We start from the raw sequence: 72089 nt of genomic DNA, 5'->3' as shown, positions 1-72089 counted from the left end.
TGAAGCAACCACAATATATACCACAGATATCTAAACAATGATATATGATATGCAATGCATGTATGTCGTGGAGGTATCAGGTCAAATGCTCATCCACTGAGCACATGTCAGAATCAATCGAATCGCTATCAAATCAATGCTCGAGCGGGCACACCGACCTCAATCATGAATACTCGTATGATAACGTCGACAAAGCGCTATCAAATCCCAAATCTCATTCAATCAGTGGGGCCACTGATGACTATGTTTAAGGGCCACATAATGCCAAACATAGCATCGTGTTCACAAACCCCATAATCAAATCCAATCATATCAAGGTATCCAAGGATCATAGCTCAACGTGTATGTCATGTATGCCACATCAACTCAACAAATAAGACATATAGACATATATTCTCAATCAAATCAATCAAACATATATCATATGATACAGATACCTGTCGTATGTTACTCGGTCGCAACATACCTCAATTCTTCGTTCCAATCGGTGTAGCTTGAAGATATCAGTATAATAATCTATCTACATCAATAACACATTCATTTCAATCAATATCATCATTCAAATTCAATAATATAAGTTTCAAATATCTTTTGAAATTTCAAAAATTCATATCAAATCAAATTCTAACCTAATTCAATTCCGACTTCAAAACTTAGTTTCTTGTCGGCTATTCTTCCACATATATAATCAGAATTAATAACAACTGACAAAAAAATTCTTCAATCTCAATCCAACGATTAAAATTCCCTAATTATAATAAATTGGGAATAATTCAAAATAACATCACTATAATCATCTCTTCTTCGTTAAAATCATACACTAGTCAACAATCTTCAATTTCTGTATGATTTCACAATTTATCGGATTTATTCCAAAAATTGACGAATTTCAAACATCGCCAAAACTATAAAATTTATAGCTCAAATCGAAGACCTCGTGTCAACGATCACAGAACAGAAGTCGGTTTGTCGATTGGATAAACCGATAAATCGCACAATCGAAAAGAAAATCGAAAACCCTTATTCATCTCTCTCCTTTTCTTCTTCTGTAAGTTCTTGAGAAATGAAACTTACGTAAGTTTCGTATATATCAATTGTTTTTTATTTTTTTTAAATATTATATTATATTATATCTGAGGCTTGAAATCGTCTGGATAATAATTTAGCACTTTTATTCAAATGAATATTTTCGGTATAAATAAACTGTTCAAAACAGTTTGAATGAAGAATATGATTTACCTGAGAATTTAGATTTATTGAATAAATGGACTATTCCTAAGATAGAATCTAAAATGATCTATAAGTTAGGAACCTTTGAAAGAATTGGTTTCAAACAGGTAGTTAAAACTACAGAATCTTCAGTACCTCTTCATAATAATGAAATGGTTATTAGATTGTTAAACAATAAAGACATATTGCCTTATATGAAAAATTACAGATTCATGCATATAGGTTTAATTCAAATTGCTTTTAGACCTTTAACTTTAGAAGGACTACCAGAAAGCTTTATAGCAGCTTTAAGAGATGGTAGAAATTTGAATTGGAAACAATCCCTTATGGGAATAATTCAATCTAGTCTGGCACATGATCCAGTATATTTTGATGTTTATCCTAATTCTTTATCTTTGTCTGATATAAATATATTAGATTCTTTAACATTAAATGTTGAAACTCATGGTTATAATTATACTCCTGGTACAGAAGTTATATGTATCTGTTATCGTATATATTATAAACCTTTATTTACACTGAATCATATGTGTAAAAGAATAGATAAAAAATTAAATGAAACTATTCTTATAGAAACTAATTTTAATAGATCTAATATTACAACCCGTAGATCTATAAAATGGGAAGAAATTGAATTTCCAGAAAACTGGATAATTGAACAAGCTGTTCCTAGAAATCCTATAATAAATAGAGATTTACAACAAGTTATACAGAATAATGAAGGATCTGTTCAAATACAGTTCAATAATGAACAAAGAAGATTATTACCATCTTCTATATATGATAGATCAAGATCTAGTCATTCTTTCATTTCACCTTTAGATTATATGGTGGATGTTCCTCAAACTTCAAGAGTTTCTACTTCTCAGATAGGAGAAGATGTAGAGTCTTCTGTACATGTTACAGTAGAAGAATTAATTATAAATCAAAACAATATTGTTCATAAAAGTAACTTTCAAAAAATTAGAGAAACTTATACAGTTTCATAAATGAATTTTAGTATTTAATGAATAGTAAATCAAAAATTGATTTTACTAAAGGATCTCTTGCTAGAGCAAGGATCAATGCAGAATTTTATTTACCCAAATTGGAATCTTTCAGAAATTGGTACTTTAAAAGTTTTTCTGAAGACGAGTTTGATTATATTGTTGCGGAATTTTATAAATATTGTGAAAACCAGAATAAATTGATTCATTTTGTTCCTTGGTTTTTTAAAACATTTATTATAGATTATATTTCTATTCTTGAAAGAAATTATAAATTTTCTTCTGGACAGATTCAAAAATATGTTTATCCTCCTCAACAATCTTTTATTATAGAAAAGAATAATAAAATTTTAAATTTTACTGCTTTTTCAAAATTATTTGAAAATGATATGCTACAAATAACTATTAAACACATTAATCAGATAATTGAAAAACAAAATTATACAAATTTATATCTTACGATAATAGGAGAGGAAATAGTTTCTCTTAAAGATCGTATTGATAAAATAATTTTAGCTATTAATCAGATTAAATCAGATGTTCATATACAGTCTAAAGAAGAAGCTAATATTGTTTCTATTGCTATTTCTTCTATTCAATCCCCTCCAGATATAAAAGATTTTAAATTTAAATCTTCTGTTTCTGATATAGAAAAATTATTAGAAGAAAAATTTAAAAATCTGAATTTAAATACTCTTAATAAAGAGTTTGAGAATAATGAGAATTATTCTGATGAAGAAATTAATAAAATCAAATGGGCAGATAGACCTACCCAAAATAAATATTATTATAATAGACCTACTCCATGGATGTTCTTATCGAAGAACAAGAATATATATTTGCTAATAGTTATAATGGGAAAAGTATATATGAATGGAATATTGATGGTTTTAATGATAAGCAAATTTATAATACTGCTCACAGAATGCTTATGTATAGTACTGTGTGTAAAAATTCAGGCAATAATGATAAAAATATTGCTAAGAGGATTATATCAGGTTTTACTGGCCAACTTAAAGGTTGATGAGATAATTATTTAAATAAATCCCAAAAAGAAGATATTATAAATTCAATAAAAATTGAGAATAATATTCAATCAGAGAATGTTGTTTATTCATTAATAATGACAATGATTGAACATTTTACTGAAAAATTCACTGATGATAGTGAAAAGATTCGTACTTTATTAAGTAATCTAAAATGTAAAACACTTACTGATTTTAGATGGTATAAGGATACCTTTTTATCTCGTATTTATGAGATACCAGATTGTAATAATAGTTCTGAAAAGCCAAATTTATAGATGGTTTACCTTTTCTATTTGCTGAAAGAATTAGAAAAGTATTAAGAAAAGATGAAATTAATATTCCATATGAAAATTATACTCATGGAAATTTAATTAATACTTGTATTAAAGAGGGTTTAGCTCTTTGTAATGAATTAAAATTAAAAGACAGAATTTACTTGAAAAAAAATAATTAGGTAAATTTTGTGATCAATTTGGGATGGACTTATCTAATAAAGGTAAGAAGAAAATTAAAGAAAAGGATGAAAAAATCTATAGAAAGAAAAGACATTTGTCTGATAGACAAAGAGATAAAAAGAAGAAAAGAAAAGAAAGCCGTGATTTACGGAAAGAAGAAAAATACAAAAACAAATTAATAATTTGTAGAAAATGTAAAAAATCAGGACATTATGCTAATCAATGTTGGGCTAAAAACAAAATTAATAATTTATATATTGATGAAAATCTAAAAGAAACATTATTTAAAATAATAATGGATTCAAATAATAATTCTGACAGTGAAATTGAGAATTCTTCAGAATCTTATATTTCAGAAGATATACTAGATAGTGGATCAGAAATTTCTGATAATTTAGAAGAATGTAATAATTGTATACAAGGAAAATCTTGTTTAAATTATATAGAAAATAAAAATGATGAATTTTATAAACTCATGTCTCAATGATCTAAATATTAATGTGTTAACTAACAATAATATTCTAGAATTCCTTAAAATGATTAAGGATCCAGTATTAAAATCTACAATTATAGATCAAATGGATAATACTGCTTCAACTAGCAGTAATAATAATAACATTCTTGTTAAACAAGAACAAGCTTATTCTATAAAAAAAAAGTTAAAAATCTTTTACAACAAAAATATAGTAAACAAATCCAGTTACTATACAGGATTTAGTTAAAGAAATAGAAAATCTTAAAGAACAAGTAAAAATTTTACAACATAATAATAATAGTTTAAATTATCGTATTTCAATTATTGAAACTAATAATAACAATTCAGTTAATAATTCTGAAAGTTTTGATAATCTTCAAGATATTTCTTTTCCTGATCCAAATAAAAAACATTTATCTGTTTTAAGTATGATCATATCTCAAAAATGGTACACTAATATTACTTTATTAATTGAAAATTCTTATAAAAAGAATTTTATTGCTATGATTGATAGTGGTGCAGATTTAAATGTTATACAGGAAGGATTAATTCCTACTAAGTATTTTCATAAAACAACTCATTCTCTTTCTCATGCAGGATGAGAACTTTTAGAAATAAATTATAAATTACCAAAAGTATATATTTGCAAAGATAAAAACTGTATTCAAACCAGTTTTTTATTAGCAACAGATATTTCTAGCCAACTTATACTTGGTCTTCCTTTTATTTACCAAATATATCCTTTAACTTATGTTGATGAAACAGGTATGAGAGGAACTTTTCAAGGTAATCCTATTTCTTTTAAGTTTATGACTAAACCTGTTCATAAAATTTTAAATGAATTACAAGAAAAGATTGATAGAAAAACTTTTCAAATAAATTCTTTAAAAGAAGAAGTTAATATTTTAACTATAAATGATAAATTACAAAATCCTAAATTACAGGAAAAAATTAAACTTATTTATAATAAGTTCTCATTAGAAATATGCAATGATCTTCCAAATGCTTTTTGGAATAGAAAGAAACATATTATCTCTCTTCCTTATGAAGAGAATTTTGAAGAAAAGAATATTCCTACCAAGCTCGTCCTTGTCAAATGAATTCTGAATATTTAGAATTATGCAAGAATGAAATTCATTCTTTATTAGAAAAAAGTTTAATAAAACCTTCTCAATCTCCTTGGCCATATGATTGAGAAAGGAAAAATAATTCCTATACAAAGAAGTATAGAATTTGGTTCAAAATTTCCTGACATTATAACTGATAAAATTCAGTTACAAAGATTTTTAGGAAGTTTAAATTATATTTCTCTTTATATTAAAGATCTTACTAAGGATTCTGCTATCTTATATGATAGATTAAAGAAAAATCATTTACCTTGGTCCGAAAAACATACTATAGCTGTTAAAAATATTAAGGAAAAGGTTAAAAATCTTCCTTTTCTTATACTTGCTAATCCCCAATGGGATAAAATAGTTGAAACGGATGCCTCAGATATAGGTTTTGGAGGAATCTTAAAACAGAAAGATCCCCAAACTAAACAAGAATATCTTATTATATTTTATTCTGGCAAATAGAATAATGCCCAGAAAAATTATTCTAAAGTAGCAAACGAAATTTTAGCAATTGTCAGATGTATTTTGAAATTTCAAGATGATTTATATAATCAAAAGTTTATTATAAAAACTGATTGTAAATCTGCAAAATTTATGTTTAACAAAGATTTTAAACATGATATTTCTAAGCAAATGTTTGCAAGATGGCAGGCTCATTTAGCTCCTTTTGATTTTGAAATCATTTATAAAAAAGGTAAAGTTAATCACTTGCCAGATTTCTTAACTCGAGAATATTTATCCTAATGTCTTTATCTACAGATATGAATTCTCGAGGAAGAGGAGAGTCCTCTTATAGAGGGCGAGGAGGTAGGGGAAAACCCCCTAATATCATTGCACAGGATGGTAAACAGAGGCTAATAGCCCAGAACTTATCTAATTCATCCAGTAATACTGAGCAAAATAATGAGTTATACAATGAGTTTCAAGAATTTTTGAAACAAAAGCAGAGAAATAATACAGATTCTCAAGCTTCAGCATCATATGCTAATATCATCAAAGAAGATGATAATGATTCAGCTCTATTTACAGAGACAAAACATCGTGAATTAATTCTTCTTATAGAAGAAAAAGATACCCAATGGGAAAAAACTCCATGGACTATCATGGAAAGATACTTAACCAATACATCATATGTATACGGTTCTTATAAGCAAAGAGGATTTTATGAAAATCTTCTGTTATCTACAAAAAGTGTTGATATAACTCACTTTTTCAGTATACTCAACAAAAAGGAAGTTATAACTTCTCAAAGTTCATTATCAAGAAGATAATATCTATTGAAGAATGAGGTATATCTCCATTGATTGAAAAAGAATTTTATTCTAAAAGTCATAAAATGAGTTTCAAATTCAATTTTTGGGATTACATTGAGAGTTTTAATAAAACTCTATTCTATGAAAATGAAAAAAGGAAACATGCATGGTTTCTAAAGATTTGTGAAAATATTTTTCATCATCCTGTTCCAAATTGGTTTCTAATCTGGTGGAAAATATTTGGTCCATCTGCAAAGATTTTGCCAGAGGTTTTATAAAACCCATGAATACTTGGTTAAATGTTTCTCCAATCATTCATTCTCTGAACATTGGATTGATGGAAAGAATTTATGTCTATTCTTTATGGAATTTGGAATTCCTTGGATCTGGAAATGGCAACCAGAATTTGGATACACTGATGAAGGAATCCCTTGCATATGGCGAGTTAGTTCCACTAAATTTTGGGACAAATGATTACGCGATGATCCAGAAACTGGAAAACATTATGGTTTTGATACTCTTCATCAAATGGAGGAGAAAATTTTATTATATCAGAAAGAATTTCATAATCAACAAGAAAAGGAAAAAGCCTCTGTGAGTCCATTCAAGATTCTCACTCAGAAATATTCTGAGATTTATTCAAAAGATAAAATGATTGAGATTTATATTGAAGAAATGAAGAAGGATCTTTTTCAGAATATTGGATGTTCTGATTCGAAGTCAGATAAATCTATGGCGTTTGAATCCAGCGCAAATCAATTCATACATCTAATGCAAATGCAGGATGCACAGGATCCAGAGGATGATATTCCTCAATTATCTCAAATAGATGATATTTTTGAAAATTTGATGAAATCACTTAAGGATAATATCAAGGATAATTAAAGTTGTTGGAAGTGGAATCTCACTATTCAGAGTTGGTGAAATAATACATCATAGTATATCGTGACAAAAAGTGAGTGGCATATCACTTTTACTTTTTGAATTTTGTAACCATGTTACTATTTGCTTTAATATAGCATTTTACTATTTATATTTTAAGATGGAATCCGGGGTTTGATGTCCGGCTCTTCTATCTATTTATAGGTTATTTCTGTGTTCTTAGAAGAACACGGTTGAGTTTGCTCCCCTCTATTCTATCTTGTAAAGAACCCTTCTGAAGTATATCAATAAAAGTTTGAAGTTCTGATAACAACTTTGTAAGTTTATATTGTTTTTATTTTCTGTTTTTATTTATTGTTTTAAATTTTTACATTTCATAAGATTAGGCTGAATGACAGGCTAAAGTATTCGTGCTAAATTATTACCTTACTGTGACATGATCTATATTTATGAGTTGAAAATGGTATATAGGCTGAAAACCAATAACCTCCATCTGTGCGAAAGCCACTAAGGAAAAGTTTGGTAAAACAATGTCACGTATCAAATTCACTTTGATTTCAAGCCTCAGAATATAATATATTTAACATTTTAACGTCGGTATATCCTTTTGGACTAGTCAAACGATCAAATTTTCCAAAACTCAAAACATGAAACTTCTATATCTTTGAGTTTTCTACGTTATATCCAAATCTCAAATCATTTGGACACAAAAATATGTCACTAATTACCATTTTATCCTTAAAATTAATTCATTATTTTTCAACTTATTTACGAAAATGCCATCAAAATAAATTGAATATTTTTCAACTTATTTACAAAAATACCATCAATACTATTTTATTTTCGGGGTCTCACATTTCTCCCCAACTTAAAAGATTTCATCCTCGAAATCTCAAACATCTCTATATACATAACATTGGCAAACATATAATATGTCACCAGTTATAGTACATATCAAGACTAAAATCAGTAAATTGATCACTATACATTGAATACAATGGAACAGGTGGAATAGAATCAAACAAGTGCGGATATGATTCTCGCATCTTGCTTTCCAATTCCCACGTTGACTTCTCCACACCATGTCGTGTCCATTGAACTCGAACCAAAGGAATCGATTTGTTACGTAATATCTTCCCCTTTCAATCCATAATATGAATAGGTTGCTCAACATAAGAAAGAGATGGATCGATTTCAACCTCATCAGGTTGAAGTACATGTGATGGATCTGGTTCATATTTTCTCAACATAGAAACATGAAATACTATCATGAATTGCAGATAAAGCTGGCGGTAATTCCAACTGATAGGCAAGATCCCCAACTCGATCAAGGATCTCGTATGGACCAACATATCGCGGTGATAACTTCCCTCGCATGCCAAATCGAACGGTTCCTCTAAAGGGAGATATTTTCAGAAACACTTTGTCACCTTTCTGGAATTTTAAGGGTCGTCTTCGTTTATTCGCATAACTCGTTTGATGATCCTGAGTAGTTTTCATTCGTTGTCGAATCAACTGAACCTTATCATTCATTTCCTGTATCATTTCAGGTCCAGTCATTTGTCTTTCACCAATTTCATCTCAATATAGCGGTGACCTACATCGTCTCCCATATAAGGCTTCAAAAGGTGTCATACCAATACTCGTTTGGAAGCTATTATTATAAGAGAATTCTACCAAAGGTAAGGCATCTTGACATCCTATTCTAAAATCCATCACTATCACACGTAACATATCCTCTAACGTTTGAATTGTACGCTCAGTCTGGCCATCTGTTTGAGGATGATAAGCAGTACTCATAGCCAAACGCGTACCCATAGCTTCTTGGAAACTACCCCAGAATTTAGAAGAAAACCTGGGATCACAATCAGATACAATTGAGACTGGCACACCGTGCAGTCTCACAATATTCTCGATGTATAAACGAGCCATTCTCTTATAAGGATAAGTCCGTTCATACGGAATAAAATGTGCAGATTTCAAAAGCCGATCAATAATAACCCAAATAGCATCACAGCCCTTGGGCGAACGAGGTAAATGAGTCACAAAATCCATAGCAATATGTTCCCAATTCCATTTTGGGATTTCGAGACTATGGAGTAATCCTCCGGGTTTCATTCTCTCGGCTTTCACTTGCTGACAGACAAGACATTTCGAAATAAATTCAGCAATGTCCTTCTTCATACGTCTCCAGCCAAAATTGAGGTTTCAATGTCAAATACATCTTTCGACCTCCAGAGTGAATACTATATTTGCTACAATGTTCTTCTCGAAGAAGGCCAGATTTCAAATCAGAATCATCAGGAACTACCAGCCGATCATTAAGTCGTAAAGAACCATCAGAAGAAATCTGAAATCCAGACTGATGTCCTGCAGATACAAGTTTTTTCGACTTTTGGATCCAAGCATCGCTTCGTTGGGCCTTTCGTATTTTCGATATCAAATTAGGCTCAATTTGCAATGCTGAGACAGTGACAGAATTCCAATTCGAGTGAAAAGTCCAACCATAAGTACATATATCCTCGTGTACTTTGGCGACAATAACAGAAGCTAAAACAGAATCATGAACTTTACGGCTAAGGGCATCCGCAGTAACTTTCACCGATCCAAGGTGATACTGAATCTCACAATCAAAATCCTTCAGGAGATCAATCCACCTGTGTTGCCTCATATTCAAATCAGATTGAGAAAAGAGATATTTCAGACTCTTATGGTCCGAATAGATAACAAACTTCTCTTCATACAAATAATGGCGCCAAATCTTCAGTGCAAACACAATGGCGGCCAATTCAAGATCATGAACAGGATAACGTGTTTCATGAGATTTCAATTGATGAGACGCATAAGCAACCACTTTTCCATGTTGCATCAGAACACAGCCCAAACCTTTACCACACGCATCTGTACACACCACAAATCCTCCGGTACCTGAGGGAATAGTAAGCACAGGTGCTGTGGTCAATCTCGTCTTTAATTCAAGAAAACTAGCTTCACATTCATCTGACCAAATGAATCGCTGATTCTTCTATGTCAGTTGAGTAATAAGTTTAGCCATTTTTTAAAATCCTTCAATAAAACGACGATAATATCCAGCTAAACCCATGAAGCTACGGATCTCAGGAACATTCGTAGGTCTTGGCCAATTCAATACAGCTTCGACCTTAGCAGGATCAACAGATATGCCATGTCTTGAAATGACATGGCCCAAAAATACTACTTTGTCCATCAAGAATTCACATTTGGACAATTTAGCATATAAATGCCTATTGCGAAGAGTTTGAAGTACCAGTCTCGAATGTTCAGTATGCTCTTTTTTTGATTTCGAATATACAAGAATATCATCAATAAAGACGATAACAAATCAGTCAAGATAATCTTGAAAGACACGATTCATTAGATCCATAAATACAGCAGGAGCATTCGTGAGACCGAAAGCATAACAAAGAACTCATAGTGGCCATACCTGGTACGAAAAGCAGTTTTAGGCACACCTTCATCTCGAACTCGTACTTGATGATATCCAGATCGAAGATCAATCTTAGAGTAAACAGAAGTATCCTGAAGCTGATCAAATAATTCATCAATACGAGGAAGTGGGTACTTGTTTTTCACAGTATCCCGATTCAATTGCCTATAATCGATACATATTCGCATAGTACCATCTTTCTTCCGAACAAATAAAACTGGAGCTCCCCAAGATGATACACTCGGTCGAATATATCCCTTATCGAGAAGATCTTTTACTTGTTCTTTCAGTTCTTTCAATTCCAATGGTGCCATGCGATAAGGAGCTTTATAAATAGGTGCAGTCCTCGGCATAAGATCAATACTAAATTCAACTTCTCGATGAGGAGAAAAATCAGGAATCTCATCGGGAAATACATCCGGAAATTCTTTCGCAACAGGAATTTCATATAAAGAAGGCTCCTTCTTAGAGACATCAATAGCGTAGATAAGATAACCATCATCTCCGCTAGTCAAAAGTCGAGACATTTCCAAAGAAGAAACAAATGAAATTTTGGCTTGGGAACCCTTGCCATAAAAATTCCACTTGGGTCCATCAACAGGTCGAAATCGAACCACTCCATGAAAACAATCAACAGTAGCTCGATTTGTCGTCAAGATATCCATGCCAACAATACAATCAAAGTCGTGCATTGGAAGGACAATAATATTCAGAAATATTACATTGTCCTCATATATCAATACACAATTATGCACAACTTGCTCAGACAAAATAATCTTTCCTGCTGGCGTGGCTATCGATAGTGTATCATACAATGGGGTTCACATAATATCATGTGATGCAACAAATGCATGAGATATGAATGAGTGAGATGCTCCTGTATCAAATAAAACACGTGCAGGATAATCGCAAAGCATGCAAATACCTGCAATCACACCACCAGGAGCTTCTTTCGCCTGATCCTCGGTCATAGCATACACTCGAACTTGAGGAGGGACTTGAGCAGTCTGACCACCTGATCCTCGATATCGTGGAACATTCGACTGATGAAAAGAGGGAACAGGAACCGCAGGTCTCATCATACTGGGGCCACCTCTAAATCCTGGATGGGGTTGAGACGAAGACGTACCCCTGTTCGGACAAACTCGAGAGAAATGGCTTTCCTGTCCACACTGATAACAGGTACCAAACATACCTCGACACTGCTCAATAGTATGTTTGCCTCCACAATGGCTACAATAAGGAGCAATCACGGGACTCCCTCTCTGGGATCCACTGGAACTCGAAGAAGATGAAGAAACAGTGGAACCAGTCTTCTTAAACTTCCTACCTCTCGGACGCAAGGTAGTCTGCCGAGCTGACACTGGAGTTGGAGGATTATACTGTGGACCTCCTCGCCTTAGTCCAGCTTCGGCGGCCTTTGCTCGTTCAACTGCCTCTACGTAGCTCGTAGGCAAACCTGAGATGACAAAAGTATATATAGCAGGATGCAAACCATTCACGAACCTGTTATATTTTGCTTTTGGATTCGCAGCTACGTGAGGTGCATACTTCAACAGAGTAGAAAACTTCGAAGCATATTCTACAACAGTCATCGTTCCCTGCTGCAGATTATTGAATTCATTCTCTTGGGCAGTATAATAAGATGGAGAGTACTGCTAAAGAAATTGGGCCTTGAAGACATCCCATGTGACTTCAATCCCGGCCTCTTTCAATCCAATTTCAGCGGCTTCCCACCAAGATTTTGCTCGATCTTTCAACTGATACAGAGCAAGTTTCATTCTCCGAGCCTTAGAATATTCAACAATATTAAACAGATGCTCGATATCCTTCAACCAAGCCTCAGCTCTTTCTGCACTCTCAGTGACAAAGAACTTCGGTGGTTTCAAATCTTGAATCGAGCCATCACTAGATCTATGGACAATCCTTCAAATTGTCCAACCATCCTCTCAGTACTGCTACTCGCAGTTTCATTTGTGGGATCCATCTACAAATCAGAGGATGAATATCACAAATCAATATCAATTTCACATCATCATCATCTCATATCATCAATCTCATCAACAACTTACTCAAACTAAATCAAGTAGGAGCAAGTAATACAAATTAATCAAACACATACGCACAATTCATTTTTGCCTATTCACGTGTACACAAGACTCAATCGAGCATTCCCAACTATGCTCTGATACCACTCTGTGTGGGGCCCTTAACTCCTAATCGTTATTACAATACAATTTGATTAGGGTTAATTAATTATAGCGGAAAACGATTTTAAACTTTCTTTACAATGAGCCCAAAACATCTTGTTTGAATACTAAAAATAGTATTTAATCTCATATCATAAAACATGCCCACATATAATCAAAACCAACCACATACAAACAACTCATATCCTCGAGACATGCCCCAGTATATAGATACATATATATACTGGGAACAAAACATAAAACCTCAGCTCAAACTGTGACTCTCTCCAGAAGTATCATCTCCGGTCTACTGATAACCTGGAGTACCTGTCATTGTCAACATACAAAGACAACAACAGCCCCCTCTGGGGTGAGCAAAGCTCAGTCTGAAGAAACCACAATATATACCACAGATATCTAAACAATGATATATGATATGCAATGCATGTATGTCGTGGAGGTATCAGGTCAAATGCTCATCCACTGAGCACATGTCAGAATCAATCGAATCGCTATCAAATCAATGCTCGAGCTGGCACACCGGCCTCAATCATGGATACTCGTATGATAACGTCGACAAAGTGCTATCAAATCCCAAATCTCATTCAATCAGTGGGGCCACTGATGACTATGTTTAAGGGTCACATAATGCCAAACATAGCATCGTGTTCACAAACCCCAGAATCAAATCCAATCATATCAAGGTATCCAAGGATCATAGCTCAACGTGTATGTCATGTATGCCACATCAACTCAACAATAAGACATATAGACATATATTCTCAATCAAATCAATCAAACATATATCATATGATACAGATATCTGTCGTATGTTACTCGGTCGCAACATACCTCAATTCTTCGTTCCAATCGGTGTAGCTTGAAGATATCAGTATAATAATCTATCTACATCAATAACACATTCATTTCAATCAATATCATCATTCAAATTCAATAATATAAGTTTCAAATATCTTTTGAAATTTCAAAAATTCATATCAAATCAAAATCTAACCTAATTCAATTCCGACTTCAAAACTTAGTTTCTTGTCGGCTATTCTTCCACATATATAATCAGAATTAATAACAACTGACAAAAAAATTCTTCAATCTCAATCCAACGATTAAAATTCCCTAATTATAATAAATTGGGAATAATTCAAAATAACATCACTATATTCATCTCTTCTTCGTTAAAATCATACACTAGTCAACAATCTTCAATTTCTGTATGATTTCACAATTTATCGTATTTATTTCAAAAATTGACGAGTTTCAAACATCACCAAAACTATAAAATTTATACCTCAAATCGAAGACCTCGTGTCAATGATCCCAGAACTGAAGTCGGTTCGTCGATTGGATAAACCGATAAATCGCACGATCGAAAAGAAAATCGAAAATCCTTATTCCTCTCTCTCCTTTTCTTCTTCTGTAAGTTCTTGAGAAATGAAACTTACGTAAGTTTAATATATACCAATTGTTTTTTTTAAAAAAAAATAATATAATAATAATATAATATAATATATAATATTTAACATTTTAATGTCGGTATATCCTTTTGGACCAGTCAAACGATCAAATTTTCCAAAACTAAAAACATGAAATTTCTATATCTTTGAGTTTTCTACGTTGTATCCAAATCTCAAATCATTTGGACTTCATATGACAAAAATATGTCACTAATTACCATTTTGCCCTTAAAATTAATTCATTATTTTCAACTTATTTACGAAAATACCATCAAAATAAATTGATTATTTTTTAACTTATTTACAAAAATACCATCAATACTATTTTATTTTCGGAGTCTCACAATAATCTTACAACATGGAGCTAAACACATACAAAATGGCTCGTTAGCCTATTTATATACCAAAATCAACTTCCGGGTCCTTTTGTGGCTCGCATAGCACTCTCATCCTATTATGTTCTTTCTTTATTCTTCAATTTTACCCGATGAGCTTAACTCCCCGCTCTTTGTAATTCTTTCTTGTCATATTTTAGGGGCCTAAAGGCTTACTTCATGGATCTGTCACTGCACATGCAAACAACCAATTTATACAGTGGTTGTACGCCCTACCTTATCAATGATTTCTCGTAATATAAGAGCAATAGATACATCACCAGAATGCATGTATATAAGTGGCCATAAGTTCGGCTCCCTTCACATTTAATTTCCTTTCAAGTAGCCCGAAAAATACTGTGAACTCGAATTATCATTATTCAAACAAAATTCGGTCTCTGAAAGTGGCTACAGAATCCACTTGGTTCTCCATATTTCATAATATGCACGTAGTACAAAAAACACAGTTATGCCAAAGTGGCCCAAAGGCCAACTCTCCGTTGGATATCATCCTCTTTGTTTGCTTTACTCACTTGCTCTTTCTGTTTCTTCCCTCATACTTGGAAAGTACGGCTTTAGATACTTTCTTTTTATGCATCTTTTGTGTGGTTGGCCATTTAAACTTGATAGCGAATATGCATTTCCGTCTTGGATCTTGTGCACATTAAATAGCCCTTCACAATTTGGGGACCTCCCCGGGACATTATGGTTTTTCACACAATATCTCCTTCCTTGAAGATTTTCTTGTTGATTTTTTTGTTGCAGATCCTTGCCACTTTCCGCTTTGGTGACAACAAAGCTTTATATGCTTGGATTCTCAATTCATCAACTTCTTCTTACTCCATAATCATTACCTCACTGTAATGTTCAGGAGACACATCTTTCTGCTTTGCCACTCGCATTGATGACACAATAATCTCTAATGGCAGTACTGCATCGTGGCCAAAGGTGAGGGCAAATGGACTTACCCCAGTTGCAGCCCTTTCAGATGTCCTATATGCCCACAACTTTTCTGACAGTAGCCTTGGCCAATCCCTGGGATTTTACTCCATCATCTTCTGTAGAATCCTTATTAACACCTTGTATGATGCTTCAGCTTGCCAGTTGGATTGTGGGTAATGAAGGATGAGTTTATCAATTTGATTTCATGGTCTTCTGCAAATTCCCTCATATATGAATCTGTGAACATAGTTCTCTAATCTTTGGTTAGTGACTCTGGAATTCCAAATCTATTAATGATATTTTCTTTCACAAAGTTAATGACATCCCCTTGTTCCGCTCTCTTCAAAGGCACTGCTTCTACCCATTTTGTGAAAAAATTTGTAGCCACAAGGATAAACGAATGGCCTTTAGATGATGTTAGGTAAATTTTCCCTTTTAATTCCATGGCCCAGCCCTTGAATGGCCATAATTTGACAACACTGTGTAGCTCATCCGCCAAAATTATTTGGATGTTTTCGTGCCTCTGACATGGTTGGAATCCTTTAGCATATTTTATGCAATCTTTAAGAATGGATGGCCAATAGTAGACGTACCTTCTTATCAACCATCTCATCTTCACTCCAGATTAATGCGCTCTGCACACTCCCTCGTGAACTTGCTTCATGATTTCCAATGCTTTTACGAAATCGATGCATCTGAGGAACAAACTATCTAGCCCTTTCCTGTACAAATCTCCTTGAACTAAGACGTATTTGAGAGAGCTCTCATTCTTAGACCATGTGGAATATCTGTCCCGGGAGATTCTAGCACCTGTTTTATGTCATCTCTCCAATCACCAGCTACATTTATATCCAAGTTAATTGTGTCTACCTGAATCCCACTTTACTGAATTGATGGGTGGTTTCTCTGTTGAATCAACACTAGCATGTGCGTAAGTTTAGGATACATCTTCAATCCTGATGCAACTTGTGCTAACTCGTCTACCTCCCAATTTTATTTCCATGGGACGTGCATTAATGACACTTCTTCAAAATCATCTAAAAGTTGGGATGACGTGGCATAGTATGGTGCCAATGATAAACTCGTGCATTTGAACTCCGCAGACAATTATTTGAGTACCAGCTGTGAATCTCCTGATATAAACAACTCTTTTGCTCCTAAGTTTTTCAGAATTTCCAGCCCAACGACCAATGCTTTGCATTCTGCCTGATTGTTGGTGCATGGAAAACCCAAATTCAAAGATAGAGCGGTTTTCACACCTCTTGGAGAGGTGATCACAATACCAGCTCTGGCTACTGTTTCTGTACCTGATCCATCGAATTTCTGTTCCCAGGGTTGAACTTCCACTCCACAAATTGGAAACCCAACCTGCTCTCCAATAAACTCATCAAGTGAAGGGTGATCAGCTAAAAAATCAGCAATAGCTTGGCCTTTTACTGACTTTTGGGGATAATAGATCAATGTAAATTTGGACAATACTAAAGACCATTTACCAATCCTCCCAGAAAGAATGAGTCTATTATGCATGTATTTAATCAAATCGATTTTAGCCACAACAAATACTCTCGATTAAATCAAATAATGTCTTAACTTAATACATCCATAATACAATGTTAAGCAAAGCTTCTCAATCATGGACTACTTAACCTCTACTGGAGTAAGCAATCTACTCAAATAATAGATACCTTTCTCATTTCCTTCGTTATTATTTTGAACTATTAGACATCTGATTGATTTGTGAGCAGCAGAGATATATAATTTAAGGGGCATTCCTTACCTGGGTGGCATAAGAACAGACGGATTGGATAAATATTCCTTTATCACATCAAAAGCTTTCTGATGAGAATTTTTCCATTTGAACTCTCCGCTGTCTTTGAGCTTCAACAATTGTGAACTCCTTTGTTTTTCCTGCAAGGTTAGAGATAAAACGCCTCAAGTAATTTACTTGCCCAAGAAAGGGTTGTAACTCTTTCTTGTTCTTGGGTGGATTTGCCTCCATAATAGCCTTGGCTTTGTTTTTATCCACCTCGATTACCCTCTGATATACCAAAAATCCCAAAAAGTTTGCCGCTTTCACGCCAAATGCACATTCCAATGGATTTAAATTCAGCTCATGTTGCCTCATTCTTTGAAAAATTTTCCTCAAATTCTCGATATGATCAACAACTTGTTTAGATTTCACAAATCATCTATATACACTTCAATATGGTTCCTTATCATACTGTGAAAGATCGAGTTCATAGCTCTTTGCTACGCGGCTCCTGCATTTTTTAGCCCGAATGGTATGACAAGCCATTCAAACATACCAACAGCTCCTAGGCATACAAATGTTGTCTTATGAGTGTCTGTCTCTGCTATTTTGATCTGATTGTAGCCCGAGAATCCATCCATGAAAGATAACAACTCATGCCTAGCCATTGAATCGATCAACATATAAAGTATCGGCATCACATACACATATTTGGGAATTGCACAGTTCAAGTCTCGAAAGTCGATGAATATTCTGACCTTACCATTCTTCTTCATGACTAGGACAATGTTCGAAAGCCATTTAGTATATCTGATTGGTTTTATAAACTTGGCTTTTAACAGTTACTAGACTTCCTCTTCACTTACAACTCAACTTCTTTTGACAGCGACCAGATAGCTGTTGAAATGGTTTGAAACCTTCTTTCAGTGGAAGTCTGTGTTCGACCAATTTCGTGTCCAACCCTGGCATGTCATTATAATTCCATGAAAAACAATAATTGTAATCCTTCAGCACACTAACCAAATCTTGCTTCAACTGCTCTTCCAGTAGCTTACTCACATATGCCACTTCCGGATTCTCAAGCTCTCCCAATTTATTTCTTCTAACGAGTCTTGTACGTCGTGCTGCCCATCTTCTATTTTAGATGGCCCCATCAACAATTCATCAACTTAGAGTGCATCCTCTTCGTATTCTTCTTCTTGGACAACCTCGTTTCCTTAAGTGTTCCATGCTTCCTCTTCCTCTAATTTGTTCAGTACTTGCTGCACATGCGCTTTCCATATAGAGGTTGCAGCTATCTCTTTTCTTTTTTGGTTCAACTCAGTCATCAACCTCCTCAATCAGTGGCTGAATAATCGGCCTAGGCGGTAAGATAATAGTAGGCTTGAGGATTATTTCCAACACCGAGCTTAGAGTTGGTGTTTGCATGTACACTATAATTTCTTTCTTACTCTTGCTACGAACTTTGATGGGCCCAAAATCCCCATTGTAATATCTATTCTCGACTGCAGTTGCACTTTTTTGAAAAAGGCTGTCCATCCGCTTCCACAACCTCCACATCATCTCATTTCCAAAATAACAATAATTGGTGCATCGAGGATGGGATGCACTGGTTTGCATGGATCCAATCCCTGCCTAACAACGCCTGGAAGTTCGCGGATGAGTTTACCACGAAGATGCACACAAAGGTGACATACTCCCCACAGTAACATCATCGGGGAATACCCTAATGGTCTTGGTGGTTTTTCCTGTAAATGCAACAACAAAAACTTCTGTAGGAATCAACTCTTCTTCAGTTTTGCCAAAACTTTTTAACATTCTTACTTGCAGGACATTCGCAGCTGACTCATTGTCAATCAAGACCCTAGACACTGGCTTCCCATTTACACGGGCTTTGATGTACAACGGCCTTATATACTTGGTCATGGCCGGTGTAGGCTTCTCAAGTATTACTTGTTTAGGTTTATTTTGGTGATCCTCTTTGATAGTCACTCTTGAAATCCCTTCAATGAGTTTATTTGCATGATCTTACTTTTGCACTTATTCCTTGGGCATCAACTCCCCATTCTTTTCTTCCACCATCTTAAAACTCTCAGGTAGTATCACCACTCTTGTGGCACATTCCACAATGATGTGGAACTCTTCAACCTAAAAATTGATTGTTCTTCTTTGATCATCCTCCTCACTTAACAAATCATCATCATCGTCCACTAAATTATCCTCAGTATCTGATCTTCAAAACTTGGACTTGCTCCCAACCTAATCTCCCATGACTGGAATATCAATTGTGGGTTCATTTCTCAACTTAGTGGAATTTCTCTTCTTTCAATAGTTTTTTCTCTCAACATTCGTTTCTTCTGAGTCCTAGTAAGTGGCCTTGGGAACTTTTGTGTTGGGCCACTCTCCAAGACTCACTAAACTCGCATATGGCAAGAAGCACATACCTAGGCTTTGCTCCCCTGCCATCAATCATTTCTCCTTTTGAAACTTCATCCACATGCCGCTCTCTATCTTGGTCAGCTAACGTTTTCCTGATTTCCATCCTTCACGACTCAACTCCATATGTGTTTCTCTTGTCTGAGTATCTTTGGTACTGATGGTGTAATGACTCCCCTCTAAACCATTAACTCTCAGGCAGTGGCCTCTCGAATAAATGTTGGTTCTTCGGCCTAGAGGCCGCAAAATTCACCAACACTTCTGTGGAGTTGCTGTTGAACTGTTCTTAATCGAACAACACTATACATTCCAGTAGCTTCAAATAGTTTTCCTTTTGGGATCCAGCATTTCTCAATTATTCAATCTTTCACTACAAAGGTTTGGCTTCTTTTCTAATTGAGAAGATCTCTCAAATCTGTCACATTCACATTAACAGAAGCTACTGGAGAAATGGATCATCATCTGCCGCCATGGACTCTTGTTTGTCAGAGAACTTCAAGATTCCCGTGTTAATTCTGTCCTGCAAAATATTCTTGAAAGCTCAAAAAGATTTAGTAGCGTGATTGTACAAATAGTGATACTTACAATATTCTCGACCTTTCAACTCTTCTTTGGGTGGCATTCGATGATCAAGTTGAAAAGTGATGAATTTTTTTTTACGAGAAAATCAAAAACTTCATCGGTCTTTGACACGTCAAACGTGTACTGCATATCCTTGGGGAGTTAGGAGCTATTCTTCTTTTAAGGTTCTGTCGGCCTCTTTTTTAGCAGGGGAGCCGTACATGAACCAGCTGATCGAATTTCTGCTAACCTAGCATCTTCCACCTCTTGTTAATAAGACCCCATAGCAGTTCTCTTTTTGTACGACTTCTCCCGCAACAGTTCTTCGTATTCAGCAACTTTGGCAGCCAACTCAAAGAAATCCCTTAACTTCATACCTTGAAATTTCTTCATTAATTCAAAGTCCATCCTTTATTGTGTCATCTTCACAAACTCGATCTCAGGTAGGAACACCTTGCACCTATTCTTCATCTTTTGGAACCTGTCGATAAAAGACTCCACAGATTCTCCTTTCTTCTGAGTGGCTCTGAATAAATCAGAAATACACACTTTTGGTTATGTCCCATAGAATTGAATGTGAAACTTCTTTCCATATCTTTCCAATTCATCACTGAATTTTCGGGGAGTGATGCATACCAAGAAAACTCAGTCCTTGTGAGAGAATTTAGGAATAGTCACAACTTTAAGTTGTTGAATTTCTCCAAGTTGGCTAGTTTCCCACACTGGATGGTAAATTTGGCTATGTGTTCCATGGTAGACTGTCCGTCCTCCCCAGAGAATAGGCTTAAATAATGAACTTTATAACCCCTTGGATACGGGTTATTCACGTCTATGTATTCTGGATAGTGTTCGTGGAACTCTGGGCGGCCTATCTGTCTCAAGTCCGGCCTATATAGCTCTTGAAAAGTTTCTCTCACCATTTCTGGATCTTTTACGTGGATGTTCAGAGCTAGGGTTGAGTGATGGTAATAATTTTCCTTCCGAGCTTGTAGTCCTGCATTTAAACCAACATTACCTCCTGGGAAGCCCTCATCTACTCCTTGATAATCTATGTGTGACATATCCTCATAAGCTCCTGGTTGATACAGAGGTTTTGTCACGATGTACACTTGAGTAACAAGTTATTTTGAGCTCCCCACTCCATGAGCACGTGAATATGGCAGGGCTCTCCCCCTAAGGTCTCTTCTCTCCTGTGAGGTGGTGTATACCTTCTTTCTGGCTGATTTGTGATAGTGAACTCTGGGCAGCGGGATCACCAGCCCTTGAGTTTCTCACTCTCTGGTCAAAACCCTTACAACCCAAATCAAGCCAATTAAAACCCTTGGACAAGCCTAGATCAGCCGCTGAAATTATGCCCTATCTTATTCGAACACTAGCTTCACCATACCCTCAATCCCTTTGAGGTCAGCCCTAGCTGACCGTCCTAGGACCTTGATAGAAGCCTTAGGACTTTACTGGACCAGCTTCTACAGCCCCTACAAGGACAACCCTCAAACCCGTGCCCTTCAAACCATACACGACCCAAACAGCTAGTAACCTTCAATCTCCCCTTCTAGCCCTTGCACAGCCCATCTAGGACCATGAATAAACTCTCTTAGGAACCTTGAACACATCCCAAATAGCGGCCCACAGTCGTGCCCTCTTAGAACCCAAATTCGAAATCCTAGTCCCATGCAAACCCAATTTTCGTTCATCATGTCACCCCATCTTTCCAGCTCTTAAACATCCGCCTAAGGACCCTTAAACATGTGGAAAAACATCCCTTCTAGTAACCATACCAGGGCAGCCCCTTTGTGCATAGTAAGTATGGGTTTTAAAGGATAAAAACTTTAGTTTTGATCATGTATAGCCATAAAAACGAAAATCAAAGAATTTTTATCATGTTTTTCATGAAAATATGTATCAAAACATATAATACGGTATGAACGATGATTGAAGGAAGATTAAGGCCACGAAAACGATTTGAGATGCGAGGAACATTAGCGGAGAGATGGGGGAGAAAACTTGCTGAATTTCGTTCGAAGTCCACGTGATTTCCCTTGAAAACGTGTTTTGTGTGTGGCCGTGTGCAGGAGGGAGAGTCCTGGTGCTTTTAAGGCTTGTGTGCCTGTGTTTTGAGTGTATAGGTTATGGTTTTTGGGCTAGTTTTGATATAAATAATATGATACAAGTTTTAGGCTCAATAACCTAGTATAATAGGATAATTAGGCCCATTAGTTAGTAATTAAAATATTTTGTTTAGGATACTTTTCGAAAATATTAACCGAGCTTCAAAAAAGTCCACATTTTCGTCAAAAATTGATTGTCGGTTAAAAATACGACTCGATGCGTAAAACACCTCAAAAAGTATCATTTTCAAAAATACCATTTAAATTATATCATATATTAAATAATTAAAAATAAGCATTTAATAAAATATTTTTCCTTTCGTGGTCTCCGGTCTCCGTTCATCGATCATGTCTCGAATAATATTTAAAACACAGTTTTATGCATTCTAGTAGAAAACTACTTTTTACACATGTAAACATGCCTACCATAATTACTTCATGCAATTTAAACAATTTAATTAACCATTTTCCATTTTTCCTATATTCGCATGCAATTGGATTACGTTATCAGATCCTATACCTTAAAATTCTTCCTTCCCTTGAATGAAATTTCGTCCTCAAAATTAAAATTTATCGAATAACCCCGGGTAGCGACTCCTCATGTGCCTCTCAGTTTCCCAAGTAGCTTCATCTTCTGAATGATTTAGCCACTTGACTTTGACCATTTGAATAACTTTGTTTTGGAGCCTTCTTTCTTGTCTATCCAGAATTTGTATAGGTCTTTCCTCGTAAGACATATTTGGAGTCAACTGTAGAGGTTCATAATTCAATACATGTGAAGGATTCGACATGTACTTTCTCCGCATCGATATATGGAACACATTATGCACTCCAGCTAGCGATGGTGGAAACGCCACTCTATAAGCTAATGTTCTAATCCTTTCTAGGTTTCAAACGGTCCAACGAATCTGGGACTGAGTTTGCCTTCCTTATCAAATCTCATAACACCCTTCATAGGTGCTACTTTCAAAAATATGTGCTCACCTACTGCAAACTCTAACTTCTTTCGTCGCTTGTTAGCGTAGATTTTCTATTGTCTTTGTCCAGTCTTCATCTTATCTCGGATTTTGACTACTAGCTCCGTTGTTTGCTTGATCAAGGCTAGACCAAATTTCCCTCTTTCACCAACCTCGTCCCAATGTATGAGTGATCTACACTTCCTTCCATAAAGTGCCTCATAAAGAGTCATTCCTATATATAATTGGTAACTATTGTTATAGATGAACTCCACTAAAGGTAACTTCGCTCTCAACTTTCTTGGAAATCGATCACACAAGCTCGGAATAGATCCTCCAAAATTTGAATCACTCTTTCGGGCTGACTATCGGTTTGAGGATGAAATGTTGTACTGAACAACAACTTTGTCCCCATCGCTAAATGCAGACTTCTCCAAAAAGATGATGTGAACCTCGGATATCTGTCCGAAACAATAGAAACTGGAATTCCATGCAGTTAGACTATCTCTCGGATATACAGCTCTGCATACTGTGTCATGGTGAATGTCATCTTCATAGTTAGAAAATATGTTGATTTCGTAAGACGATCAACTATCACTCAAATGACATTAAATCTTTTGATAGTCCTTGGTAATCCCATTACAAAATCCATGGTGATGTCTTCCCATTTCTACTCGGAAATAGAAAGTGGCTTAAGCTTACCTGCTGGCCTCTGATGCTCTGCCTTAACTTGCTGGCTTGTGAAACACTCGGAAACAAAACGCAAGATTTCTCGCTTCATGCCCGGCCACCAATACAATGACTGCAGATCTTTATACATCTTCGTACTTCCATGATGAATTGAGTACGGGGTATTGTGAGCTTCTTTCATAATAACCTCTCTTAGTGAATCGCCACTAGGAACCCATAGTCGATCTCGGTATCGAACTATTTTGTCCTCCTCAGAATACAGCTTCCAACCCTTAGACTCATCTCTCAGTCTCTATTTTTGCAACTGCCCGTCAGAAGACCGACCTTCGTCGATTCTATCCCTCATATTCGACTGAACTGACATTGTAGAAAGATTAGGAGCCTCGCTCCTTGTATACACTGCAAGTTCGAATCGTTGTATCTCCGCTTTCAATGGTCTTTGAACTGTCAATTGCACGATGACTATTGTCTTTCTACTCAAAGCGTCAGTAACTATATTAGCTTTGCCCAGGTGGTAGCTAATATCGCAGTCATAGTCCTTTACCAACTCCAACCATCTTCGTTGCCTCATGTTCAGCTCTTTTTGGGTGAATAAGTACTTCAAGCTTTTATGGTCAGTAAAAATCTTGCACTTCTCCCCATATAAGTAATGTCTCCAAATCTCGAGAGCGAATACTACTGCTGCGAGCTCGAGGTTATGAGTTGGGTAATTCTTCTCATGAACCTTCAACTATCTACACACATAAGTTATCACTCGGTCATTTTGCATCAAGACTGCGCCTAAACCAAGCTTAAAAGCGTCCGTGTAGAGAACATACTCTCCTTGTCCTGATGGCATCGATAGAACTGACGTTGAAGTCAAAGCTTACTTCAGCTTCTCAAGACTCTATTGACAGTCGGATCCCCAAATGAACTTCGTATTCTTATTCGTCAAGGCGGTCAAGCGTACCGCAATAGAAGAGAATCCTTGAATAAACTTTCGATAATAGCCACCTAGAACCAAGAAGCTACGGCTCGGTTAAGCTCTTTGGTATTGGTCACTCTCTAACTGCCTCGACTTTGCTTGGATCGACCTCGACCCGATCTCTAGAAATAATGTGGCCTAAGAACGTCACTCTCTTGAGCCAAAACTCACACTTGCTGAACTTAGCGAATAACTTTCTACTTGCAACAATTGTAGTGTAATTTTCAAGAGCTAACTGTGCTCTTCTTTGCTCCTCGAGTAGATCAGAATATCATCTATGAAGACTATAATAAATTGATCCAGATTCAGCTGAAATACACGATTCACGAGATCCCTGATGAACGCTGGCACATTGGTCAACTCAAATGGCATGACCATAAACTATTAGTGCCCATATCGAGTTCTAAAAATTGTCTTATGAACATCGGATTCCTTCACCTTCAGCTGATGGTATCCCGAATGAAGATCTATCTTTGAGAAAATTGATGCTCCTTGCAACTAATCAAATAAGTATTTAATTCTAGGCAAAGGATACTTATTCTTAATGGTGACTTTGTAGGACCGAGCGCTTGCCGTTTTACCAAAAACTATAGTTGGTGGTAATGATGCAACTCAAATCTTTTAACCGCACAGCAGTTCAAGCATCACGGTTCGATCGCTCTACCAAGCAGGGACAATTATTGCACCCAACAATCTCCCTACCAATAATTGCACATCTTGCAATCAATGGGAATCGAACCCGTGATCTTATCTCTGATACCAATTGTAGGACCGAGCGCTTGCCATTTTACCAAAAGCTATAGCTGGTGGTAATGGTGCAACTCAAATATTTTAAACCGCACAGCAGTTCAAGCACCATAGTTCGATCGCTCTACCAAGCAGGGATAATTATTGCACCCAACAGACTCTATTAAGCTCTCGATAATCAATGCAGAGTCGCATACTACTGTCCTTTTTCTTCACAAATAATACCGGTGCGCCATACATAGAACAACTAGGGCGAATAAAACCCTTGTCCATCAATTCTTGAATTTGATACTTCAGCTCTTTCATTTCGGTGGGTGTTAGACGGTAGGGTGCCTTAGAAACTGGCACAGTGCCTGGCATCAATTCAATATAAAATTCCACCTCTCGGTCTTGTGGAATGCCAGAAACATCCTCAAGAAAGATGCTAGGAAAGTTTCTGACGACCTCAACATCCTCTAGCTTCTGACTAAGGGGAACAGGCGCTGAGATAATACATGCTATAAAAGCTTGGCAGCCTCGATTCATAATTTTCTTCGTACAGATGCAGGAGATAATGTACAACATTTGCTTGTTCCTCGCTGCCTCAATGACAAAAGATTTCCGGCTAGGCGGTCGAAGAGACACTGAACTCTGCCGAAAATCTATCGAAACTCCATTCGAAGATAGCCAATCCATGCCCAGTATGATGTCGAATTCAGGCATTGGGATTACGATGAGATCTACCCGAACCACATCCTTTTGCAAACGAAGCTCCAGATTCTTCACAATGCTCGAAGTGACCATTTGATTAACAGAAGGAATGGAAACTTTAAATCCAAATCCCTAATCTTCAGGTATAATATTTAGTCTCGTGATGAACGTCTCGGATATAAATGAGTGTGTAGCTCCTGAATCCAGCAATGCATATGTAGCTACACCTAAAATAAATATCATTCTTGCGACAAATATACCATCAACTATAGTCGTGTTGAAACTTAAATAATTTCTATCATTAGTTACGCAAAATTTTTTAAAATCATCACTCTTAGCCCTATAAATTCTAAAAAATGCTCAATTTTAACAAAATTATTTACGAAAATTGTATTTATACCCTTTAAAGTGTCGAATTCTCTTCTTTTTAGTCCTTAAATTTTTTAAAATTGCACCTTAGCCCCCAAATAATTTCGAATTCACTCAACTTCCGGCCTTAACTTCTCTAAATTCATTGTTTTGATCCCTAAAATTCCAGAAATTACAGAAACAGCCCATGTTTTCTAGAATTCGCAAAACAGTCCCCCATAATCTCAAACTTTGGAATTTAGTCCCTGCTTTTTAAAAAGTCCAGAACTTCATTTGGAACTTTCGGTTATCTCAATTTCAGTCCCTGGACTTCTTAAAATTACCGATTAGCCCTTGAAATTCTCGGCGTTGAGCAATTAAACCCTTGAGCTCTCGGTTTTTGCATTTTAGCCTCTTTAATTCTCGATTTATGCAATACAATCATCATGAGTATCAGACTGTCTGTCAGTACTAGGTGAACGTCTAGGATGCGTTCTATTTTAAAGTATTCCAAATTCTAAACGTAACCAACATTAATTTAAATTTAAACTTCTAATAATGCAGCATATAGAAATCCTTTTTTGAGCAACTTTAATCATAAATATCATTTAACTTCAAAAAGCATTAAACATGTAATTTAAGCATATAAACCATGTAAACATGCAGGTACCATCATAAAAACATTTAAAGTATTTGAACTTACAGACTTGAGGCTTGACGACTGAGCTTTCCAAAACTGGTGGTAGCACAACCCTTTGCAAGAACATTGCTTTGATACCAACTGAAACGTCCACTACTCGTTTTCTTTAAAATGTACTATTTTTTTTCATTCGGCCTATATACACTATACATGTATATATAACTCTTTTGTTCCATTTAAAATAAACAAACCAACAACTTATTTTCTGAATCCCAAAAACACAATTCAAAATAAAAATTCGTAAATCGTCAAACCAAACCTAAAATTTGGAAAACTTAAATCCTCTCAAAACCTCTCAAAAGTATCAAAAGTCATATAAATCTTTAAAGTAATCTTAAATCATAAACATAATGCGGAAAACTAGCAGAGGTCATCGGGTTATGTACACCATCAGTCCAACTAGTTCAACCATCAAGTCCTCCATCAACATCATGTTCACCTGCATCAATCATACCTAGTGAATCTATTGACTCAGCAAATCTTAACCATGATAACAAGTAATATATATATATATATATATAAATATATTCACAAGCAACAGTGAAATATACGTTTAATAAAATAGCTTTTCATGAACATGCATACATTAAATCATTTTCCTTTCATCATAAACATTTCCTTTCATCATATACTTAAACGTTTTCTTTTTTATTGAATTCAGATCGTTAATTGTGACTTTCGTATCAGCTGTAGTTTGATTAATCCATCTACGTATAACCATGGTACTAGGTGATGGGGACATAAGCGACACTCTCATCCATCAACTGAGCATTGACCTTAAATATCATCATAATCATCATATCATTCATCGTATTAGTCACAATCAAGTCACCCTTGGACAAGCCTAGATCAGCCGCTGAAATTATGCCCTATCTTATTCGAACACTAGCTTCAACATACCCTCAATCCCTTTGAGGTCGGCCCTAGCTGACCGCCTAGGACCTTGATCGAAGCCTTAGGACTCTACTGGACCAGCTTCTACAGCCCCTACAAGGCCAGCCCTAAAACCCGTGCCCTTCAAGCCATACGCGACCCAAACGGCTAGCAACATTCAACCTCCCCTTCCAACCCTTGCACAACCCATCTAGGACCATGACTAGATTCTCTTAGGACCCTTGAACACTTCCCAAACAACGGCCCACAGCCATGCCCTCCTAGAACCCAAGTACGAAACCCTAGTCCTATGCAAACCCAATTTTTGTTCATCATTTCACCCCATCTTGTCCAGCCCTTAAATATGCACCTAAGGACCCTTAAACATGTGGAAAAACGTCTTTTCTAGTAACCCTACCATTGCATCCTCTTTGTGCATCATAAGCATGAGTTTTAAAGGATAAAAACTCTAGTTTTGATAATGTATAGCCATAAAAACGAAAATAAAAGAAGTGTATCATTTTTTTCATGCAAATGTGTATCAAAACATATAATATGATATGCACGATGATTCATGGAAAATTAAGGCGTGCCTTTGCGTATTTTGCGCACGAAAACGATTTGAAATGCGAGGAACATTGGCGGCGAGACGGGGGAGGAAGCTTGCTGAATTTCCTTCAAAATCCACTTGATTTCCCTTGAAAAGGTGTTGTGTGTGTGGCTGTGTGCGGGAGGGAGAGTCCTAGTGCTTTTGAGGCTTGTGTGCGTGTGTTTTGAATGTATAGGTTAGGGTTTTTGGGCTAGTTTTGATATAAATAATATGATACAAGATTTAGGCCCAATAACCTAGTATAATAGGGTCATTAGTTAGTAATTAAAATATTTTGTTTAGGATACTTTTCAAAAATATTAACCGAGCCTCCAAAAATAATTTCGTCAAAAATCGATTGTCGGTTTAAAATACGACTTGGCGCGTAAAAATACCTCAAAAAACATCATTTTCGAAAATACCATTTAAATTATACCTTAAATTAAATAATTAAAAATAATCATTTAATAAATATTTTTCCTTTCGTGGTCCCTGGTTTTCGTTCCTCGGTCGCGTCTCAAATAATCTTTAAAACACAGTTTTATACATTCTAGTAGAAAACTACTTTTTACACATGTAAACATGCCTACGATAATTCTTCATGCAATTAAAACAATTTAATTAGCCATTTTCCATTTTTCATAGTTTCGCATGCATTTGGATTACGTTATCGGATTTTGGACCTTACATTATTGGTGGACTGGTGCAGTTTACCCAATACTTTCTAAAGGAATCAGACATAGGCTTGGGCAGTGCTTGTGATATCTCTTCAATTTTCATCGCAGTCAACTCTTCAACCAAACGTTTGAAATATGAACATATATCTCTGGAATATGACTTGGATGCAAATCCAACTCCCTGATCGGCTCTTGATCAACAGCCGGCTGTTCTATCAGCGGTGCATGAACATCTTTTTGACTTGGTAGAGACTCCCCATCCCCTTGATTGACGTTTTCTTTCTTTTTTGGCGGCATAATGGTGTCCCACTAGGCATGCCAAAAATTGTTTGCACAATATCTTCATTTGCGGGCATGTTAGGTGCAAAGATGCACCAATTTGTGTAAAAAAGATGAAAATCTAATTTTTAAAACTTGACAACTATGGATACTAAATTTGACCGTCCGTTATGATCTCTTAAACAAATATATGACGTTATAAACAAAGAAAACTAAAGAAAAACTACTGAAAATTGAGAAATAAACTCCTGTCATGATTTATATTTTGAATAAACTGTAGGAATTTACAAAATCTTAACATATAACAAAGAAAGTTGTTGAAATATGAAAGAAAATGACTTGAACTTATGAAAACATGAATGAAAATTATTAAAACGATAGATTAAAGCTATGAAAATTCTGCAGAGAGTTTTGCTAGAATTTGTGTCAGAGATTGTGTGTATGCCCTGTTACTTTGGTCGATCCTTTTTCTTCTGAATGTTGAGCAGTTCTATCCACTCTCCTATGATCCATGATATGCCGCCCTTTCATCCCACGATCCTTCTCTTTCTTCCCAGGATCTTCTCCTCTTTCTGCGCTTCGTGATCAGTTCAAATTGATAGGAATTGATTTGTTATTTTGATGGGCTTGAATAACTTAATTGTGCATGCCTAATTTACTTGGGCTTGCCTAATTTATTTTAGCCCAAACACAAATTAATTTTGATTAATACCTTAAAAAATTTAAAAATGTGTTCTTAGTTAGCTAAGTCAATTAATTGTGAAGGAATCAATGATATTTTTATTTTAGTTTATATTAAATTTTTTTTGTTATACATTAACAAAAATTAAAGTGTAAAATAATGTTACAAATGTAAACTCATGTTCTATTTCTTGAAAAAAAAATAGAAACGGTGATACACTACACTGCAAACCTGAGTAAACACCTCAAGAAACCATGCCTAGTGTGTGTGTGTGTGTGTGTATATATATACCTTATCAAATTTTGACAAGAGAATCCATTGAAACACTATATCCCATTTCCAAAAATCTCCACATCCGTAGTCAAAAAAGGCCGTGAGTTCGTCAATATGTATACCATACTTTTTTAAAAAAAATTCGGTCTAATCAATTAAACGACATTGATGTACGTGTCATGGGACCATTTGTCTGTGTACAGTTATTACATCCTCGTCAGCTCCACCACATTTGACTCATTTAGGTTTAGTAGGAACCTATTATATGATATTAAAAAAATGTTCAACTCCACTTCGTGATATTTTTTTTAAAAAAAATGGTCTACTTGACCCATTTTTTAAGCACCCTATTTGGATTTCGATAATTTAAATAGTTAAAATTAGATCATAGGTTTGTAAGTGGGTTCATTCAAAGTCTTGGTTTTGTTTTCAACGGTGTTGACTACGGAGATTTGACATTTTTCGATGTCACTTTAGATTTTAGAACCAAAAAATATATAAGTTGAATAATAAGACCTAATTTTGACTACTTAAAGGACCTAAGAGCAACTCCAACCATGCCTCTACAATGGTGTTAACACCACTGTAGTGTTGAAATGTTTGCTCCAATGCAACTGTACATTTAACGCTGAAATAGGTTGACTTCAACTCTCACTCCAGATATAACGCAGCACTGTAGCTGATATGAAAGTCACGATTAACGATCCGAATTCAATAAAAAAAAAAACACATACGTATGTGATGAAATGAAATTTGATATGATATAATAAAAGGAAAATGTTTAAATTTATGCATGTTCACGAAAAGTTATTTTAAGTAAAAGTAATTTCACTGTTGTATGTGGATCTATATGTATTATTTGTTATCATGGTTAAGGTTTTCTGAGTCAATAGATTCACTAGGTGTGATTGATACAGGTGAGCTTGATGTTGATGTTAATGAGGGACTTGATGGTTGATCTTGTTGGATTAAAGGTGCACACAACCCGAGGACTAGCGTTAGTTTTCTGCAATTATATTAAGTTTATGATTTACATTACTTTAATTTTTTTTACGATTTATGATGTTTATGAGATGTTTTTGAGAGGATGTTAGAGTTAGGTTATTTTGAAATAATGCTAAGTTTAGGTTTGCTAAACGAATTACGATTTTATGTTTTGAATTACATTCTTTTGGATTTTCAAATAATAGTTGGTTGGTTTATTTTTAAAATGATGCAAAGCTATTTTAAAAAATATATCTATATATATGTATGGTTTCGGCCAATTAGAAAAAAAATTTCTAGTATATTTTAAAAAAAAACGAGTAGTGGACGTTTCGATATTAATTTTGATTAATACCTTAAAAACTATGTGTTCTTAGTTAGGGATGACAACTTTCTCCACGGATCTGGGGCCCAGCGGGGAAACTGAAATGGGGATGGAGATCTCCGATTTTTTCGGGTTCTGGGATTTTAAAAAATTCTTGAAGTAGTTTGGGAAGAATACGAGATTACTATCATCATCCCGATCCCGCCCTAAAGTAATGTTAATAATAAAATACTAATATTAATATTATTTCTATTAATAAATAATTATAATATTATTAATATTGATATTAATATTAATATTATCACTAATAATAATAGATAATAATAAGTTTTGGGTTGAGAAAATCTTCAAACCGCTCTCGTCTTGCCTCAATAATATTTTTGAAACGGAGATGAGAATTTGATCCCCGCGATTTAATCCCCGAACTCAGAAAAAAGATGGTCGGGGCAGGTATGTGAGTGGGGATAGAATTGAGGGACGAGGATGGGGATGGCAAACCCGACCCCACTCCCGCTTCCGCCCCGCCTCGCCTCACTGCCATCCTTATTCTTAATTAGCTATGTCCATTAATTGTAAAGGAATCAATGGTGGTTTTATTTTAGTTTAGATTAATTTTTTTGTTATACATTAACAAAAATTAAAGTGTAAAATAATACCGATACAAACGTAAATGTATGTTTCGAAACGGTAACACATGCAGGCTGCAAACTTGGGTAAACATCTCAAGAAACCATGCCTACTGCGTGTGTATGTATATTTTATATATCCATACCTTTTCAAATTTTGACAAGAGTAAATCTATTGGAACACTATATCCCATTTCCAAAAATCTCCACATCCGTAGTCAAATAAGGCCGTGAGTTCGTCAATATATATACCATACTTTTTTTAAAATTCAGTCTAATCAATTAAACGACATTGATGTACGTGTCATGGGACCAATTTTCTGTGTACAGTTATTACATCCTCGTCAGCTCCACCACATTTGACTCATTTAGGTTTAGTAGGACCCTATTATGTGATACTAAAAAAAATGTTCAACTCCACTTCGTGATATTTTTTTTAAAAAAAAATGGTCCACTTGACCCATTTTGGACATTTTTTTTAAGCACCCTATTTGGATTTCAATTATTTGAATAGTTGAAATTAGATCATAGTTTTGTAAGTCGGTTGATTCAAAGTCTTGTTTTTGTTTTCAACGGTGTTAACATGACTACGGAGATTTGACATTTTTCGACGTCACTCTAGATTTTAAAACCAAAAAAAAATATAAGTTGAATAAAAGACCTAATTTTGACTACTTAAAGGACCTAAATCCAGAATATGTAAATATAAATGTGATTCATAAATCATTTTGCACAATTATAGAGATTTAAATTACTCAGTGATAGTAGATAATTGGCTTTTTACCGCTCGTGGTTGGTTTCGACTATGCAACATGGAGAGATCTACGCATAATGCATGCATAGCTGAGTAGATCCCATGTGCTTCGGGTTATGCCAAGTTGTGGAGAAGACTTATGGCTAGGACCATATTTTTTGTCCGTGAGAACTGAGAGCAACCTTTATTATAGATACACAGATTGCATACGTACGTAAAATGATACCTAATATTACAATTAGGGAAAACTCTGATTTGGGCTTTATATATTTGTTTATTTGTAATTTCGATATTTTATATTGTTAATTTCAGTCTTAAATCTTGTAATTTTCGAATTTTTGATAATTTTAGTTTTTTTTTTTTTTTTGGAAGTATCGATGTGATGCGTCATGTCGGCAGTGGTGGAGCCAGGAATATGGCTCTGTCCGAGCTAGAATTTTAAACTCTAGAATCTTTTAATATTTTAAATTGATCTACCCGAGCTAATATCATGTTAATCCAAAATTATACAAAAATTACATATAAATTTTTTAAAAAAAATTTGGGCTAGCCCGGGTATCAATACAAGTGGCTCCGCCACTGCATGTTGGAGCAGATTATGCCTGGCACGAGTGTCATATCGTCATTACAATTAAAAATGACTAAAATTATAAATATAACGAAGATAGCATATTAGAACTAAAATTTAACAATATAAATTATCAAAACATAAAATAGGAAATATACAAAACTATCGTTATAAGATTAGGTCTCTTGTGAGGCGGTCTCACGAATCTTTATATTCACAATAAAAAATAATATTCTTAGCATAAAAAGTAATATTTTTTAATGATGACTCAAAAAAGAGCCCTATCTCACAAAATACGACCCGTGTCACAAATTTGTGTCACGTTATAATTGTTTTTGAAAAAACAAAGTGGTAAGTACCAAGATTAAGAGGCTTTTTATTAAGTATTATATGGTAAATAACTTTAAAATAATATATCATCGTTTATTTTTTAAATATAATATAGGAAAAATGTTTCTTTTTAAATAATATTTTAAAGGAGAAGACAAAAAATTGAAAAGAGGTATACGTACATGAGTCACACATTATTTATTTTGTAATTTTGTTCTTGCTTCGATGGCTTACACGAAACTTCGAGCGTGAGTCACACGTTTATTTCCTTTATTCACTTTTTTTTAATGTTTTTTTATAATATTAAATTAAATATTTAATGATATTAATAATAACAAAATAATAGTTGCTTGAAAATGAAACCAAACTTTTGAACGCCACCATAAATCTCGCCTATAATATAGGAAATAACGTGATTTTGAAAAGAGGTTAACCACAAATTTTGGATATTTAATCCAAAATTATGAGATTCTGCTGTTTAAATGCTGTACATGGAATTTTTTATGGTTATGTTTCATCTTTGACTCGATGGTTTTGGATTATAAATACCATTAAATATTTACTTGTAATTTTATTTATTAATTATTTCTCGTATATCAACTAAATATAAAATTACAATATTATTCTTCATACCTTTATTTCTTTATATCACATTTATTAATTATTGTAAAAAAAATTAATTTCCATCTTAGTTTAATATATCACATCAAATTAAATTTATATTATATTATTAAACTTTGAAATTTTTAGAATAATTAACATATGGTGTCATGATCTGTTTTTACTAGTTATATATATTTTTTAAAATGTTAAAACATTAATGTTATATGTAGTCCATTGAATAAAATCTTTATTTCTTAGACTTGAAGTTTTCTAAGTTCAATTCTTACTTCGGTGTTTTTTATTCTTTTTTTTTATTTTTTTAATTTATATATCAAAATTACAGTATAACCACTCATTATTTTTTATAATTAAATTTTGATCTTAGTTTAAATATAAACAAAATAAATTATAAAAAATATCGTTTAATCACGCAATAAGTTGGTGCACTGATGTATTATTATTTAGACGATCCTCCCCTATTTAAACCTACAAGTCAACTTTGCAACTCCAATAATTTCACAAATAGCTAATATTTAATTTTATAATTGTCTTACTAAATCCATCAGTACACGGAAAATACAGAAATCAACCGACAAACCCTACAGATAGCAGTAATTATATCTCAAAAAACAGACCACTGCTTAAGATTTTTTTCCTAAAAACAAACAAACAAACAAATAGATGGCCTATTTACATATGGAAAAGATAAAGATTAAAAAAATCCCAAAATAGAGGGGAAAATTCAGAAATCCTGATTGCTAATGGGATAATCTCTTACTCTAAGCAATGAACGCAGAGTTGATTCTTCAATTCCAATTTCTATGCCAATGCAAATGGTACAACAGCTTCTTCAAGAATCAAACTTTCAAATTCATCATTCTCAGCTGGATTTTGTAGCGAATTATTCGATATCAAACCATTTGAGGCCAAGGCCAAGAGCTCCGATTCGTTTAAACCTTGAGCTGCCCCGAGACTACAACGATCAGTCCCGTGTTTAGCTACTGCATCCTTGAATTTCTTGATCTGCATTCAAATATTAGATTTTGGATATCAAATCTCTGGACACAAAGAAACCACATTTTCAAAGTGATGACTTATTGAACTTTCAAAAGTGGATATATAAAATCCAAATGTGCAAGAAAACCGACAAATCCACATTATCTTGGTTATCAGATCCCCAACTCGAGAGATTAAACCATAATTTCAAACGATTCACCTCAAAAAAATGAATCTTGGATATGAAATCCCAACACAAATCAAAATCCAGATTTTTCAAGAACTAGATCTGAAAAACCAGTGCACAAAAGCGAAAAACAAATCCAAATTCCAATCTTGACTCAAACCAAAACTAAATCTTGAATATCAAATCCCAATGCACAAGACCCATAATCCAAATTCATCACTCCAATTCAAAAATTGAATCTTAGATCCAAAATCCCAATACACAACACAAGAACAAACTACAAATTCTAATTCTTGATTAATCCAAAAAAAAAAGATTCTCAAACATAATGGATTCAGATATCTTACAGTTGCATTGGTACAGCTGAAGCTACACAATTTGCCATCTGCACCTCTATAGAATCTGAAGAAGGGTAAGACATGAACATTAAGGGCATGACACATGACCTTATGTTGTTCGAAATTAACCTTGAGAAAGATCGAATCCGGGTTCATTTCAGCCAGTTGACAGATCTGTGAAAAATCGAGTAATTATCAATAGAAGTCCCAAAAATCTCTTGCATAATTTGAAATCAAAATATACAGACTACAAATGACCCAAGATTTGATCTGAGGAAAGGTAAATTTACCTTAGGATGCAAAGCTTTGCAGCCTCCACAACCAGGGGAATAAAATCCAAGTATAACCAATCTATCCCCAGCAATTAACAAACAATCAATAAGTTCTTGTGCAGAATGGATCTCCAGCATGTTTGGCTGAAGGGATTTTTCCCACCATCTCTGAGCTTTGCTAATACAAACAGATGGTTGAGCCTAAGATCACCCAAAAAATAGGAAAAAATCAGAAAAACTATGAAAAAAACTGGATAAATTTATGTGCTAATGATAAAAATCCTCACATTGATGGGTTCATAATTTGGAGGAGCTTTAATGGTCAAATTGCTTATGCTTTTCCGATCGGACGCATCAAGGGTCTTCCTCCAAAAATCATTTAAATTAGATTCCTTGAATTTCAGGGCTCCAATCGAAGAACAAACCCGAAGAGACTCTTGCGCTCTGTTCTTGAATATGGCTTCACCAGCCCCGGAAACAGAAAACCCACCCTTCAAGCAAGACATCTTCAAGATTCAGCAACTTTTAACGTTGCAAACAAGTCGAATCGAACAAAAACAACAAACAAAATACACCCTCTCTATCTGAATCAAAACCGTTACTTTTTTGTGCTAATCTATAAAAACAAGCACAAACAACCCAGAAATCAGAATCAAAGCAAGACCCACTAATCCTATAGGAGAAATAATACCAAGAAACAAGAAGAAAATATCGTTCTTTTCGCTCGGGAAGAAAAGTCGTAGGGAAACTTGGGGAAAAAAGGGGCTTGTGGTTTTGTCTTCTTGAAATTTTTCAGACACACAAGGCCAAAGAAAAGGTAAAGAAAAAGGAAATCTTGGGTGCGGTATCAGAGAGATTCAAAGAGAGCAAGGGGGGGTAGTGGGGTGGTCCAGATATTTGCCCTTATCCATTTGTTCCATTTCATTTATCAATATGTCCCCCGTAAGGAAATTGGGCTGTTCGGTACATGTTCCTCGCTTGTTTCTAGGATTTCTTTTGTGGATAAGATTTTATCACGGGTGACAACTAGGATTTACCTGTGCAACTTCGTTTCACCGCATAGCTTTTTGGATAAGAGTTTTAAGGATAAAAAATTTGTCGGGTAAATTATAAGTATTTTCTCTTTTTGGAAGTGGTTAGGAATATGAATTATGATTGGACAAAAACTTGTCTCAAACAGTCTCATGGATCGTATTTTGTGAGACGTATCTCTTATTTGGGTCATCCATGAAAAAATAATACTTTTTTATGTTAAGATTATTACTTTTTATTGTGAATATAGGTAGTGTTAACCCGTCTCACAGATAAAGATTTGTGAGATCGTCTCACAAGATACCTACTTTTGTGATAGAATGGATGTTATTGTAACTTTATATTTTTTATTTTATTATCGCCTCATGTTTCGATTGAAAATTTATGCACAAAGTGAACAAGGAGAACAAGGAGTTTTTTCATGTACCAATATATTTCACTAAGCAGTATTTTTGTAATAGTTATTAAAATAAAATAACCCGACCCTGCACTGAACGGGTAACGGGTTTTAGTGTACTGACCTCATTATATATATGACTAATAATATATTTATGTTTCATGAAAAAAATGAATGTATGCTAAAAAATAATGAATATCATAACACTTAACTTTGATTCACAATATTTACATTTCTTGTTGTTAATTTATTAATAAAATGTTGTGCTTTTAATTTAATTTTGTTAGGATCCGTGAAAGTGTTTAGAAGGGATGAATAAACATCTCACAATTTTGTCTTCTTAAATATGAGCAGCATTGCTCAACTGGTGTTAGCAACTGAAATCGAATCTCAATCTTCAAAGTTTAGCAGGCAATTGAAATATAGTGTGGAAAGAGTCTAGCCGAACTTTGCGAACAATAGTGAAAATCAGTAAACCACAAGCAGTCGAAAAAGTAAAATTTTATTGAAGGTAAAAAAAAAACATGAATTATTTATGTAAGTTCGAAAGACATAAATCTTTTGCCTCTTTTTTTCTGTTTCCAGAATGTTTTCATTAAAAGACTTTATCTCACAAACATCAACTTCAGTAGGACTTATACACTACCTAATGAAACTCTTAGAAATAATTCTCACAACTAAAAAATGAATTTTGAACCAAAAGACTCTTCATAATCGTTACAAAATTCACATAAAATAAAATATACATTTTGAAACAATTGTGAGTACATATTCAACACATATAATCTTTGAAAAGATCTGATATATCTATTAAGTGTGTAATAGAATATTTTCAACAAAGCTTTGAATCTCTGAAAGAATAAATAGCAGATTGTAGATTGATCGAGAGTCTCGAGAGTTGCTGAATCTTAAGATGATCTTTTATAAAAAAAAACTCAATGTTCAGATTCGAACAACTATAAGTTATTCGTACCAAGGTCATAACCAAAATAATTCCGGATGTCATGTGTCATTCGTTTTATTCCAAATATATTGTACATCAATAAATGCATGTGATACTAACATTCAACAGCCAAAATATTTTTGTTTCTGTTCTCTGAACATTTTTTGATTATCCGATTTGCTAATAAAATTACATTAACCATTAAGAATTTTTCCGTCAGTTACAAAACTCACAAAATACAATATACACTTTAAAACAATTATAAGCAAACGTTCAGCATAAATGATCTATGAAAAAATATGATATATATCTTGAGCATGCTAGAATAATCTTCACAAAGCTTTGAATATCTAAAAGACTAAACAGCATATTGCATATTAATTGAAAGTCTCGAGAGTTTTGCTGAATCTTGAGAATCTTGAGATGGACTTTTAAAGAAGACGTTCAACGTTCAGATTCGAACATATAAAAATCAGTCTTACTAAGCCATAACCAAAATAGTTTTGGATGTCACTGGCAACAATAAATGCCTATGATAATGAAATTCAATGGCCATAATGTTTTTGTTTGTATACACTAAATATTAAATGATGATCAGATTTACTGATAAAATGTCTTCATCAGTTAAATAAACAAATATAATATTGTAAGTTGCCGAAAATATAATTCAGTAGATAGTAAAATTATATGACCACTCAGCAAATACGGTTTCTCCAAGTTCGAGAGACCTTAATCAATTTTTCTAAAAACATGCGAGAGGTATGTTGAATCATGAACAATTGAAATCATTTGTTCGCCGAATTTTTATAGCTTCCGAGATTTTTGTTGACTTAAGACACATCACCAAAACTTATAATTACTTACAAATTTTGATGAATTTTTGAAATTTTTTTTAGTGTATTTATTAGAATTAAAAATATTTTTAACGTGTATCAGGTTTGCGGATCCAACTCGGACCTAGACTGTAACGCCCCAGATTCAACGACTTTCCTCACGGTACCAAGACGGATCTTTCCAGTATTGGTGTTATTTCATGGTTATATTAAAATTTTCATGCATTAGGATTTTAAGTTGCATTTCGCGCCCGCACGAGTAACAAAGACAAGGATAATCAGGAAATTTTTTTAATCAAATAATTATTTTTAATTATTTAATATATGGTTTATTTAAGGGAGAATTTCGAAAATGGACCTAGGTGAAGTATTTTTTACTCGTCGGACCGTATTTTGAACCGGTACGCAAATTTTAACGATTCAGAAGATTTTTTGAGAGTTCAGACAATATTTTCAAAAACGTACCAAAATGAAATATTTTTCAAGAGTGCTATTAGGCTTAATGGGTTTATTTTAGTGCTTAATGGGTCCAAAACCCTTTTAAACCTTTTAAATTTTAATTAAGGGTCCATTAGTGTGTTAATTTTCTACTTAAACTCTACCCCATCAAAACCTAACCCTAAACCTACCCCACGGCTGCCCCCTCCCTCTCATTCAGCAGCTTTTTGAAAAAAAATACAGCAGCCCCTCAACTTTTCTCCCTAGGTTTTCAAGAAAGCTTCTTCCCCGCCTCTCCGGTGCAAGCCCTACGCGCGTATCTTCAATTTTTTGAGCACATATACGTTAAGGCATGCCAAGTATCTCTTTTCTCATCATTTACACCATTTATATGCTATTTTATATGTATTTTCATGGAGAATGATTTGATTTATCTTGTGGTATCGTTTTTGCAAATGTTTGACACGAAATATGCATTTTCTTGACTCATACTCACATTTTTGTTATTAATGTGCAAGGGGGCTGCCGTTTTGTGTTGCTAGAGGTCTGAAAACTTCAATAATTAAGGGACCTAAGTGCTGGAGTCGGTTAAGTGTGCAAGGTATTGAGAGGGCCGAACGTTTTCCTTGGGTGTATCACTCGATTGAGGGATGATCCACTGATGTGACTGAGCTGGCAGTGCAAGGGCCAATCCAAGTCCTGAACCAAAACCTGATGGGTTTGAGACGTGGCCTAGGATGGCTCGAACTCTGCTGGACCTGGCCACGAAGCCGATCGATCGAGTTGAGAGTAGGTTGGCTGCAGGTGGAGTCTTCTTAGGTGGCTCTCGGGCATTCGCGTCTTGTAGCATGCATGAGGCTGTAAACTTGGGTCATGTAGGTCCAGGAGGGTCCAAGGTTGGTCTAGGAAGGGTTGGCTCAGAGCTGGCCCTTGTCGGTTTGGGCTAGAGTCGAGAAATCACGGCTAGAGTAAAGCTAGGGTTTCGTGTTAGGTGAGCTGGAAATTTCCAGCAACTTTCAGGCTTGGTTCGTAGGTCCTAAGGTGTCTGAAATGAATGGATTAGGGGCTGTTCATATAGGTTCGAGTCACGGTTTAAGTTGAAAAAAATTTGGTTAAGTTTCGGGTTGATTCGGGTTAAAACCGGGACCCCGGTCCAAGTTTTAAAACGAATCGTATGATTTTCGTAATGGGCTCGAGTTTACGTCTATGAAATGCTTATTATTATGTTTTAAGGTATTTTAAGGAGTTTGGTAGGATTCGGGTCGAATTTTGAAGTCCAGGGTTAAAATGGTCAATTAGGGTTTCCATGGGCAAAATGGTCATTTTCAAATTGAGTTGAGTTTCAGTCCTGGCAGCGCCCTAAACACGAATTGACATGTTTTAAACATTTATGTTATCATGTATATGAAATTTTATGAAATTATGAAAAATACTTTGCATGCTTGATTTTAAGAAAAAATTGCGTATATGTATGATTTTTATAAGTGATGAAAGTGATGACACGTTTTGAAGGAATGTAGTTGGTTGTGACTAATATGTATATGTATACAATGAGCTGTAAGATCAAAGCTCAGTGGATGGGTAATAATGTCGCTGATGTCCCCGTCGCCGGGTACCACGGTTATACGTAGATGGATCCATCGAATAGAGCTGATACAAAAGTCACAACTAAGGAATTGAATTCAATTAAAGAAAATGAACACGTATACGATGATATGTTGAGACATGTTATGTTTTATTACGTTTACGTTTATGTTTTTTAAAGATCATGAATTGTATGTTGATTACAGTATTTTTCACTTACAGGTGTGTTGAGTCTTTAGACTCACTAGGTGTGAATGAAGCAGGTGAGCATATTGATCAGGAGATTGGAGGTGCCGAAGACTGAGTAGGCAGAGTTGGAGGTGTACACGTGAACCCGAGGATCGTATTTTTCGCACATCATGTTTATGAGATAGGAGTGAATTGGGCATTTTTATACGCTTTCGTTTTTATGTTGATGGTTGTTAAGATTTTTGCATGCTTCTATTTTGAATTATTGCTCGACAGTCTAGAGTTTGACATTCGTCATATTTTTAAACGTAGTGTTTTTACTGATAGTTGAATACTTATATTTTTAAAATATGAAATTTGCAGCTTTTATTGCATGCATGCTTAAAGACGTATACTTTCGAAAATGAGTTTTTTTAAAAAAAATCTAGTAGTAATTTAAGTAGTAGACGTTTCATGGACCTATCGGGTTTTGGTGTAAGGTGGGACCGGGTCTAGTTTTCCTTGATGGACAAACACGTTCCACCATTCTCTTTATTTGTTATGCCCCGAATTCGATGACTGTCACCACATACCAAGACGAGTCTTTCCAGCGTGCTTATGTCCTCACTCACATGTACCCTATGAAACTTCTCATGGGGTCGCCCATATCAGAATTGTCTCAAGTCAAGCACGCTTACCTTAGGAGTTCTTATGTGATGAGCTCTCAAAAAGAATATACACTTTCTTGGTATGAGTAATAAATATCAAAATTTTTAAGCACTCATCAACTACACAGTCCCATTTTGGAATCCCTCTCATTTCGGTGTGAGATCAGTTCATTCATGTTCCTTCGCCTAGAATCTTGTCAGTAGCCGCTCATTGTCTATGCAACCTCATGGAATCGGCTATCACCCCTTGCTCTCTTCAGCCCCAGGCGTCACATTATCATCCATGAAAATACTTGTTAAAAAAAGCATGTATTGGATCGCCAAGATTTTAGGTAATCTAGTTAAGGTTGATGAGATTACCGCTAATAGTTCCATGGGCTCTTTTGCTAGGGTCTGTAGTGAGATTGATGTACTTCAGCCTTCGTCAGGACAAGATTTGGGTAGGGTGGGGTGATCATAGTCAGATTGTTGCTGTTATCTATGAGAAAGTTCTCCATTTCTGCTGTCACTGCAAGTTGTTGGGACATTCGCTTGATTTTTGTTCTAGAAATGTAAAGCCTTCTAGGCCGAGGCGGCGTGGGCCTCAGCGTCAGGCTGCTCATGCTCCTCCATCCTCTGATCAGCAGCCCCCGACCTCATGGTAAGGGTGTTGCTCTTGATTCTCCTCTTCAGGCACCTAGCACTTCGTCACAGGGTGTTGCTTTCACTCTGGCCTCGTCCCGTGGTCTTGATTCTGAGCATCCAGAGCAGGCTCCGAAGCGTCTCGACGTCGGCATGTTTTGAGGAAAGATCTGACTAGGCATATTTCTACGAAGAATTATTATGAGATCTTGCAGGATCTTCCTACTGAATCTGGTCCGGGTGAGTCTTTGGGTGTTGTGAAACTCCGCCCTCAAAGGTTTAAGACTATTCTTGGTAAGCTTGCGGTGGAACAGAATGTTGCGGTGAGTTGTCTGTCTTCCGAAGATTTGGATCCGATTACCTCGTGTCAGGCCAAAGATATGGTTGAGGTGGCATCTACTTCTGTTGCAGTTGTTACTGCACCTGTAGTTGTTCCATTTCCAGTGGTTGAGCTTGCTCCTCCTTTTCAGGATTTTGTGGTGGACACTCCTGTTTCTATTACATTGCCTTCATTTGTGTCTGCTTTGGAGAGGGTGGGCCGTGAGGAGGGTGTGGTGGCTTCTTCTACCACTACTTGTTTATCATTATCTCTCCCTGGATGTACGTGCTCTCAGCAGAGAATATATTACCGACTTAAGGCAATTCTGTCGAATTTGCCCTATGGGCGTCCTCCTGATCCTGGTTGATATTGTTTTTCCGCCTTTTTATGGGCGTTAGGTGGTGGGCGTTCACTGTAGAGTTCTCCTTGCCCACCCTTTTGTTTTAGTTTGTTTGATGTATTCCGGGGTACCCGCTGGTTTGTTGGTTTTTTGTTGTGCTGTATTTTGGGTTGTATCGTTGTATTATGTTGTTCGTTATTATGTTATTATTGTATAGCCTTTTAGGTCTTGGCCTAGTCCTCCTCACATTAGGTTTTCTTTGTACTGCTCTTTTGTTGTATATACTGGTAAGGGTTCGCCTAATTCCCCCGCTTCCGGCGGTGTTTCTTTAAAAAAAAAACTAAGTTGCAAGTATATAAAAATAAAATTACATATTTCAAATAAGAGTTCCTTAATAAAAATAAAAAATCAAACGCCAAAATAAGATTTACTTAACAAGTGAAAATTTCAGCATATTTACGCATAGTCTTTAAAATAAATTTTCTGAGTAGTTTGCTTGACATTATATATAATTTTAAGAAATGGGAATAAATTTTAGAGAAGCTTTCTAATAATTTATTTAGAGCATTAATATTTACATATATTGAATATGACTCTCTATAGGAAATAGAACAAAGAACCAAAAGGAATAATGTTGACTTTTTCGGATTTTTTTTTGTTTGCACTTTTTTTTTTTGCGGAGTACTTACTCGAAAATCCCAACAAAAATAATCACCTAATTTTTCAGAAACTGACGAAAAACGATATACTAAAAGGATAGATCTGAAAAGGAACGAAAGGATAACAGATCTGACAATAGAACGAGATAATAAAACGATAAACTTACTTGAATTCAATGAACCAAAGCTCTGATACCAAATGATATGAATCCTCGTACGAAGAAAAGCAAACACGATTAAATATGAATCGTGCCCTCAATTCAATAACGTTTAAGGAATTCGTTGTTGTTGGCCCGATCTTTTGAAAGCAAGTATGACGTGATTTTCACCTCTAAACAATGAAAAGTTTAGCAACAAATAATCACAAAAATAGACAGCCAAAACTCAATCGAACCTTCAAAGAACTCGTCTTTGACAATCCGCGTAAGAAAGATCGACAAACGCCACAAAGTATGAACTTTGATAAGTTTGATTTTTAACAAAGAAAAAGCTTTAATTGTTTGAGAGAAAAACTCAAGAACAATGTATCCTAATTAATAAAATCTGAATTGTATCTGAATTTTCGTCCCTAATATCTTTACATATCAAAAGGATATCAATAACTAGTTACCGAACAAATTAAAACTCTAAAGAAGGAAAAAATTCTCGTCAAATCGTAAAGGATACGGACCCCGTGTAGAGGTCGGGAAGGGGGTCCGTGTAGTCGCGGTAATTTTCACGTCTAGAAACTAATGGACACGGACCCCGTGTACAGGTCCGTGTAGGCACTGGATTTTCTCATGCTCGAGTGTAATGGACACGGACCCCGTGTCAGGTCCGTGTAGCCTCGGTCGTTCAAAACGATGCTTGAATAACGTTCCTTTGGCCCCCAAACGTACTCCCATGCATCACGAGCCCTTCTTCCTTGATCATCACTCCTTGTAGTGCCTCTTTAAATTTCTTTAGTCGTCCTCTCGTGATTGGTCCCTCCGGCAACTCTAAAGGATCCCATGCTTTCCTTGGAGCTTGACCACCCGTGTTCGCATCATTTGGGTAGGGTGGGGTGATCATAGTCAGATTGTTGAGTTTATCTATGAGAAAGTTCCCCATTTTTGCTCTCACTGCAAGTTTTTGGGACATTCGCTTGATTTTTGCTCTAGAAATGTAAAGTCTTCTAGGCCGAGGCGGTGTGGGCCTCAGCGTCAGGCTGCTCATGCTCCTCCGTCCTCTGATCAGGAGCCCCCGGCCTCATGGTAAGGGTGTTGTTCCTGATTCTCCTCTTCAGGCACCTATCACTTCGTCACAGGGTGTTACTTTCACTCTGGCCTCGTCTAGTGGTCTTGATTCTGAGCATCCAGAGTAGGCTCCGAAGCGTCCTGACGTCGGCCTGTTTTGAGGAAAGATCTGACTAGGCCTATTACTACGAAGAATTATTATGAGATCTTGCAGGAACTTCCTACTGAATTTGGTCCTGGTGAGTCTTTGGGTGTTGTGAAACTCCGGTCTCAAAGGTTTAAGACTATTCTTGGTAAGCTTGCGGTGGAACAGATGTTGTGGTGATTTGTCTGGCTTCCGAAGATTTGGATCCGATTACCTCGTCTCAGGCCACGGATATGGTTGAGGTGGCGTCTACTTCTGTTGCAGTTGTTACTGCACCTGTAGTTGTTCCAGTTCCAGTGGTTGAGCTTGCTCCTCCCTGTTCAGGATTTTGTGGTGGACACTCCTGTTTCTATTACATTGCCTTCATTTGTGTCTGCTTCGGAGAGTGTGGACCGTGAGGAGGGTGTGGTGGCTTCTTCTACCACTGCTTGTTTATCATTACCTCTCCTTGGATGTAAGCGCTCTCAGTAGAGAAGATATTACCGACTTAAGGCGATTCTTTCGAATTTGTCCTATGGGCGTCCTCTTGATCCTGGTTGATATTGTTTTTCCGCCTTTTTATGGGCGTTAGGTGGTTGGCGTTCACTGTAGAGTTCTCCTTGCCCACCCTTTTGTTTTAGTTTGTTTGATGTATTCTGGGGTACCCGCTGGTTTGTTGGTTTTTTGTTCTGCTGTATTTCGGGTTGTCTCGTTGTATTATGTTGTTCGTTATGTTATTATTGTATAGTCCTTTTAGGTCTTGGCCTAGTACTCCTTCCATTAGGTTTTCTTTGTACTGCTCTTTTGTTGTATATACTGGTAAGGGTTCGCCTAATTCCCCCGCTTCCGACGGTGTTTCTTTAAAAAAAAACTAAGTTGCCAGTATATAAAAATAAAATTACATATTTTAAATAAGAGTTCCTTAATAAAAATAAAAAATCAAACGCCAAAATAAGATTTACTTAACAAGTGAAAATTTCAGCATATTTACGCATAGTCTTTAAAATAAATTTTCTGAGTAGTTTGCTTGACATTATATATAATTTTAAGAAATGGGAATAAATTTTAGAGAAGCTTTCTAATCATTTATTTAGAGCATTAATATTTACATATATTTTTCTTTATCTTAAAAGCTAGAGATATTAAATTTTAGATAGCAATAACTATTGGTCACTTTGTCAGATTTGAGTAGAAAAATATATGAGCTTGACTCCTTGGATGCGCCTGTGGTTTTGGAACTCTTATGTCTTCGTTCCCATCACACCACCAACCACATCTTCGATTATATATATATTATAGATCGGCGAACGTTGTGTATAAAACGTGAATATTAATAAGTTTACACATTATGTTTTCTATAAATTTTTTTTGAATATTAATAAAAAGATACAGATAAATAAACTGAAGTCGATATTAGAAAAAACCACCTGATTTTAAGTGGAGTAGGTCTATTGTGAGATAATCTTATAGATTTATTTCCATGAGACGGGTCAATCACGTTCATAATTAAATAAAAAAGTAATATTTTTAAAATGAAAATGTGATTCGGGTCGGATTCAAAATCCGTTTTACAAAATTGATCCGAAAGACGATCTTACATGAGTTTTTTTGCTTTCAGTTTTATTCGATATCATGTGAGTCAGGAACCATAAGATCGGACCCAATATAGTGAATTCATCCGAATCTATATGACAAAATGAAAAATCAGTGATACTATATTTCACACGCGTGGGCGGACATACAAACATAACAATGGATTGTAATAATTCCATCAATCAAATATTTTCATTTCACGCAACGACATTTGTGTTTATTTTTTGAAATTAGTGACTATTATATATATTCTGCGTCATTTTTATGAATCATTTTTTATAACGACGCTATTAGTGATATTCCGTCGCTAATTTTAGTATTATATCACATTTTTACATCTTTTAACGACATAATCCAAATCGCTAAATAAAAACGACATTAAAGAACATAAATTTTTATGATATGTCAAGTGGATCGGATTCAAAATATAATGAATTTCAATATCAGTGCAAAATTTTAAAAGTTGCAAAGATAAATTATCCAAACATCAAAACACAATTCAAGAAACTCCATAAATACCATTAGATTATATAATCTTCTCAGAAGAGATAAAAGTAAGTCATAATAGTTATGATAAAGCAACATAAGTATGACAGAGTTTAGCTATATCAACAAAAAAGGGACCTATGAGGCACTCCTTTCCGGCTCCGCTTCCGGTAACTTCCATTATGGGGTTCCCTTGCCGCCGCTGCAACTGAATCCACCGCCACCACTCTCCGGGAAGGCGTTTCCGCTCCAAACCCACGACGCGAAATAGTAACGTCCCCTCTAGCATTATATGCTTCCAGTTGATCAGATAGGTCTAAAATTAAAGAATTTGATCACTATCATATTATTATTATTACTACAAAAAAAATAGATACCTTGCAAGTTATAGAACAGAAACGAAAGCGTCCGGGCTCAGTCAACTTTCTCCGGCAAACACTGCAAGCTCCATCCCTTCCAATAAGTGAACCAGACCCATTATGTGGGAGTGGAGTCAAAGATACCACCCATTTCTTGTTGCATTTATATGGCTACAAATTACAAGAAATATAAAAAAATTAACTATATAATATTAACGAAAATTATAATTTTAAACTTTTGAAATAAGTTGTTTTCAAGCAGTCCTCGCTCATACGCACCCTAGGAAACTTTCCAGAAGGTCACTCATCCTAAAATTGACCAGAGTCACTTTTTTCGGGAGCTCATCACATAAAAACTTCATATTTAAGCGTACTTGAATTAAGTCAATTCTGGAAAGTGTGGGCAAAGACATGACTGGAAAGTGTCGGCAAAGAAATGATGACAACACAGAAAATACATTAAATGCATTGGTTGTGTAAGACCCGAGATTATATCATTTTAATCCGAGATTATTTAATTTACGAATCTTGGAATAACGAATTAAATTCCACGATTTTTTTAATTAATTGGGATTGAAATGGAATTAAAAAGAGTTTTGAGGATCCAAATTGCAAATAGGGAAGAGTTCAGGGGCTAAAGTGCAATTATGACTTGAGTGACACTTGTCACACATGCAATTGATATATATAATGTTTATTACTTCATTCCCTTCGAGAACAAGCAGCAAGAATCGATATTTCTTCAGAAAATTTCCCTCAAGCCTCGGGTGATCTCAACATTGTGATTTTGGAAGATCCGTTTATCAGATTTTTAATCCGGACATAGTTCTGTGATCCTTGTATCGACAGCTACTACTGGACGTAAGTTTTACTGAGTACTGGTATCATTTGAAAATATGATGTCGTAGGAATTTGATATGGTTCATATATGGTGTTCTTGACATGCTAGACATCGTAGAATCGAAGTTAGATCGAAGAAAAGACTGATTATGGAATTGTTATGAATTTCTGATTATATTGATTGGAAATGGGACAGATTTGGATTATGGATTGATTATGGACTGTACCAGATATGGGTTATGATTTGTAATTGATATCTGTTGATTTGGTATTGACGGGAATATCGAGATTGTGCCATTATGCTGTTGAATTGAATTAAATTCAGATTAATCAGATTCAGTATTAAATTGAGAATTGAATATTGATATTAGTATTCTCGATATGTCATTTCAGATTTACAGAGACAGTCTTGAGTTCAGAACTGATATTTGTTCAGACCGCGACTACGAACGAAAGGTATAAGTCAATGTGGTATTGGGAGATCGACTCAAGTAGGATATACTTGAGTTTTCCTAAATCACATACTTATTGTTGTTATATGCATTGATTTGATTTTATATGATGTTCTATTGATTTATAGGAGCATGTATTAGATGAGTATTAGACGAGTGATCTTGTGACAGAAGTGCCTGATAGTGGTGGGATCGCCACGGGCACATTGCACGATGTCACAAGATAGTGTATTGGCGATAGTACCACAGTCTGTGACGGATAGGTCAAGACACCGGATGTTTGGTTATATCGACGTGGATAGAATCGGAGTTTCTTCTATTACTGTTGGTCGATATAGGAATACCAACGTCTGAAAATCGGGATCCCTAGACTAGGATTGAGTCTAGTCTGAGTCGTGGAGTCACGAGTATGATTGATAGTTTGACATTAATTATGTTTCAGATTTTGATATATATCTGATACATGCTTCATGCTTTATATTGATTATATGATTGCATGTCCGTTGATTTATACTGGGATTATATTCTCACCGGATCGTGTTGTATGTGTGCATGACAACAGGTGGGACATGATCGGGGTCGAGGAGATAAAGAGAGATCATGATTAGAGTGGAGACTACGGACTTGATTAGAGATAGGGTTTGGACACTTGATATTTAGTTGTTAAACCTTAGTTTGAATGATTGTATATAGTACAAGACTTGTACTTTAATACTGACATGTATACTAGAATGTATTCCATTACGTTCCGCATTTAATACTGTATTTTAAAAAAAGAAAAAAAAATTAGACCCTGTTTATTATAATTGATTAAATTGTCCCAATGATGACTAAGAATATGATTAGCGTCCGGGTCCCCACAGGTTGGATGCCATCATTATTGAGCGCAATGATTAGGTAGCTTTGTGTATCAAAGTTGACAAAGGAAACATTTGGGAAGATGCGTTTTCACACTAACGAAGAGCTCTATAAATAGATCTTCCTTTCCTCGTTCTGAAATCATCTCTTCATCGAGTTCTCTCTCCATCTTATAGCATTTAAATGCTTTGTTCTATAATATTTGTGAAACATTTGTTTTCCTGTATAAAGATAGTGTGCATTTTATTTTGAAACACAGTGAGTGGTTGTACACCATAAAATATTATAGTGCAATTATTTTCATTCTATCCATATTTTTTACCTTCATAATTTTTAGAAGTTTTTCACGTAAATCTCGGTGTCCAGTTTTATACTTTATTTTCATATTATTATTTCAAGTTACCGTCCGTGGAACCAATAAGAAGTTTTCTAGGATGCGTGTGAATGATGACATAAACACGCTGGAAAAACTCGCCTTGATATGGTTGTAATAGTCATCGTATCTGGGATGTTATATATATATTATATATGTATATATATGTGTGTGTGTGTGTGCGCGCGCGCGCGCGCCAGCACTGATGATTTGAGGTAAGTACCTGAATTCTTGTACAATTGATATAATTGTTCATTTGATCGAGCAGGACGACGTCCTTGTAGACATGCCGGTAGATCGTGAGCAAGTCGTGCTTTTCGTGGTGGTCGGATTTTACGCAAGACTTGCAAATGGTGGCGTCGCAAGTGATGCAAAACCTGTTCAAGTCGTTCCTTCGAGTTTCATGGTATCGACATTTATCGAAGAATGTCTTTGATAGAAAGCCGTAGAGCCATTGTGGAACGTTGTTATTATGTTCAATGGCTTTCTCAACCTATAAAAAGAAATAATCAACGTTGATTTAAATTCTAAAAATTCAACAAATCAACATTTCTCATAATTTATTTTTCGTCGTTAGATTTATTTATTCACAATATAATTATAAAAGTACTATGATAAAATAAATATAATTGCAATCCAAAATGTGCATTGGAAATTATTTCAAAATCATATATGTTGAGGAATTTCAAGAAGTATGGTTAAAAAAATGCGTGAATTTCTAGACGAACATGAGAGTTATTACAAGCATAGAAGATTTATTGTCTTTTTAACATATAGTTAGTTGTCATCGCAAAAAGTGTTGAAAAACTTGATTCTGACACGAGTATTACGAAAACAACCATGATAATAATTTAGAAAATGTCAGGAATGAAAAATTAATTAAGGGATCCAATGATTTGTTTGAGTAACTTAATACGTTACGGTAGCGATTCGCTTTATCAATACGTTTCTGTAAAAAATATATATATATTTTTCGATTAGTGCATAATATCTTTTTAACGTCCCCGAATGGATTTTTTTCTAGATATTGAATCAAGAATTCAATAACAAAAGGAAAAGTTTCGAAATTTCCTGTCTCTTCTTCAAAACAAAATCCTATTCATCATATATAAAATGAAAATTCCATAAAAAAAATAACTTTTATATACCTGTTTGGCAGCTTCAGCGTTGGAGGTACTCATGGTTATTAACAGAAATGAACAAGTTTAAATCTTAGAGTATTATTGTACTGATTGAATTGGAAATTCAGATGAGTTTCTTCAAATATATATATACATCAATAGTAAATTTGATTTCTTAGTCAAGTAATCAGATACTGACAATTTAATTCTTTTTTATTGTATTTTAAATGAATGTTGGAGGGTGGTAATTAATTATAAAATCTTCCACTTTTTTTGTTTGATGAGTGGATAATTAATTCTGCTAATGAATACAAAAGCTCCAAGCAATTAAAATGGCTGTCTCACTGTTCTGGAAGGTTGAGTTCAATCTACCGTCAATGTATGGAACATTTATTCTCACATGTGAGGTCTATGATCTTTTACGTGGGCGTATATATAAAGATGAATGTGAATCAATATATACATCCTTAAACCATTGCTCCAAGGATAACATCTTATTAACCTTGGATGAGAAACATCACATGATTAGAGGGCAACCGCGACAATAATCACAATTTTCAAAATTTAAACTTATAATTTAGCTAATATATGGGCTCAGTTTTTCGCGAAATTTCAAGCTCGTCTGTTCGCGGGAAATCTTGAATTAGCTTTCTTTTTTTCTTTCTTTTTACCTTTTTTTTATTATGACTTATGGATTACTTCTAGAAAACTTCATTTCATAGATTGTGGAAATTTTCATTAACTAAGAGCTTACCCAAATTTTATTTCAATAATCTTGAAAAGGCGTAGGGTGAAAATAAATCACTTGAAACTTTTGTTTCACCACAATTAGACATGTCAAAATGGGTTGGCGGAGCAGACCAGCCCGCCACCCGCCGCAACCCGCCATTAGGCGGGGCTGGGCGGGTCAGCTCGTCATTTTGGCGGACCTCTAAATAGTCAACCCAGCCCAACCCACCTTGGGCAACGGATTAGGCGGTCCAACCCGCTTAATTTTTTAAGAAAAAAATGCTAAACATATTTCAGTCAAATAGTTTCATAAAATAATTAAAAACATTGAAATAAGAAATTAAGAAAACATACAATATAATCTATAAAAAGTAAAGTGTTTAAAGCAAACATGAATATTGAGACATGGAAGAGAACATAAAGTCAAGGAAAGAGACGGTTGTAAATTTTAAAAAATATTATGTCTTCAACAATACACATAATTAGCAAACCTCCGTCAGTCCACAAAATTTCACTGCAACTCGTCGAACTTCAAACGAAACCACTCTTGAGTTCACAAACAACTGCTATGCTTAAAAATTATTTTAAGATTCATGAATAAAATTTACATGAATTTCTTCTTTTTTGTTTTCTTTATGTATATCTGTAAATTTTCTCTTTTTTTATTTTTTTTATGTATATTTGTTGTAAGAATAAATTATCAATAAATTTGTTCTAAGAGTAAATTATCATATATTTGTTCAAAGACATGGAGTCGCATGAAACTTATTCCAATGTTTATATAAAACTTAAAAATATAAAAAAAATTTCCTAATTTGGCGGGCCAGCCGGCCCCGTTTGGGCTCGACCCGTCTTGGCCCGCAACTCAAACGGGCTCAGTCCATTTGGTCCGCCTTCAAACGGGCTGCTATTTTATCAACCCAACTCGTTCAATTTTTATAGCGGGACGGGCCGGCCCGACGGGACCTAATCCAATTTGACAAGTCTAACCACAATGAGACAACCTTTTGAAGGATTCTTTATTAATTGTTCACTTTTAATGTGATTGGTAAGAAAAATTAATTGTAAAATAAAATATTAAAGTGATGCATCGCATTTGCTTCGAAATCAGCTATATATTATTTGAAAGTATAATTTATTAAAGAAATTCAAAAGTTAACGTGAAATAATATTATTTGAAATATGGTAAAAAATTATGTGAGACGGTCTCACGGGTCGTATTTTGTGAGACATATATCTTATTTGGGTCATCCATGAAAAGTATTACTTTTTATGCTAAATATATTACTTTTTATTGTGAATATCGGCAGTGTTGATCCGTCTCACAGACAAAAATTTGTGAGATCGTCTCACAAGATACCTACTCTTGAAAGAGTGATTAATTTCCATTTTTATTCAACAAAAATATGTTATTTATAGAGTCTGCGAGTTAATATAAATTCAAAATACTTATAGGCGAAAAAAATTGTTTTTTACATAGTGAAAAAATATTAATTAAACATGTCAAAATTATGAATAATAAATAATAACCTGCTGAAACATGCAATAAATGGACAAAAATTCCATTTACTTATAAACGAAGAAATTGTATTGTTCATCTTGTCAAATAATCTACTTATAATATGCTGAAATATATTTTGCAAATAAAAAGAGTCTGTCAATTTTTACTTTATTTTCCATGTATTTAGCGAAATCATTGTAATAATTTACATTTTGTTATATCATGTCATTTTTTTATAGCACGCTTTAATAGATTCCTCTATTTCTTTTGTACATTTATGTTATACTTGGGTATGATTCGATAAAATGAATATTTTATTAATATGCTAGAACAGAGAGGGTTTAACTTATGCATATAATGTCTAAAGATAAATACAATTTTAATTGTTTTTTGTTCAATTTGTTAGTTGAATTTAGGAGACAAATTTGATGTTTTTATATTCAATAAATTTTAGTTCGATCATAATATTATATTTTCGAAAAATCATTTGACTATTTGTTTACTTCTTTTACGTTGAAGTTTATCATTATTTCACATGAGATGATATTGCGACTTCAAAAAAATAATATTTTTTATAATAAAAACCTATATCATGTATGGTAACAAATTGAGTTTGGGAGATTTATTTAAGTTTCGGAATCCGTTGTCTTTCATGATTCACGTACAAAATATTTCGGTGTCATGCTGTTGTAATATCATGAATGTTTAATAAATTAGCTCAATATATTCATGACACACGTAATGTGTGGTTACTATTAATTAAACATGTAAAAATTATGAATAATAACTCATAACCCGCTTAAACATACAATAAATGGACAAAAATTCCAAACAAAATAAATCATGAACATGAAAAAATAATAATTAAAAGGATTCAGAATACAAGATTTTGATATAATTTCATATTTATGATTAATTTTTTTTATAAAAATTAAAATATGTTATTAGACGGCTCGTTGCTTTGGAGTTTGAATTCCATAGCGTTGATGGGATCGATAGATTCTGCAATCACTTGAGGAAATGTTGAATCTTTGCCCGCCAAAAATTAAACCCATTTTCCGGCGAATCTCCTTTCCGGCGTTCGTATCATCTGCCGCCGCACTGGCGTATCCTTCGCCGCCGTCATCACCTTACCTATCAAATTTAGCCACGTCAATACTCAATTCCAGGACCCCAAAACAAGCCCTCGAACTCTTTGACGCGGCCTCCAGAACCATCAATCCAGCGAGGACTCTGAAACTCCACTCCGCCATTATCCATTTCTTGACCGACGCGAAATTGTATGTGAAGGCCAGATGTTTGATAAAAGACCTCATTGAGATTTTAAGAACAAACCGGAAGCCTCATAAAGTGTGTTCTTCAATTTTCAATGCACTTGATAAGAGTCGGATTTCGGAGAACAATTTTAATGTGTTTGGAGTGTTGATCGTTGCTTTATGCGAAAAGGGTTTTGTTGATGAAGGGTATTGGGTGTACCGCAGGTTGGGCAAGCTGCCTGCTGTTCAAGTTTGTAATGCACTTTTGAACGGGATTCTGAAAACGGGCCGGGTAGAGTTCATGTGGTATGTCTATGGAGACATGGTTCTGAAAGGTGCATCCCCGAGTGAGGTGACTTATGGTATACTAATCGATGCTTCTCGTGATCGAGGGGATGTTGCGAAAGCCAAAGAGTTGTTCGATGAGATGATCCAAAAAGGGTTGAAGCCAACGGTTGTGAATTACACTACACTTATACACTGCCTATCTTTGGAGAATAAGATTTCTGAAGCAGAAAGCTTTTTTCGGAGGATGCGAGAGGTTGATGTTGATCCTAATGTGTACACCTACAATACTATAATGGATGGATATGCTAAGATGGTAAATGTTCAGAAAGTCCTTAAACTATATCACGAGATGCTAGATTATAAAGTTCTGCCGAATTTTGTCACCTACTGCATCATAATCGATTTATTTGCCAAAATGGGAGAACTTGTGGCTTTTATTAGCTATTTTGTGCATATGGTGAAACTAAACGTTGTTCCTAATGTGTATATATATAACTGTATAATGGATGGATTCTGTAACGCTGGTGATCTATCTTCTGCTGAGGACATGTATCTGGAGATGGAGAAATTCGGTATTTCTCCGGATGTTTTTACGTGGGGTATACTTATGAAGGGCTACTGTGGAATTGGTAAAGTTCAAGATGCAGAGCATGTGTTTTGGAAGATGAAAAATGCAGGACTAATCGCAAATTCTGTGGTGTATAATACATTAATTGATGGATATTGTAAGAACGGAAACATGGAGAAAGCTCTGGAGATTTGTTCTCACATGGTGGCGAATAATTTGCAGCTGGATATAGTTACTTTCTGTACACTAATAGATGGATACTGCAAAGTAGGAAAGATGGATGCCGCCATGGGACTTTATTCAGAAATGGCAATCAAAGGTTACAAGCCCGATGTGGTTGCATACACTAGTTTGATTGATGGGCACTTCAAAGTTGGTAACAAAGATGCAGCTCTTAGACTGCACAAAGAAATGATAGAGTCTGGAATTGCTTCCAATGTCTTTACAGTTAGTTGTTTGATTGACGGGATGTGCAAACATGGTAGGATCAATGATGCAATCAAGATTTTCTTGGAACAATCTACAGCTGGATTCGCTGAAGAAGTAGGCCAGTTTGGCAACGATAATATACGCCATAGTTCCCCATATAATGTCATGTATTCTGCCTTGATCAATGGTTTGTGCACAGATGGTCGGATTTTTAAGGCCAGCAAGTTTTTTTCTCATCTGCGAAGAAGTGGATTACGACCAGAAATCTCTGATTATGCTGTTATTATAAAGGGGCATTCTGTATCCAAACACGTATTTGATGTTATGATGCTGCAAGCAGATATGCTAAAGTTGGGCATGCTGCCAAATGCATTCTTATACAAGTTACTGAATAGCTGTTATCAGGGTATGGGTGATTTTGCATCCGCCCTGAAGTGTAGTGATGAATTATCAAATTCTGGCCTGGATCCCACAAACGAATATGTTACTCGTTCCTTCACGTTTTGTGAACAAGAATTTTGCAGATAATAAGGATGAAATATAATAACCAGAATGGTGATCCTTCCTGATAATATTGACTTGTATATCAATATTCATCTCATATGGTGACTGAGTTAGTGAAAGATCACCAAGAATGGTGTTTTTAGTTGCCATAGCTTTTGGTGAGAAAAAAGAATGACAAGAAAGTGAAGGAAGCAACTGAAAAATTGAGAAATAAGTTAGAAAAAATAAAAAATCAATAACTTGGTTGAGCTCTGTTTCAGTTATATCAAGTCCTTGTTCATTTCATTTCGGTAGTATGAAATCTGTAATGCGAAATCCGTGTTTCCATATAGAAGCTAACCGCTTGATATCTGACTAATGTATTTATACATCTGCATCTTCTTGATTTGTTAAATACAGAGCTGTAAATGATATCTTGAGCTTCTTGAAGACTCGCTGATGGAGCCCATCATGCTTTACACAAAACAATATAACCAAAATCTTGGGATTTTGCTTCAGTATCAAAACCTGCACGATTCTAAGCTAATCTTTTTTGAATTTTGGTCAGTTTGTGTTGGGACACCCATGCCATGTAGATATATTGAAATACAAATCAGGGCCGAGTGTACATGTGATGGGTTCTTGGGACAACTTATCCGATGATGCTAAGCCTCAACTAGGACTTGATAGCTTCCGAACTATCTCCATCCAATATCACATCCAGAGAAATTTACAAAGTTCTGAATTTTTGTGTAGTTCTTTAGATATACAAGTTTTGCATTTCAAAATATATTATATGAATCAACCCCACAATATTGTTAAACTAAGTCTCGTTTCACCTCTCTCTCTTTGGTTACACGGGTATAGGTCAAATATACAATGATGTCTTTACAGCTTGCAGGCAAGCATTTTAGTAGATACACCGATTATGATAAATGGGAGTGTCCCTCCCGGCATATCCGAAAACGGGAGTAAAGTATTCAAACGACAACAACCAGTTTCATTCTTATAATTCAAGTTTACACGTCACAGAGTCAGAATGAAAATACCGATACATGATATCTACTATTGATCTTAATATGGCAACAGCGAGCACGATTCTTCGACATAAGCACACATTTATTTCTGGGAGCATATTCACTTCCGGCATTAACAGGTACCTGATACCATTGAGGTTAAGAATTTTTCTTGTGTTTCTTGTCCTTCCACTCTTTGATGTCAGCATCAATCTCCACCTCGACTCTAGCACGAAACCCTGGGTATGGCTCATATCGGAAGGAAGACTGCAGAGCCTGCAAGCAACCAAATAGTATGGAACAGTAAAATCACTTGATACCAATACAAATTCTGTGAATTTTGCAGAAGATTCAAATACAACCAATGAGTTTACCTCAAGTAATACAAAGAAAGGTGCCATGAGGAATGCTTGTGCGAGATTGTCCAGCAAAGCAGGTGCTCGCTTCTACAAATTTAGACAAAAAAAAGGCATTTCTAAAAATAATTGAGGCAATTGTGATGAAAATGCTTCATGGAGAAACGAGAAGAAAGAAACACCTAGCTCCCACAAGATTTAAAAAGGTTGACTCGGGGGTGTAAACCGACTATAAAATGCTTACACCTATCACCTCTCTGCAAATACCAAAACATATGGAAAAAGAATATTCGAGAGCAAAATATCCTCAAATTTTGTGTAGTTGAACTGAAAGTTTAAATTTCAAAAGTCTGCCCTTCGATAATTATGATTTCATCTGATAAATTTGTGTAATTTGGACAAATCTCTAGAACGAGATTCATATAATTTTCTCAAGGAGAATGATGGAAGCTAACGATGAATGACAAATGATCAAAACAAGTACCTCAAACACTCCGTGGCCTATGAACTGTCCAGTCCAGCACAGTAATTGAGATGCCAGAACAACCTGGTTCAATGATGGTCATCATCAGCAATAAATCAAACTTTATTTTGGAATAATGCATGAGGCTAAACAATAGTATCGTTCTACATGTGACAAGTAGAGTAGGAACACGAAAAAACATAAGAATTTCAAACAGCCCATCATAATTTTCATTAACATCTAGTAGATATGAACAAATATAAAATTTCCCTTGTGCTGCACCAATCCACGTCAATTTTTTAGGGTTAAACTCTCAAAACTGCACAGTAGCAGGGGACAGAGGAAGTTCTCCCCATATAATCCAATTCATTCCTCACAAGAACTAAAATAGAAAACTTTCCAGAATTGCACTACTTGATGGAGGTGCTTAAAGCTCTGACAGTCAAGACCAGTTGGAGTCCTCTAGAAAATAACTTGACCACTTCTATCACAGAGATACAAGAAACATTCAGAATATAAGTCTTTGAGTGCTGTCATAAGCAAAGAGCTAATAAATGCAGTCCAAATAAAATACTTATCCTTGAATAAATAGATAATACTTATCCTTGAACGAAGATTCGTTCGCTTTGTTATGTAAGACCGAGGTAAAGGAAAGGTAGGAAAACCCGACCAAGAACGTCCCATGGTTAGCAATTTTAAGAACAAACCAAAAAACGTTAGGCACCGTATCCAACTGAAATTAATCCCTTAAGGATTCACGTATCAAGCATGAACTGAATGACAAGATAAAAAATTCGACAACTTTAAATCACAAGTTTCAATTCCCAAAACACAATAAAGCCCCCGCGTCGAAATTCCCTTTTCCGCATCATGCCAATACTAGGATTAAACGTCTCATCATCACAAGCAATTGTAGACTCAGCTATCCTATCATTTTCCTTGTTCAATTAGGCTGCATGTGGAGGTTTTTTTCAAACTAATAAATCCGAATGCGCAAAATAAATGATTGAAAAGTCGTACAAAATCTAAACCCCATAATGTCAAAACACCGAAAAAAAAGAAAAAAAAAGAAACAAGACTTGAACTACCCTCCAAGCTAAAGAGAACCCTAGGCTATGAGCAAGAGCGCTGCTCCCAATCCAACAGAGGAAAACCAAGAACGCAGCCAAAGAACCCGCCTTTTTGTCCAAACCAACATAATAAAAGGCATAGATTACAGTGAACAAGAACCCGCAATTGAAAATCAAGAAACCATCGTCCGGTGATTGAATCGCAGAGAGCTTGAACAAAGGTGGCGTGAAATGGAGAAGAACCAAAGCAGTGAACAGAATCGGCCAAACAAAAATCATATGGATGAGTATATTGACGGGATTGCTGTGATAAGCTCCGTAAAATGCAAAATGCTTCTCCAAATCAAACAACCCCATCTCCGAAATGAAATTTCCTGAAATGGGATGTTGAAAGATTGGACTTTTATGAATTTATTGAGTTGCTGGAGCCCCCGATGGTTGAAAGAAAACACACGTTGATTTATTAAAATTCTCGAAACACGATAAAGCTAGCGGATAGGCTGCGATTAATGAATTTGACCTATTACGAACTTCTTACAATTATTACCTATCGACTGATAAAATAGGACAGGTCGGTCTCCATTTGGTCTCTTCCTTTTTCATGTCAAGTTATCAATTTATTTCTCATTTTTCAATTCATCCTTTATTTTTGTTTGTTTTTTTGGGTTTGACCGTTCCTTTAATTTTTAAGTCACGAATCTTTATCTGTGAGACGGATCAACCATACCGATATTCACAATAAAAAATAATACTCTTAGCATAAAAAGTAATATTTTTTTCATGGATAACCCAAATAAGAGATCCGTCTCACAAAATATGACATGTGAGACTGTCTCACACAAATTTTTGCTTATGTAAAATTAACTCGTGAACTAAATCCAAAAAAACAAATGAAAAATAGAAGTTCAATTCAAGATAATAGAAAAATGAGAACTAAATTGGGAATTATCCCGCTTAAACTATAATATTTTTTACAAGATTTATTTTATTTACCCTTAATTATGATATCTTGGATAGTACATTTAAAATCGTTATGTAGATAATTGTCCTCAATAATGCAACTTTTTTTTTATAATTTATAAACGGCTAGAAAGTAAAACTCAATACTATTGAACGAACTAATTCGCCCTCAGATTCAGCTGTAGAAATGTGTTAAAACTTGAGAACTCGTTCGATTTATTTACGCATGGTTTGAAAACGACCTCGACTATTTTAAATATTTCAAAGTCTCTGTGGACAAATATATTGTCACAAGAACATTTCCGATCCATAAAGCCACTCACAATGATATGACCCTGGCCGGACATGGCGTGCAAATGATTGGAAGGAGGTTAAAGGAAGCATCGCATCAACTCATGAGCAGTCGAGAAGAGCTTGCAAGTAAGGTTCCAAGCCTTGAAGGGTTTGTGATGCATGGAAATGAGCTTGGGGGCCACAGGATCGTTGTGCGAGTGTTAAATAAAGAGGAAGCAGAATGCCCCGCGCACGAGCTGTAAAATCCTACCACCAGAGCGCCAAACTTACGGTAAAAGAAGTGAATTCCAGAACACTCGATGCCTGAGCGGTAACATCTTACCGCTCGAGCGCAACCAATCCAGAAGACCCCGTGCCCGAGCGGTAGAATCTCGTGCCCTAGTTTGCCCACCTGCGGAAGATTGGATCTTTACCTAGTTTAGAGTCCTAGTTAATCAGGTAATTAGATTTTGAGTATCTTTTTTATTTGTAAACAATATATGGACGAATTTTATTCATTGTAAACAATTATTCTTGAGTTTTAATCATATTTTGTGAGTTTTTCTCTCAAATTTCAAAGCTTGGCTTTGTATACATCTTTGTATGTTTCTCAAATAAAATTTATCAAAGTTTAACACTGTGTGGCGTTAGTCGATTGTTCTTCACTCGGATTGTCAAAGACGAGTTCTTTGAAAGATTTTCTTGAGATTGATTGTTTATCTCGTTACTATTTGTTGCTAAATTTTTCGTTATTTAGAGGTGAATATTACAACCTTACTTGTTCAAAAAGATCGGGACAACACCGTTTCTTTGTTTCATCGAATCGAGGGCGTGACTCTGTTTTGAGCACGTTTGATTTTCGTGGTCGATGAATGACAACATGGTATCAGAACTTTAGATTCCTTTGATTCAAGTAAGTTTATCGTATTTATTATCATATATGTGTTTAGCATTCGTTTGTTATCAGAGATCTGTTTTATCTTGTCATTCTTGAGTCGATGATTCTCGAAATTTCATGAGTCATTCTTTGTCTTTTTTTCTTTTTTTTCGAGTTTGCACACCCATCCTTGTGCAAAAAAAAAAAAAAAAATTCAAAAATTTGCCAGAAATTGGTTTTGATATTTTGTTCTATTTTCTTGTGGGAGCCATATTCAAGTGTCTCCCACAATCAAAAAAAAATTATTGTGCTATTATTTAGCATTGAATTTTGTTCTTTTTGGTGAGTCATATTCAAGTGTCCCTCACAATCAAAAAAATATATTTCAAATTTTTTATTTTACGCAGTCCGTGTAAGTCAGTTTGTAAGTGTCGTGAAGTTTGAACTTGTGAGTTTGATGCACACAAGCTACAGAGCTAAAGTGTACCCTACAAAAGAACTCCTTCGTTAGTTGGGGGAAGAATCCGCACGAATCGGAATTTTTGAGGAACGTATCGACATACTTGAGGGCGACCGTTTATTTCTTGGAGTGACATGCGAGGCATTTTTAGTGAGGACAAAAAAAAGAGTCGAGAGAATTTTCATTGGAGTGATTAGTGAGGATTCGTGGTGAGGAACTTTATTCTTTATTATTTCTACTAACCTTTTCTTGCAGGTAAAATGATTGACGATCGTCAATTTCAAACAATGTTAAGTGGGTTGGATAAAATGTGGAAGAAGGAGTTTAAGCCTCTACGTGAGAGGTATAGGAGGTGTGAAGAAGAGGAGACACATGATAGGCATGTTGATGAGAATAGACGAGGTAGTGGAGTTGAAGGAAGTAGAGCGTTGCATTTGCATCGTAATGATGAAGCGATGTGAGGACAATAGTAGGTATAGAAACCGAGAAGAGAAAATCATTGCTAGGCCAATGAAGGAGTCGAGACATGAAACTACCAGATATGAATATCAAGGTACATTTAAAAATTCAATTTCTCGTACTTGTGATGTTATATATTGTTGGTGTTTTGAGGTCGAGCATGATATCAACCAATGTGCACATGAGGAGGTGACCATAGTAGAATCGTCTGTTGAGCTTGAACCTCAAATTGTAGTTAAGGTTGTAGTTGAGTCTAAATCTGAGGTTGTGATTGAGAAAGTTGTTAATGATAGTAATCCACTTAGTGAAGATTCGAATGTCGTTGAAGGATACGCTGTGGAGAGTAAATCATTAGGTAGGGGAAAAGTGCCTAAGTTGTCTACTATGGAGGGGGAAAGTAGACATGTAGCAATTTTAACTCATGAACATGTTGAGGAACAAAATATTTTAGTTGTTCAATTGATTCAAAAAGAAGAATTTCTCGACAATCGATTGGCAAGCCAAAAGGTGAGCGCGTTTGTTTTTCGTGGTCGAAGAATCGCATCACACAACCCGAGCCCATTTGAAAAGCCCAATTCAGATATCGGGAAAAAGGAAAGAATAAATACAACACAAAAAAATCTTCCCCAAAAAAATTCCATCCCTCCAATTCCGAACCCTAGATCCAATATCTAAAGAAAATCCGATGGAAGTCTCTGTAATTTCAAACACTATATCGATTGTTGTTTGTTCCACTGCAAGGATTATCCTTCTCGAATTTCCTCCTCAGTCGCTCCTACAATGTCATGTCTCTAGCAGACTCGCCATTGGATCAACCGCCGTCACTGCCATCATCCTTCGTTGTGCCTTTCCATATCACAGCTACAGTGCTTTCTCCCACCAGAACGTTAACAAAGCCACGCCTTCAATTGACACGCCGCGTCAAGAAAAAATCCCTGATTGGTGATCACGACGGATCTGAAGGAGACATGTTCTTCTTTTTCAGAATTGGAGGCGTCTTTAACAACGGTGATGGATATTTCGGGAGCAGCGGTGGCGGTAGGGGATGGAATTTCTGCGGGTACGGTGGAGCTAATTGGAAGGAGTCGTCGAATAACTCCATCTCCGACCCTGCTTTTGATTTTGTCTATGAGGTATTATTTTGGATCGTGATGTCGAATTGTTTGCACTTCACTTTCAAGAAGGTGGTGATGTCCGTTTATATGAGTCCTCGAACAAAAGAAAGTCAAACACGATTAATTGAAATAACACTCTCAATTTAATAAGGTTTAAGGATCCGTATTGATGTCCCGCTCTTTTGAATCAAGTGTGTGCGTGGTTTTCACCCCTAAACTACGTGGTTTAGTAATAAAAATCACAAAGAAAACAACCGAAACTCGAACAAACCTTCAAATAACTCGCTCTTGACAATCCACGTAAGAACGATCGACAAACGACACAAAGTAAAAACTTCGATAAGTTTATTTTTTTGATGCAAAACAAAGAGATTTTGTTGTTCGAGAGAAAACTTAAGAACAATAGAATTCTATTCAATCAATAATTATCAAAAATCTGCAAAATTCGTCCAAAATATACTTACAAATTCAAAAGATATCAAAAGATAATGTTGGAACATTTCATGTTCCAATCTTGATTTTGATGTTAACAAAACTTCTTATTTTGTTCATAATGAATTTACCTAAGTGCGCAGAAACTAGAACTGATCATGATTCGAACTGATTAGTTATCGAGCCAAAATTGAAGCTATCGAGACGCAAAACTGAAAGCGCCAACTAATTGCCCAAACTAAATCAGTTCAACTAATATATAAAATACCAGTTCAACTGATTATCCAGCTGATAGGTGGTTCAACAGAAGATCTTCAGAAGCCCGGCCAGTTGATGAAGAGCTCACCTGAACAGTTCAACTGAAACAGTGAAATCAATTCAGCTAACGAGCCAACTGATTTCACCAAACCAGTTCAACTGACCAGTTCTGAACATCAGTTAGGAATCAATCAGTTTGCAGAACACGACGAGCTTATTCAAATGGAATCCAGCTGTGCGCATTGAGGAAAAGATTTTGTCCTGTCAAAGCACAATAATGGACGTTGCAGTAGTGTTTAAAGCCAAAACGTTCCAGAATGTGTGTCGAAAATTATACACATTTCGAGGAACAGATTCAAATTGCAACGAGCATATTTCATGTGTCTTGGTGTACGGTTGCATTGCCTCTATAAATACAAGACCAAGATCATCAATATAAAAGTGTGGAAAATACGCATGTGTGCGAAAAAAAAAGAGAAGAAGAAGGGCACGATCAACTCATATCTGCTTACAGAAGCAATCAGCCCAAATTTGAGAGAACACTTCAAAGTGTTATCAGCTCAGTTTAGGAGCATTTATCTCTCAGTGTGTGCGAACACTTTCGTATTGTAATCATATCAGTTATCGCACACACATACACACAATCACTCACATACAGAGAGTAGATCTTGTTGAATAGCTGAGTGAGTCTTGCACAAAGACGATAAGCTTGTGTATATAGTCTTTGACACATAGACGTTAAACAAGTGTTGGCTGGAAGGTGTTGCCTTCAGTCTATGATAGGAGTTCAGTTAGGCAGTAGGGTTAGTCCTAAGCTAAGTGGGTTTGTACAAAGCTTTGTATAAATCAAAGTCTTCTAGTAGATTCTACCCAATGTGGTAGAAAGAGGTGATGTAGGAGCAGTTGAAGTCTCCGAAAATCCAAAAACATATCTTGTGTACTTAACTATTTAACTATTGTTTTCAAATTGATTTGATCAGCTCGAGCTGTTATCAGTTCAGTTCTCATCATAACTGAACTGATATATGCAAGAACTAATCCCCCCTTATATCAGTTAAACAGTTTACACAAGTTAAAAACTTTAAACTGATTAACTTTCTTAACAAAGGATTAAATTGAGTATTTTCCCCTTGGTTTAAAACCAAATTCGATTTAATTCATCGGTATTTACATTCTTAGAAATCGAGCTATTGCAGCTCATTGAGAACATTGTAAACACACTCGCAGGTGCCGAAAACCGATCCATCAGATAAGTTCTCAAATTATCTTGTGCTCAAAATAAGGAAAATCTCTATTTTTCCGCAGGCCGAGCGCCATGGCGCTAATCCAGTAGCGCCTAGGCGCTACAGGCACACAAAAGTAGTGCCTAGGCGCTAGGTCACTTTCACCTAGAGCTGCGGCACTTTTTCCTGGGCGCTGTGGCGCTGGTCCACCCATATTGTTTCGCACTCAATGACATTCATATGGCCTCCAAAGTCACTCCCATGCGTCATCACTCCCTCGAGGCTTGGAGCCTTGCTTGCAAGTTCTTCTTGATTGCTCATGAGTCCATGCAATGCTTTCTTGAATCTCTTCATTCACCCTCTCATGATCGGTACCTCCGGAAACTCTAAAGGGTCCCACGCCTTCCTCGGGGCTTGGCCTTCCTTGATCGCATCATCCTCCCCTTCTTGAAAAGGATTTGTCCTCAAATCTTGCTCATCACCTACATCAACGAAAGATCACTAACATTAAATGTAGAACTGACGTTGTACTCACCTGGCAAGTCGAGCTTGTAGGCATTGTCATTGATCCTTTCAAGAACTTGAAATGGTCTGTCTCACCTAGGCAATAGCTTCAAACGTCTTTTCTCTAGGAACCATTCCTTTTGCAAGTGTAGCCACACCCAACCACCCTTCTCAAACACCATCTTCTTCTTCCCCTTGTTGATTTGCTTGGTATATTGCTCATTTTTCTTCTCTATGTTGGCCTTGACCTTTTCATGCAAACTCTTAACAAATTCATCCTTCTTTTTGCCATCCATATATAAACTTTCATTCACAGGTAAAGACATCAAATCCAACGAAGATAAAGGATTAAAACCATAGACAATTTCAAATGACGAATAGTTTGTAGTAGAATGGACGCTATGGTTATAAGCAAACTCAACAAATGGTAAACATTCTTCCCAATTCTTTAAGTTCTTTATAAGAATAATACGTAATAAAGTTCCTAACATCCTATTATTAACAACATCAGTTTGCCCATCAGTTTGAGGATGACAAGTCGTATAAAACAATAATTTAGTGCCAAGTTTAGCCCATAACGTTTTCCAAAAATAACTCAAAAGCATAACATCACGGTCAGGAACAATAGTCTTAGGCATACCATGCAACCTAACGACTTCTCTAAAGAAAAAATCCGCAATTTTAGATGCATCATCAGTTCCAAAACAACAAATATAGAATCCCTCCCCTTCTTTGTCCTAGGCAACCTCAAAACAAAATCCATAGAAATATCAACCCAGGGTTCACTAGGGACTGGAAGTAGTGTATACAATCCATGTGGTTGTGTTCTAGACTTAGCTTGCTTACAAGTTATTTACTTATCACACATTTGTTCAATGTCACGCTTCATATGTGGCCAATAGAAATGTTCATGTAAACCATTCAAAGTTTTTGCCACACCAAAGTGTCCCATCAAACCACTCTCATGTGTGGCCAATAGAAATGTTCATGTAAAGCATTCAAAGTTTTTGCCACACCAAAGTGTCCCTATCAAACTACTCTCATGTGCCTCCTTAACAAGAAATTCACGAATTGATGATTTAGAAATGCACGACCTATCTTCTCTAAATAAGAAACCATGATGCAAATGAAATTTGTCATGTGGACCATGCATACATATTTCAAAATACTTTTAAAAGCCTCATCTAGCACATATAACTCATTGACATGCTCAAACCCCAAAATTTAGATTCCAAAGTAGAGAATAGTATGTACCTTCGTGGTAGCGCATCGGCCACTACGTTTTCCTTACCTTGCTTATATTTGATCATGTAGGGGAACGTCTCCACAAAAGCCACCCACTTGGCATGTCTCTTGTTCAACTTCTGCTGCCCCTTAATATGCTTTTGGGATTCATGATCCATATGAGTAACAAACTCCCTAGGCCTCAAGTAGTGCTGACACGTCTCTAGAGTCCTCACAAGTGCGTACAACTCCTTGTCATACGTCGAATAGTTCAGCGCTGCTCCATTGAGCTTCTCACTAAAGTACGCCACCAGCCGTACTCCTCGCATCAAAACTCCTGCCAATACCTACACCTAAAGCATCACCTTTAATTTCAAATGTATTAGAAAATTCAGGCAAAACAAGTAAAGTAGCATTAATTAATTTTTCTTCATAATATTAAAGGACTTCTCTTGCTCCTCGCCCCAATGGAATGGAAGGTTCTTCTTTATCACCGCCGTTATCGATGCTGCCATTGTGCTAAAATCCTTTACAAACCTCCTATAGAAGCTTGCAAGGCCATGAAAGCTTCGGACTTAACCAACAGTAGTAGTCGTTGGCCAATCTAGAATAGCACTTACCTTATCTTCATCCACTTGTATGCTCTGTGATCTTACAACGAAACCAAGAAGGACAAGTTTGCTAGTACAAAAATCACATTTCTTTAAGTTAGCATACAAACTCTCCGCTCTAAGTGTGATTAGCACAAGTTTTAAGTGTTCAACATGCTCTTCTAAATTTTTTTATACACTATTAGGATATCATCAAAGTAGGCCACAATAAATTCCCTATGTGTGCATGCAAAACATGGTTCATTAACTTCATAAAGGTGCTATGAGCGTTAGTTAAGCCAAAAGGCATTACCATCCACTCATATAACCCGTATCATTTGGTCTTAAAAGCCATTTCCACTCATCACCTTCCCTCATTCTTATTTGGTGATAATCACTCTTCATATCAATTTTGCTAAAGATACAAGCAACATGCAATTCATAAAACATATCATCTTGCATAGGTATGAGATGCATATACTTGATGGTTATATTATTGATTGCCCTACAATCTACACACATACGCATGCCATGAGCCATCTATTTTAGGAACTAATAAAACAGGTACATCACAAGGAGACATGGACTCACGCACAAAACCCTTATCTAACAACTCATTTTCTGCTGTTGAAGCTCCTTAGTCTCCTCCGGATTGCTCCTGTAAGCCGGACGATTTGACAATGCACTTCTAGGCATGAAATCGATTTGGTGCTCGATTCCCCTCAATTGTGGTAATCCTTGAGGTAGCTCCTACGGAAATACATCTTCAAATTCATGCAAAAGTGAAACAACAATGCTTGGAAGAGACCCAGTTATATCACTTGTGCTAAGGAGAATCTCCTTGTAAAGAATCAACACAAGTGGATCATGTGTGTGCAACAATTGCTTCAACTCACTCTTTTGTGCTATATATGTTTTCTTTTTTGTCTTTTTCCTCTTATTTTCTTTCCTCTCTTTTTTCTTTTGTACGGCCGTCTCACTCTTTTGATCATTCTTTTTTTTTTTCAGCCATTTCATTTTTGCTCTCAAAGGCCATCTCACTTTTTTGTTCGCTCTTTTTTTCTTCCTCATCTCTCTTCTTTTTTTTCAATTGTTCCTCCAACACTTGTTTTGAGGACAATGGAAGTAAAAACAACATATTCCTTCTTGAGAACAAAAGCATACCTATTCCTAAACCCATCATGTGTCACTCGCCTATCATATTGCCACGGCCTCTCCAACAAGATATGACAAGCATGCATTGACACTACATCACACAAGACCTCATCAGTATACTTTCCAGTCGAAAAAGAAACCAACATTTGTTTGTTCACCTTTACTTCCGCACAATCATTCAATCATTGAAGCCTACATGGTTGAGGGTACTTTAACGTAGGCAAACCCAATTTTTCTACAATCTCACTACTAGCCACATTGGTGCAACTTCCCCCATCTATGATAGGATTGCAAACTTTTCATTTACAAAACATCTAGTATGGAATAAGTTCTCTCTTTGGTTTGTCTCCTCCTTCTTGACTTGGACACTCATGATCCACATAGCCACTAGTGCTTCACCTACAACCGCCTCATATCCCTCATCAGGATCCTCTAACGCAGGCATCTCATCATCATCACCCTCACTTTGAGACTCATACTCACCATAACCATTCAAAATCATCACCCTCTTATTAGGACATTGGCTAGCAATATGACCAACCCCTTGACACCCAAAATATTTAACATCCCTAGAATGATTAAGAAGAATTTCAGATTTACCTTGCACTCCTTGTTTAGGCACCTCTTGCTTGGTTTCAATCTTGGGCTTGGTCATCATCTTACTCTCCTCACGTTTCACCACATTTGGTCGCCAAGAAGATGATGAACTCCAAATTTGATTGTTGCGGCCAAATCCTCGTCTCTTGATTTGTTGATCGACCTTTATGGCCATTTGCACCATCTCGTCTAGATCTAAGTAGTGCCTAAGCTCCACTTGATCTTGAATCTCCCAGTTCGAACCACAAAGAAAATGTGCCATCGTCGCCTCACTATCCTCATCTATATTTGCCCTAATCATGACTACTTCCAAATCTTTATAGTAGTCCTCGAAACTCTTTACCCCTTGTATCAAAGTCTGTAGCGTCTTAAAAATCTCCCTATAGTAATGATTGGACACAAACATCTTCCTCATGACCCTTTTCATCTCATCCCAAGTCTCAACGGATCTCTCATTATACCTCCTCCTAGTGGTCACTATTTGATCCCACCAAATGATAGGGTAATATATAAATTCAACCACCGCCAACCTAACGTTATTTTGTTTGGAGTAGTAGTGACATTCAAACACAAACTCTACCCTATTTTCCCACTCTAAATATGCCTCCGGGTCAGATTTCCCATGGAACGATGGAATCTTCATCTTAATACTACCTATGTTACCATCTTCCCTATCATCGTACCTACCCCAGTACGACTTCTCTTCTTCCTCTACCAAACCCTCTATCTACCTCATTCCTACCCCAATTCTCATTTTGTCTTTCCTCATCTCCTCCAAATCATATTCCTTCTCTTCTTCTACTCTACCCACAGCTTTAGGCTTAGATTTATTTTCACTGGTACTAAATTCAAACCTACCTAACCTATCATGCAAAGGCTCCAACTCTACCCTCATCATCCTAGAAAAATGGCCGAACAACGCCTCAGTTTGAAATCTAGACAGACTTTGGTTCGCCTCATCTCCTACCTCCTTCTCCAATTTTCTTTCCGACATTGTACCTCCAAGAAACATTAGTAGAAATAAAAGATATTCCTCACCCAAATTCTCACGGTCACTACAAAGAATTGCTTGTCTCCCCTCTTTTTTTTTCCTAACTTCTAATACTCATCGGTCACTCCAAAGAAAATTCATTCGCACTCAAGTATTTTCACTCGAATTCGAGAGTTCTCTCAAAGGTGCTAAAGCTTCGTATCTAGATATATCAAAC

At 35.6% G+C, this 72089-nt stretch overlaps 3 protein-coding genes and 1 long non-coding RNA gene across 4 annotated transcripts; 1 reads left to right on the top strand and 3 right to left on the bottom strand.

Annotated features, from left to right (window-relative positions):
- Positions 1-35891: 35891 nt before the first annotated feature.
- Positions 35892-38059, bottom strand: LOC142529590 (thioredoxin-like 1-2, chloroplastic). Its single transcript, XM_075635160.1, has 4 exons — positions 37461-38059; positions 37192-37374; positions 36911-37075; positions 35892-36403 (listed from the first exon to the last, which is right to left on the bottom strand). Exons 1-4 carry the CDS (start codon positions 37677-37679, stop codon positions 36200-36202), a joined length of 771 nt encoding a protein of 256 aa, XP_075491275.1. The 5' UTR covers positions 37680-38059; the 3' UTR covers positions 35892-36199.
- Positions 38060-48595: 10536 nt separating this feature from the next.
- LOC142530015 (uncharacterized) lies at positions 48596-49107 on the bottom strand. The gene is made up of 2 exons (XR_012816011.1): positions 48970-49107; positions 48596-48908 (listed from the first exon to the last, which is right to left on the bottom strand). It is a non-coding gene; the product is annotated as an uncharacterized LOC142530015 (long non-coding RNA).
- Positions 49108-55752: 6645 nt separating this feature from the next.
- Positions 55753-57938, top strand: LOC142528676 (uncharacterized). The gene has a single exon (XM_075633769.1). The coding sequence runs from the start codon at positions 55846-55848 to the stop codon at positions 57892-57894; it is 2049 nt and encodes a 682-aa protein (XP_075489884.1). The 5' UTR covers positions 55753-55845; the 3' UTR covers positions 57895-57938.
- Positions 57939-58828: 890 nt separating this feature from the next.
- Positions 58829-61232, bottom strand: LOC142528677 (2-hydroxy-palmitic acid dioxygenase mpo1). The gene is made up of 4 exons (XM_075633770.1): positions 60773-61232; positions 59706-59768; positions 59240-59311; positions 58829-59141 (listed from the first exon to the last, which is right to left on the bottom strand). Exons 1-4 carry the CDS (start codon positions 61109-61111, stop codon positions 59025-59027), a joined length of 591 nt encoding a protein of 196 aa, XP_075489885.1. The 5' UTR covers positions 61112-61232; the 3' UTR covers positions 58829-59024.
- Positions 61233-72089: the final 10857 nt, after the last annotated feature.

Source organism: Primulina tabacum, chromosome 16, assembly GCF_025594145.1.
Source record: "Primulina tabacum isolate GXHZ01 chromosome 16, ASM2559414v2, whole genome shotgun sequence".
NCBI lineage: Eukaryota > Viridiplantae > Streptophyta > Magnoliopsida > Lamiales > Gesneriaceae > Primulina > Primulina tabacum.
This window is presented reverse-complemented; position numbering and strand designations above follow the sequence as displayed.

Excerpts from the sequence above, each read along its gene's own strand:
- LOC142528677 (XM_075633770.1), bottom strand. The coding sequence starts at position 61,111 with ATGGGGTTGTTTGATTTGGAGAAGCATTTTGCATTTTACGGAGCTTAT. Across the intron at positions 59,769-60,772 it reads GGTTCTCTTTAGCTTGGAGG|GTTGTTCTGGCATCTCAATT; the intron begins GTAGTTCAAGTC and ends TCATTGAACCAG. Across the intron at positions 59,312-59,705 it reads TAGGCCACGGAGTGTTTGAG|AAGCGAGCACCTGCTTTGCT; the intron begins GTACTTGTTTTG and ends CTAAATTTGTAG.
- LOC142528676 (XM_075633769.1), top strand. The coding sequence starts at position 55,846 with ATGTTGAATCTTTGCCCGCCAAAAATTAAACCCATTTTCCGGCGAATC.
- LOC142529590 (XM_075635160.1), bottom strand. The coding sequence starts at position 37,679 with ATGTCTTGCTTGAAGGGTGGGTTTTCTGTTTCCGGGGCTGGTGAAGCC. Across the intron at positions 37,076-37,191 it reads GCAAAGCTTTGCATCCTAAG|ATCTGTCAACTGGCTGAAAT; the intron begins GTAAATTTACCT and ends GATTTTTCACAG. Across the intron at positions 36,404-36,910 it reads TCAGCTGTACCAATGCAACT|ATCAAGAAATTCAAGGATGC; the intron begins GTAAGATATCTG and ends ATTTGAATGCAG.